This window comes from Arachis stenosperma, chromosome 9 (assembly GCF_014773155.1).
Source record: "Arachis stenosperma cultivar V10309 chromosome 9, arast.V10309.gnm1.PFL2, whole genome shotgun sequence".
In the NCBI taxonomy this organism is placed as follows: Eukaryota; Viridiplantae; Streptophyta; class Magnoliopsida; order Fabales; family Fabaceae; genus Arachis; species Arachis stenosperma.
The window spans coordinates 18,653,512-18,725,600 of record NC_080385.1 but is presented as its reverse complement, the minus strand read 5'-3'; the positions used below and the strand labels follow the sequence as shown (position 1 = coordinate 18,725,600).

Sequence of the window (72,089 nt, the reverse complement as noted above, 5' to 3'; positions counted from 1 at the left end):
AAAGATTTTATTGTCGTTTAAAGTATTGTGTATTAAAGTATTGTTATTTAAAACATTTATTTATGTACTACTATATTCTATATTTATTAGAGTCCATCAATGCTCTTTTTTTATATTAGTCTTTGATTTTCATTTAATAAAATTTAATGGCCTATATAAGTGTGGCTCATTCAATAAGTACATAACTCTTGAGCTCGTTTTAGACATACCCGAGCAGATGAAATATATACATGTCCAAATTAAATTTTGGAAGCTATAAAAGTTATTTTATTGCTATAATTTTAATTGCATTTCTTTATCTTTTGATACAAATTAAAATAGATGTTTCGATCTAGAAATAGATTAGGAGGTAATAAATTTTCTGTGCGTTTAGTCTAGTTGTGTTGATCAAAGAAAAAGAAGGGATGTTGAAAGGCAATGTGACTAATAAATTAAAGATGAATAAAAACAAAGAGTCTACTTCTTAGTAACTAATACGATTGTATTATGGGGACAGATGTGCCATAATAATAATAACAACTGAAAGAAATACAATACAATAATTGAAATATAAAATGATCAAATAATGATTCATCATTCATATTTAGCAATTTCTGAACTACAATAGCAATTGCTACATTTGAAAGAATTACGTGACTCAATTGTAAATTTAAAAGTGTATTCTATATGTAAGTTATTTTTTATGATGTATCATATTTTAATTGGTCATTATTTTAACTATAATTGAGTTATTTTGTAATTAAATTATTATTTGAAATGGATAATTATATAATTTTTTAAAATATTAAAACCTCTTTTCCGTTAATTGAAACACATTTCTATTCTTCCATTCTTTTTTCACTAGGTAGCGTGACAAAAAGTGCCGACGTCGTAGCTATCTATTATTTTTTTTTCCGTGCATCATCCTTTAACGATATTATTAAATTCCCGTTGTTCGTAGTTTAGCCGTCCTTCTCAATATCGCCAGGACCGACATCATCGCTATCTCCTACCTTCTCACTCGATCCTTAATAACATAATTAATGATTAGTTTGGTTATTAATTTGTTGTGTCATCGCCGTCCTTTCCTTCGTCCGTGGTATCGTTAGCTTCTTGTCACGACGGCAACAATGATGATTGGAAGGACCGAAACTACGTGATGAAAAAAGAATAGAAGAATGAAAATATGCTTCAATAATCAGAAGATGTATTTAAATAACAATAATTTAAAAAAAATAAAAATAAATTTAGCTTTTAATATTTTAAAAAATTATACAATTATGTATTTTAAATAATAATTTAATTACAAAATAACTTTATTATAATTAAGATAGTAATTCAGACTAAAAATAAACATTCAATTAAAATATGATACACCATAAAAGATAATTTACATGTAATTTTAAAAAAATATTATATATATATATACACACGTGTGTATGTAAAATTAACTATTTTTTTTAACTGTACTATCTAAATAATTATATAGTATAAAAGAGTTTTATAAAAAACTAATCATGTATTATTATATCAATAAAATAATTAATTTCTAAACTCTAATATAATTGAATAATGTATAAAACTATTTTAATTTGATATTTAATGTATTAAAATTAAGAGTTATGTTAAATATAATTAATGACTTTTTTAAACAACATGAAAAACGGATTCTAAAGTTGTCCAATTCAAGTAAAATACACTACATTATAAATTACTCACATAAATCTTAATATTAGAATAACTATCTGCATATTTTGTAAATTAAACATCCAATATATTTATTATTCACATTATTTAATATTTTCATTATCTACCGAAACTTTTTCTAAAATTAAACTCTACCTGTAGGTGCGGTGACTGGCTGACCTGCTGGTATCCAATAATTAACTTCTTCATTACTTGCTCCTCCTCCACCAGGTTGAAAAACGACTATATAATCATGAGTGAAATAATTCAGTCAACCTATATTGATATGAATGATGAGCAGGCAACACCGAAGACAGGATGCGGTAAGATTTTGGATTGGTTTAAAAATGACAGGAGTGAATGGTTGAAGGACATGAGAGGAGGCCTGGGTTTGATAGCTTCCATTATCGCAATTATCACCTTTCAATCCGCTCTGAATCCACCTGGTGGCGTGCTCCAGGCAGGTCTCAACGATAAAATCAATCTATGCGCAGGAGAAGCAGTTTTATCTGAAACTGAAAGAGTCTACTATACTCTTTTCTTGGCATTCAATACCACTTGTTTCGTTGCATCACTGTGTGTGTGTGTTTTACTTGTGAGTGGAGTCTCTCTGAGAAACAGATTCACGGTGTGGGTGTTATTGATTGGCATGTGCACCACTGTCACGACTCTCTTGTTTACCTACTTGATGGGCGTCTTTATGGTTATGGCGCCGGGTGAGATTTTTGCTGCGATCTTGTGGAGCACTTGGTTTTATTATCTTTTAGGTTGCTTTTACATGTTTGCAATTGTTGGTTTAATCCAAGTACTACGCTTTATTATTTGGGGTGTGAGGAAATGCTTTGCGATTTGAAGTTTTTGGAGGAGATGGAAAGATGAATAAACAAATATGTTAGTGAAGAATATGTGGAGGTGTGTTAAAACTTGTTGAAGAGACTATTGTATTGCATTTCGTGAACAAAAGATTATGATTTTTTTATAGCTAGCGGAGGAGTTTTTTTAAAGTTATTATGTATTTATTAAAATTAAAAAAGTTAGTGTAAATCACTAAAAATGTATTTAAATAATTTTGTTATTGATAAAATATACTCGAATTTTATTATTGACAAAAATATTCTCAAATAATTTAAAAACGTGACAAAAATGTCCAACAATAAATACGTATTTTCAAAAAATGCCTTAAAAATTGAATTTTGATGCGATTTTTTATGAGCACGTATGATTAAAAAATGCAATATTTTTATTCTTAAAATTTGGTGATTTTTCATTAAGTATATCTTTTTTTTGTGATTTTTTTTGTCAACAACCAATAATACTTTTAAAAAGTTCCAAAATAATATACTTAGAAAAAAATTACCAAATTTTAAGAATAATAATATTTCATTTTTCTAATCATGCTTGTAAAAAATCGTATCAAAATTCAATCTCTAAGATATTTTTTGAGAAATACATATTTAATGTTAGATAATTTGTCGCGTTTTTAAATTATTTGAAATCATTTTTGTCGATATTAAAATTTGGGGCATTTTTATCAGCAATAAAGTTATTCGAGTACATTTTTAGTAGTTTGCCTAATAATTTAATATAATTTTATATATTATATAATAAATATTTAAATTTATGTTTATATTTGTATTTATGATATTTTTTAATTTTAAAAATTATTTTATCAAATATAATTATTGATGTTTGTTCTAATTAAAATTATTTTTAATTTAATTTATCAAATATAAATAATAAAATATTTAAAAAGTTATTTTTCAAAAACAATTTTTATTAAAACACTTGAAACACAAGTCATTCTTTCCTTTTTTTTTTTTTTAAGAGATATCGATCAGCTTGCTTAGAATTAGTTCCTTTAAGCTAGGGTTTGGATTATTATCCGTCATATCATTGTCCACCTATAATCATATTCATACTCGTTCATTATGTGATAACCTATATAGGTGTGGTCTGTGATAAACACAAATTCACAGTGACTGTAATAACTATGTTACTTGCTACAATTAGTTCCTTACATGTAGATAAGAGAGAATTTTTTTTACTTTGCCCGATGATAACTAATGGCTAAAAGAAAAAGAATTGAATTTGGGTCTCTTTTTAATTTAACTTAAAACTTTTCTTTCTTTAGAGAGAACACAAGAGAATCTTTGGTTTTGTCTCCTAATGGGGTAGGAGCCAAAACAGAATTGTTTGCAAGAGGCAATAGAATAAAACGTTGTAGAATAGATAAATCAGAAGATATTTTATTTTTATCTCTTACGTTGCAGAACCAGTAACAGAGATGAGAGTAGAGAACGACACATAGATGTATCCTAGTTTGGTTACCCAGTGTAATGTAACTTACATCTAGTCTCCATCACAACAATGATGGAATTTCACTATCTTTTCAATAGATTACAATTACCAATTCTCCCTAGGATTTATTCCAATCCTATATGGGACAAGTCTAGATTCTAATCCAACCTAAACTTGACTAGGACTCACCTTAGCTTTCAACTACAAAGTGCTAATCTAACTTGCAAGAAAATTCCCTCAAGATCATGACACAAAACAAAAATATTCTCAAAGAATTTATGAAATAACTTAGCCTTTTTCTCCAAGTCTAGTTCACTGTCTTTTTCCACTCATTGGCCTTTTTTTTACAAATCTCACCCTATTTTTTTCAATAAAACTCAGATAGACTAAACTAAGAAAAAGAATTACAAAATAAAAACCATGAAGGAGAAGAACAAAAATAGCTCAGGGAGCTATGAGGATCGAAACTAGTGCTCTTTCTCTCTTGCTCAATCATTGGCCGTTCACCCCCTATTATAGAGAAATGAAGCTTTCAGGGCTTGAACCATCTTCAGCACTTGGTTTGTCTTCTTCTCCAATATTCAGAGTCAGCAGCGGCGTTCTCAGAGGCGAGAGAGAGGGGACTGAAGTTTCTCTTTCATCCTTTTTCTTTAATCTTCTTGAACCTGGACCGTGCTTTCTTTCTTTGGCCCCAAATTTGTTTCTTAGCCATTGATGAACCACTGAGCACCTTTGACTTCACTATCTTCATAGTTTCTTGAATGGTGCTTTCTTCATGGTTTCTCGTTGAAGCACAAATGGAAAAATCACCTTTTTGTGATCCTTTGTTCGATGAGATCTTCCCTCTTGTTATAGCCCGTTTTTCTTTTTCTTCTTGCTTGAAATTAGAAACAACCTTTTTATTCTTGACCATGTCCTAGTTCCAGTTCTTTTCCTTTTTCTTTCTTCTTGGTTCAGAGAGTAATGTAATGTAAGAAAAGAGAAGAGAGAAAAGAGAGAATTTGACTTTCAGTGGATGTGAAGAGAATGAATTCAAATGAAATAAAATTCAAATTCAGGAGTGTGAGTTTAGATTATGGACCACCGTATGAGCTTTGGTTTGATTATGGGCCAATTTTTTGTTTTTCTTTCTTTCCTTGTGATTGCTTTTTTTATGGGAAGCATTTTGTAATAGAGCAAATAACTTTGGACCATGGTTGAGTGTGTGTGAGCTTGCTTAGTAGGCCAGTCTTTTATGCTTCTTGGGCTACTGTTATTTGAGTATACTAAACAAAACTTATCATTCAAACAATTTGATAATAATCACAATAATGTTTAGTCATCATCTTAATTATAGTTTAGTTTAATAAATTTAACATTGACTTCTATGTTGTTAATTACGGTAAAATCATTAAGCAGTGGTATGATTAGTTTCTCAAATAATGTAAATTTATGTTAGAAAAATTAAAAAAGGAACTACTATAATAGTTTCTTGGTATTCAATACCATTTGTTTCATTGAATTACTATGTGTTTGTCACTAACTTGTAGGTTACATCCTGTAGTATAATTGTGCATTCTCTGAATGGTAGATGAAATGTATGCGTCTTCAGACGTTATCTCTCTATAAATGCACTCATTAATGGCTCATCCAACCTAAATCAATAATCGTTGAGTCTCACGAGATGGATCAGGCCAGTCATTTTTAGGTACAGTATGATCCTATCATCTAACAGCATACCATGCAGCTCCCTCATACTTGTGATACAGCGGTGGGCTGCGTGACAATTGAAAAATTTTCTTAGAATCATAGCATTTTAGAAAACAACAATCACCTAAAATAGATGATTTTAATCGCAAAATAGTTTAACCAAAATTAAATTAAATTCTAAAGGAACATAGTAGTTAAACTACTATTTACGCCAAAAAGCTAAACCTTTTAGTATATAACTAAAATTGTAGTGCCTCATTAATCTAACATTTCATCATTCAATTTTTTAAATAAATTATATCATTCTAAATGTTTGCTAATGTTCTACTGCATACTTAATCCAAAACTTGAAATCCAAATTAAATTAAATTAAGTTAGATTAAATCAAACTCCATAAAATTTCTAACCTTGTTAAACTTATAACAATAAAAACTCACAAACTCTATCCAAACCTGTTAAATCTACTCATCAACATACTTAGTTACTCTTTATCCAACATGCATTTACGATATCAATATTCTAACATACTACTATCCTTATATCAATACTCTAACTACTATTCAAAGTTTAAAGATTCTAATAATTCTAATATTCAAGCTCTAAGCGTTTTAATATCACTAATAATGATTTAACACACTACTACCCCTAAATGAATACTCTAACTACTACTTGATATTTACAGATTATAAAATTCTAATAATCAAGTTTTAACCAATTTAATATCCCTAAAAATTATTTATTTCTTAAATAAAAAAAATTAAATTTTATTTACTAGCCTCTTCATACACACTACCAGCAATATGGGCGACTCTGTCCAACCGATAGATTCGATTTGGGTCATCTTCTATTTTTATAGTATCAATCTTGTAGTATAGCTTGCCTTACTTTCTTTGGATTTTTTGTTTTGGTGAGATATGGTGTGTAGATTTGTAATTCGAATCAAGTGAATTCGAATTCTATATATAGGGATTTGTATGTAAATCAAATGAGGTTGTATAGATTTACATTAGAGCTCGAGTACTACTAAATCAAATCGGCATGTATTGATTTAGCATATGTAATTTGAATTTTTGCCCAATTCAATTTACTATGTGCAAAAACCATGGGCTAAATCGAAATCCACTAATTCAATTTATCAAGGGTGGTCTGAAACTATGTGCATTGCTTAGTAAATCGAAGCTACCTACTTTGAATTACCCTAAACCCTAGTAATTCGATACAACCTAATTCAATTTACTACTATAATTTGTAATTCAAATTAGGCTAATTCAATTTATATAGTAACATGCATCAAGACATCCACGTAACATCTTTAACTTCGGGTGATTCATACAATATTGAATTGCCTTTGGTTTATACGAGTGTTTTACCCTAAAAATTATATTTGAGAATTATTTATTTAATTTTATAATAAATTATATTTTTAAATTTGAATAATTTATTAGTTTATACTTATTGTACTATATATTCAATAATTTATTGAAAAAAATATTAATATAATGAATAAAAAATATTTTGAAAGAGATATTGTTTAAAGAATAAGGACAAATAAACTCCTAACCAATTTAAATTTAGAGACAATTAGCCCATGTCCATTTCTAAACCTAACACGTAAGCCTTTTCCATTTAGAGTTGATAGAAAAACACCCACACGGAAGTGGAGAACAGGGACCAAAGTGGATTGTTTTTATCTTGAAAGGTCGCATTGTCATTTTGAGAAATGGACAGGAGTCGGGTAGGTAGTTCACTCCATTTACAAATACTTTTTCATTGTTGGAGTGTCAAGACATAGTTTCCCTTAGGCTTTGTCCAATGACCTTCATGTACCTGTACCAAATTCAAATTCAGTCACCTACAAAGGACATCCATGTCTAACATTGCCTTTTCATCCCACAATTAATGTGGACCATTAACAATTTTTCTGCTTATGTTAGGATGTCTTTCATCCTACAACTCTTTAAGTTCATCTATCAATAGTTGAAGATAAACATCAATTTTTGCTTTGGGATATTCTTTTCCCGGTGTGATGCACGTTAGGAACAAAAAAGGTATTTTATATACATATGAGGTAGAAGGCTACAAGGGGTGACTATAACAGGCCAGTAAGAATACGATGTGCTAAATGAACATTAGGAAAATTTCCATTAGATCAAAGTCCAAGTTTAACATTATACAGTTCGCTTGCAAAATGAGGATGCTTGGTATCCAAATGTTTCCATGCTTCACCATGGGAAGGATGTGTCATCACATCGTTGTTTCTGCGATTTTGGTGATGCCATAACATATGAGAGGCAGAACTCATTGAGCCATACAACCTTTGTAACCTTGGAATCAATGGAAAATATACATTCTTTTATATGGCACCTCTTTAATTTTACCCTTCCTAGGCTTAAATCTCTACTCCCCACAAAATTTATATTGCTTAAGATCTTTGTCTTCTTTGTAATATATCATACAACTATTGACACAACAATCTATCTTAACCTCCTTAAACCCAAGTTGGAAAATAATTTTTTTAGCTTCATAGTTATGAGCAGGAATTTTATTTGGAGTTGTTTGCATCTCTCTAAACAAAGTTGCCCACTGGTCAAAAGATCCCTAGGATTGGTTTCCCTCTAATTTTATACTCAACATCCTACTAGCAAGTGACAATCGTGAATGGACACAATTTTTCAACAAGGGTTAACTAACTGAATCTAAGAGGTCATAAAATCTCTTAGCATCTCGATTTGGTTCCTCCACTGTTGGTTGCATGTACATGTGAAAGTCAGGTTGCAAACCATCAACAGTCATCTCATAATAATGAACAAAACTTTTTTTCCATGTAACACCACCTAATGCAGAAGTAGCAGAGCTCCTTTTAATATCTTCATTTATCCTAATTTGATTCTATATGATTTTTTGTATGTAGCTTTTCCTGTGGATAAATTTTTTTTATTTGACCAGCATTGACTTTATTAGTGAACATTGTATATAGTAACTCTTTTCCATGATGATTTTGGTAGCTTGTAGTAGGCATGGCAAAAATCCCCGGCGAGGAGCGGATATGGGGGATAATTTCTACCCGCGGGTACGGGGGACGGGGCCCCGTATAATAAACGGGGCGGGGACGGGGGTAGAGATCCCCGCCCCGTGAGGACCCGTTAAATCCCCGTTTGTGTGAAAAGACAAAAATGCCCTAATATATATATGTGAAGTTGTGAACCATCAGCCATTCCCATTACCCTAGCCGTCACATTATTCCCCTGCTTCAGAGAGACAGAGAGCGAGAACTGAGACTCTCCACTTCTCCTCAAACCCTCAACCCCTCCTGGCTCCTTCCCGCTGACTGCCGACCGTCCTCCGCCGCCTTTCACTCTCTGGTCCGTCAGCGCCGCCTCCCACCCCAGACCCCTTGAGTGGCTCGGTTCGCTCCCTGAAGGTGTCGAGCTCATCGTCGCGGGCTCCGGCAACGTCATCGTCTTCTCCTGGTCGCGGGTCGTCATCTTCTCCTCTTCGCATTGCCGATCTTCGTTGGTCTTCCTTCCCCTTTTCTCCGTCAGGTTTAGGTAAGTTAGCCCTAGTCTTTACTGGTCTTGCAAATCCTTTTCTGAATTTAGATTTCTGAATTAGGGTAAGAAATTTCTATGTTCTGAATTAATGAGATTCCAATTAATCTGAATTTTTGTGTTTTGAATTTCTGAATTTCTGAATTTTAAATTTGTGAATTTTTTATTAGGTTAATGAATTTCTGAAATCTGAATTTCTGATTAGGTTAACTAATTCATATGTTCGTTGCATAATCAAAAGGCTGATACATGAAAGTATTAGTATCTTTGTATTAAGAAATTGTGGCTGCTAATTAGGTCTTGCTGTGTTACAACCCTTTTTGTTTTACAATCGTGATTATATATATATATATAACAACCCTTTTCGTTTTATAATTTTGATTTTATATATATTTTTTGATTAAATCAAACATACAAATATATTCGTTGTCTCATCTGCTAAGTGCCTGAGTTACTATTTGCTTATGTATTTTATTGGTTAATAATGGATTTTAACAATTAATGATTATTTTTTCGCATAAAATTCCATTTGCAAAAGTCTGGATTGTAATTTGTACCATTTCTCTTACTGGAATATTTTGTAGTGCCAAGAAATAGTTCATGACAGGACAGCACTGCACTAATTTATAAATTTGTTTGTAAAGTTGTCTTTCTATGTTTTTTATTGTTTTTTAGATTGATTAATTTATCTATTATTATGCATAACACTATAATCATCACACTAATATTATAAACAAATCTCATTTTTCTGTGTGTTCTATTTACTGATAATGTATTAGGTTCCTTGCCAATGTGTGGATGCTAAAATAGGTTTATCATAACAATTTAATTGTTATTTACGGATAATGTATTGATATTTAATTGTGTATATAAGACTCTTAAGTTAGTGAGTAATTGAGTCAAACAATTCTGTTGTATGTGTATTTAATTGTGTATATATCTCATGATTTATAGAATGTCTTCTTCGGATGCATTGAGTAATACTCTTGAGAAGAGTACTCCATCGGAAGAGGCATTAATATTCAAACTACACAAGAGGCTCCTCAATCTCAACCTCAAGAACCCCAAACGGATACTGCAACTACTAATGAGGGAACGACAAACTCTACAAGTGGTGTTCGAAAGAGGAAGTTAACCTCCGAAGTGTGGAATCACTTCAAGATTGTGGAAATCAAGGGAAAATTAAAGGCTGAATGCAATTATTGCAAATCGAAGCTACTTGGTGACCCAAAACAAGGCACTTCGCATTTATATGATCACTTCAAAAGCTACAAGCTCCGCACCACTAGAGATATAAGATAATGTATGATGAAGACAACTCCAACAACTAGTAGGGAAACAGTTGTGGTTGGTGCATATACCTTCGACCAAGAAAATGCAAGGAAAGAGTTATCAATTATAGTTTGTCTTCACGAGTATCCGCTATCTATTGTGGACCACATTGGATTTCGATGATTTGCAATGCTTTGCAACCTCTCTTCAAGGTGATTACTCGCAACACTTTAAAGAGTGACATCTTGAAGCTCTACAATGATGAGAGATCAAAGACAATGAATGTCCTTGAGCGTAATAAAAGTCGAGTTGCAATTACGACTGATATGTGGATAGCAAGCAACCAAAACAAAGGTTATATGGCTATCACGGCTCATTACATTGATGATTCTTGGAAATTGCAAAGCCGTCTTGTGAGGTAATAATATTATCATTATATGTTCTTCCGAATGTTTATATAATTACAAGGCTGTCTTGTTTATATAATTGTGATATGTTCTTGTGTATAATTGCAAAGCTGTCTTGTTTATAATTGTACTAAATTATCATTACAGGTTTATATATGTGCCGGCTCCCCACATGGCTGAGGTACTTTCAGAGGTTCTTGTGGATTGTTTGATGGATTGAAATCTTGATAGGAAGGTATCCACTTTGACTGTTGATAATTGCAGTACTAATGACGTTATGATTAAGAATATTTTGACTAAAATGTCACATAGAAACTTTATCTTGGGTGGTAAATTATTTCACATGCGATGTTGTGCGCATATATTAAATTTGATTGTCAAGGATGGGTTACAACTTATTTCACATGCTATTGAAAGGGGTGAGGGATAGTGTTCATTATTGGACTGCAACACCTAAAAGAGGAGAAAAATTTAAGGAAACATGTGCGCTACTTAAAATACCCTACACAAAAAATCTTTGTCTTGATTGTAAAACTAGGTGGAATTCAACATTTTGATGCTTGAAGTTGCAATTATGTATAGAGATGTATTTGAAAGATTGTCATTGCGTGAGAGTCAATATAAATCTTTGCCTAGTGAGAAGGATTGGGATATGGCGGATCAGATTTTTCAAAGATTGAGGATATTTTTTGATGTGACTGAATTGTTTTCTGGAACAACTTATCCTACATCAAATCTTTATTTTCCAAGGTTTGTGTGATTAAGTGGCTTTGATGGAGTGAAAAAATTGTGGAATGAGATAATGAAATGATGGCTACTAGTATGATAACTAAGTTTGAAAAGTATTGGGGTGTGATTAATACAGTTATGGCTATTGGGACTCTTTTGGATCCTAGGTACAAGATGTATTTGAATTTCTTTTTTCGTAAAATATATGGTGAGACGGAGGCATGTGTTGTAATTAGTCAAGTCAAAAGGGTAGTGCAAGATTTAGTTTTAGAATATGCAACAAAGGGAAGAGAGAGAGACCAAGCTGCCCAATTAGATATGCCGCCACCACCATCAATTCCTTCAAGTTCAAAGGGGAGGAAGTTCAGTCATGAAGATTGGCAAGCTGATTTTGCTGCACATGTAAGTGAGGAATCCACATTTATTGATACAAAGAGTGAGTTGGATTATTATCTTGAAGAGAGACCGGTACCACAAAGAATCCACATTTATTGATACAAAGAGTGAGTTGGATTATTATCTTGAAGAGAGACCGGTACCACAAACTGAACATGATTTTGATATCTTAAATTGGTGGAATTCAAATGGAGCGAAGTTTCCTACTTTGCAAGCTATTGCTAGAGATTTTTTGACGATTCCTATTTCTACTGTTGTCTCTGAATCTTCATTTAGTACGGGTGGTCGATTTGTTACGCCACATCGTAGTAGGTTGCGTCCGGACACATTAGAGGCTCTAATGTGTAACCAAGATTGGCTTTGGAATGAACTTGGCACCACAACTAATATAGGATTTGAGTGTTACACAATTCATAACATTGAAGGGGATGTTGACATAAGTAAATTATTAAATTACATATAACACACTATGTTTTTATATTATTGACTTATTGAGTTATTATATAATTTTAACTTTAAATTGTTTTCTTGTCACTGTAGGATTCAAGTAAGTCGGAATCTACCATCACTATCATTACGGGATGAAAGGAAGATTGAGATGGTGGAATTATGTTTTTATGATGTCATGAACTTTATTTGGTTGTTTATGAATATGGTTGGTTGTTTATGTAATATTTGGTTGTCTATGGATATGTTTGGATGTTTATGTTTGTTGTTATTGTTATTTCAGTCTTTAAAAACTATGGATATTATGTTTGTAATGACAATTGAGGATTATCTTTGATTTTCTCTAAATTTTTCTATTTTTTTCAATTTTTATTCATTTTTACAAAAATCCGCAGATATCCGCGGAGACCCAGGTCCCCAGCGGATACGGGGTCCCCGTTATCCGTCATGGGGACGGGGCGGGGACGGAGACAAATATTGGGGGCGGGGGGCGGGGGGCATGTCCCCGCTCCCATGGGGACTCGTTGCCATCCCTAGCTTGTAGTCACTCTTTTGTGGTCCTTGGATTATTTCACGCAAATGGTTAAACAATAACAAGAAAGGGTGTGCTGAAAGTTTTTTGTTTTGGTTGAACACAAATAATATAGATATATAATGCATATGGATAGAGAATGTAAAGTAAGCGCTGGTAATTATGGCTGTGTCCTACTGCTGTGATTGCTGCGTGCATGGAGAGAGATTTGAAATGCTTTAACCATTTTCAAATGGTTTGGATTATTTAATTGTGCATTTTTTCTATACATATGACGATTGCTTGTATTGATGATTGATTTATTTTCTTGATATGGTTAGATTGTGTCATCTTCTCTGTACCAATAAAACATTGTATATAAGAGGAGGCAAAATGAGACAAAACTAATAAAACAACAACAATGAAAAATATATTGGAATGAAGGACTTTTGTTTGTTTATTATCCCAAAAATATTTTTGTTAAGTCCAACAATTATATATCGGTGTAGATCGTATCTTTTCATCTGGACATAAGTTTTTATACCTTGTATCACCTTGAAAATAGTTTGATGGATTCAACTATTTGTCCAAAGTTGGCCTAAATCTAGAAAGATCAAATCCTGTTAATTTATCAATTCACTTAGTCATAACTCTACATGTGTCTGGGATGATTTCACGTATATGGTTAGACACTAACAATATAGCTTTGTTTGAAAGTTATTTTTATTTGGTGCAAGCTATTGTATAACAAAACAAATTTAATCAAAGCAGAGTATGCAAAAACACGCTAATGCTTTATTTTGGCTATGTCTAGATATTTTTTGTATGTTCTATGTTCGGGAGCAGAGTTGTGGTATCTCTCGATATTGATTGGGTTATACATAGAAAAAACATACACTATTCAATTATCCATGTAGGTGATCATCGGCTATGTTGGTGATTAATTTGTTTTTTTTATTTGGCTATATCTGTGTTCTCACCTTGGGACTAATAAAGCATTTTGTATCGTATCTTTCTGCAGACATTATCTTGATTAGTTAATTGAAAACCAATTGGACTTGAAGAAAATTATATAATATGTTATGGAGGTATGTTGATATTAATTTTCTTAATTATATTGTAAGGGCATACGTTATAAGAAAAAACAAAAGATAAATAGTTTAGGTTGTACATATGGAAATTGGATTCACATTGGCCAAGTCAATCGTGCACTCTTAATTATGCTTGATTTGAAATTAAGTTTTGTGAATATGTTTGTTCTCCATCTAGCTAAATCCACTTTGACAATAGAAAATTATCATGCTTGATTGTGTTAAACTCAAATTCTTTATTTGAGTTATTTTTAAGTTAAGTTATTTTATGAATTAGTTAATATATTATAGGTAGTTTCTAGATCTCAAGTCCCAACAATTATTTCATAAACATAAATATTGAGTTACTTTTTATAAACCTTACTTAAATTTAAGATATTTATTTTTAGTGTTCGATAATGAGAAGGTAATTTAGTTACTTTAATTTTATCTGTTATTTTTTTATAATTCAACCTTTGACATTTAATAATATTGAGTTATTTTTTATAAACCTTATTTTTTATAATATATAGATACAATCAAAATATAAATAATCAAATTTAAATTGGATTTGTGTTTTTTTTTTAAATGACTATTTAGTAGCATATATAGAAAGGAGTATTATACTTTTTAAAGTGAATAATTTTTTAAAATGGAAAAATATGGTTTTAATCTAATTTAAATCATCATAGAAAATTTGAACGTTGTGAAAATTGTAAATTCAATCATTATTGAGATCTTATTTTCTCACTTTAAAAGTCTTTTTCTTAAAATAAAAGTGTTTAATGGAATTAATAATAAATTGTCCTATCTTTCTCAAAAAATAAAACAAAAAATATATAAATTTTCAGTAACATTTTATTGATTTAGCTTATTAAGTTTTATTTAATAAATACATTCGTCAAATAGTTTAAAAATGGATTATATTTTATAGTAATAAAATATTTTTTTTCATTCCATGAGAGACAACTATAATTAATCATTGGGACTTGTTGATGATTTAAATATGATATTTGGATTCAATGAATTTTTCCGAGTCGGAAGACATAGTTTTCTGCGTAAAAGCGCACAGTGGAATTTTGACCGGCAGTACCGGCTGAAGCCTGTCTGGTACTGCAGCTGAGAAAATGATTTAAATATGATATTTGGATTCAATGATTTTCCCGTCGGAAGACATAGTTTTCTGCGTAAAAGCGCACAGTGGATTTTGACCGGCAGTACCGGCTGAAGCCTGTCTGGTACTGCAGCTGAGAAAATTGATTATGAGTAAATAGATTAGAAATGAGGAATTATAATTAGGGAGGTAGAAATATTTGAAGTGCGATTTAGAGCGCTAATCTTAAAGGTTTGGTCCAAAATTGGGTCAACGGACAAAAATAAGTGAACTGGACCTAAGTGGGCCCAAGACCCAATGATATATAAACATTAGTTATGAGCATTTCAGCTCATTTTTACCCTAAAAGAGGAGTGTGGGGCGCTGAATTGAGAAGAGAAGAGAGAAACCTAACTCTCTTTGATCTTCAAACCACCATAACTTGAGCTACGGAGCTCGATTGACGAGCCGTTTGCGGCCACGCGTCGCTCTTCTCATCCTCTACAATTCTATCTAAGTTTTGTGGTGAGTATTCCATTCATCTCTGCCCAGTTTTCGAATTTCCCCACTGTTACACGTTTTTGGGAAGTTAGTGTTGAAATCTTGTGATTTTGGGTGTTTAGGGATACTCCAACATGGATTCTAAGTGGGTTCTATCCCTACTTCATATGGGCTGAGGTAAGAAGTGCTCAAACCCTTGTGATTTATCATCTATGAGCCCTAGGTTGATGTAGTATGTGATATGGTTATGTTAGTGTATTTGGTGATTTGATGCACAATTGGGAGGTTGGTATTGCTTGTGGAGCTTGGTGAGGCTTGGAGCTAAGGGTTGGTGGAGACTTCCATAGAAGAGGCTCAATTGATTTGGCTACAAGAGGTACGGTTTAAGTTTCATTTAAGTACCGTGTGGTGTGATGAGAATTCCTAGGCTAGATGCCCCTAGGATTAAGTTTGGATTGTGTAAATGGTTGATGCTAATATGCATAGTTGGTATGTAATGTGAATTGATGATTGGGTTGAGAATTGTGTGGCCTTGTATGCTTGGTGTATTGAAAATTTGATGTATTGGATAATGAGTATTAATTTGTGGTTTATGCATTTAAATTGTGAAATTGGGCCGGAGGCCGTAAATTTTGGGCCGGAGGCCGGAAAGAGGTAAGGGAGGCAAGTTGATGTGTGCATTGTATGATGACACAAGTGATTGGATGAATTTCATATAATGAATATATGAATGATTGGGTTGGTTATTGGATAATGAGGTTTGAGGAGTTGAAGTGTGGAAATTGGTAATTTGGGTGAAATTGTATAGATGAGGTATGTTGATTTGGTTGAGATATATTATGTGGTCATATGTGAGTATGATTATTGATGCCTTGATGGTATGATAATGCATGAGAGATATGTATGTTGTGATATATGCTTGAGAAATGATTAAGGTTGATTTGGGGGTGAAACCATGTGATAGTGAGTATGATATTGGTTATGTATAGTGATGGTTGATTGGAAATAGTATTGTTGGAAATTGGGATGAGGAAGAATGTATGACATGTTGATATGTTTGTAATTTAGCCATTTGTTTGAAATGGGTAAAGATGGTTATATGGCGGTTTTGTGAATTGTGGTAAGTTGTTAATGTATGAGTTGAGGAGGCTTGATGTTGATTTTGGTATATTTTGATTGGTTTCAAAAAGGGTTGAAATTGGCATGTTTTGGTTGATTTTGAAAAGAGTTGAAAATGGCTTGTTTTGAAAATGGCACTTTGTGGTTTTATATGAAAACATGGTTTTTGGGCATACTTTGACGGGACATAACTTGGACTACGGATCTTTGTTTTGTGCCAAATCTGTTTAGAAATGAAATTTGGATCCGGGATGTCCATGCCGTTCGAAGAACGGGTGAAAAACGATTTAAAATGAGGAAGTTATGTCCGTCGGAAGATTGGGGGTTGAATCTGTGAATTCTGCAGCTTTTAACTTGGAAATTTTTTTTAGCAGAATGACCCTCCACGCGTAGGCGCACTTGGCGCGTACGCGTCGTTCTTCGAGAAGGCACTATCCACGCGAGCGCGTGGTGTGCGCGTGCGCGTCGATGCGCTGCACCCAATGCCCAGCTTTTTTCCCGAGAGTTGTGCCAGAGTTGTGCCAGTTTTGTGCCTGGGGCGCAAATGCACCCACGCGTACACGTGGCTGACGCTTACGCGTCGTCTGGCTGTGTTTCAATCTGCGCGTTCGCGTGTATGACGCATACGCGTCGATGAGCTTTGTGGGCATCCACGCGTGCGCGTGGAGTACGCGTACGCGTGGCCCTGCTTTCATGCCAAAGTTGATTTTTGAGTTCTAAGAGCCAAATCTCATACCTCTAAGCCTCTGATCTCACCCCTTATGTATTAAATCATTATGATATGCTTAGTAATGAGAAAGGAACTAGGGGATGTGGTAACTTGCGAGTGAAGCAAGGGGAAAAGTTATGATCAATGGTGATCAACGATGATTATATGAGATATGGAGGATGACGGTAGGAGTACCGTGTATGCCATGAGCCGAAGGGCTATATCTATTGATAAATGGCTGGTTCTTGATTGAACCATGAGCCGGATGGCTGAGTTATTGCCGGGTCACGGCAAAGCCATTATTGATTATGGCTGAGTATAAATGCATATATGATTAATAAATGAATGTGTTGAATGGATAATAATGGAAAATGTTGAAATGTGATGTGTAACCCCGGGTAGTAGGCAGTGGCGTTGTCCACTTGCTCCGGGTATGAGACGGAAAGGGATGTTTATGATAAATTAGTTAATTATGGAGTTTTGAATGAATGTAACTCTGATACCTGGGTAGTAGTAAGGGTTGGGGTTCGTCCCACTTGCTCCAGGTTAATGTTTGAGATTTGATAACAATGAGGATTGATAATTTGAATTGAGATTGAATGAATATATGCTTAAGATACCTGGGCAGTAGCAAGGGTTGTGGTTCGTCCCGCTTGCTCCGGGTCAATGCTTGAGATACTTGGGCAGTAGCAAGGGTTGTGGTTCGTCCCACTTGCTCCAGGTCAGAGATTGTGACGCCTGGGTAGTAGCCGCAGTAGTGGTTGTTCCACTGGCTCCAGGTTGAGCTGTTAAACACCCGCCTGGGTAGTAGCCGCAGTAGTGGTTGTTCCACTGGCTCTGGGCTGAGCGGGTAGTAGCAAGGGGTGTTTCTGTCCATGGTTAGCTACCAGGACGTGTCGGGTTGGCTATATAACCGACAGATGATATCATCAGCCATAGGGCAGGCATACATCATTTGCATATGTTTGAATTATTTGGGTTTGCCTATTTGTTTTGGATTTCTATATCATATATGCTATGTTACCTGATTACATGCTACTTGTTCTACTTGTACCTTATTTGTGTATTACTTGTCTGTATTGCTTGTGTTTGTACAACTGAGAGATCCCTCATGATGGTGTTGGTGGATGTTGGGGGCTGTTCTTGATGAGATGAATTGATAATGCGATTGCATAATGATGATAATTTTTGAATGAGATCATTTGAGCCCCCTGGGTAGACGCAGTGATGTGATTTCACTAGTTCCAGGCGAGGGTATAATGTATTGATATAGAGTTGCTGAGGCAGAACAACTGGTGATGGTTTTGCTTATGATTCTGAGTCTGATTCATGGAAGAATCAGCGAGTTGGAAAACATGTGTAACATGAACTAGATTTAGTATCCCCTTACGACAGATGCCTATTTATGGATTAGTGAGAATTTAGGCTGGATACTTGGTGAAAAGGAGTTTAGGATGCTTAGTGAGTTTTTATTGCAGTGCATTGTATTTATTTGGCACTTTTACCGTACTGGGAACCCATGGGCCCGGGGTTCTCATTCCGTATATATCTCTTGTTTTTCAGATACAGGTTCAGGTGCTCAGAAGTGAGCTGCGGTTCGTCTGAGAGACGGCGAAGATATTTATTTTCTCTACTTTGTGTTTTGCTTAGAATCTCTCCACCTTTGTTTTGAAAAGATTATATTATGTGTTGAACTCTTTTGGAACTTGCCTATAGAGGCTCTTATGTTTCCTTTGGGAGAGATTAGGATGTACTGTTGTCAACTACTTTCAAACTGTACCCTAGCCGGCCTAAACTTCGCGGGTCGCGACTAGTGGCTATTACTTATGTTATATATATCTATCTGTTATCTATCTCTTAATCTCCTTTATGCCTTGTCTGTATATCGCTTTCGGCTTCACGTTCTATCTTTTCGTTGTTGAAACGTGAGTGATACGTCTTCGCGCTTTTATTTCTACTCTTTTCAGGCTTCTCGATTAATACTCCTTTCGAAATTACCTATATGTATATATTAAAAATCCACCTGAGAGTCGTACCACCGTAATATCATTGACTTATGACTCGAGCATAAGGATTTGAATATTAGGGTGTTAAATTATGGTATCAGAGCAGTTCGTCCTCGTGAGCCTGAGGGATGGAACTGCTTATGCTTCAATGCATACTCTGAGTCTGTGCCTGTGCTAGTTAGGGTATCTAACCGATACATCTAGCATGAAGTCCATGAGTGTACCTTTGGTACTTTGAAGCACTATACTTCCGATATTGAGACTGATCAACTTGATATCGATTGTGTGGTGTGTATAAGAACCAGATGGCACCTCGTGGACCCGGTCGGAGACGTGAGAGAGATCGTACTAGTACACAGGAACCGGAAATCAACTCGAATAACCCGGTAAACCTTATGGCGGCATTGGAGAATATGGCTGCTGCTATGCAGGCCACTGCGGAGGCCCTTGAGCAACAGATAAATAATAATGGCAATGGCGGAAGGGAAGCTCAGGGCCCGATGACACTGGCAACTTTCTTAAAGGTTAACCCACCTAAGTTCAAGGGAACCACTAATCCGATTGAAGCTGACACCTGGTTTCAGGCCATGGAGCGAGCACTACAAGCGCAGTTGGTGCCTGAAGAGCAGTGTGTTGAATTTGCTACCTATCTGCTCACGGAGGAAGCATCGCATTGGTGGCAAGGGGTTCGACGTCTCCTACAAAGGGGAATGATCCTATCACTTGGGATGCCTTCCAGGTGGAATTCTATAAGAAGTACTTTCCAAATTCCGCCAGGACATCCAAGGAATTGGGGTTACTACGGTTGAAGCAAGGTGTTATGTCTGTATCTGAGTATACAGACAAATTTGAGGAGCTATTCAGGTTTTCCCGCATGTGTCAGGGAGCTCTGGAAGACTTCGAGGAATGGAAATGCATTAAGTATGAAGGAGGGCTCCGGAGCGACATCTTGAGTTCAGTGGGACCAATGGAGATCTGAACTTTTTCAGAATTGGTGAATAAGAGCAGAATTGTTGAAGAGTGTGTGAAGAAGATGGTTGCAGAGAAAGGAAGTCATAGAGAGCACAACCAAAGATTTACACCAAGGGGTCGAGAGTTTAAGGAGAGAGGATACATGCAACACTTTCCCCAAGGGCGGAATAACTTTGCGACGAGTGAGGAGTCCCAAAGAAATGGTAAGGGAAAGCGGACATTGACTTCTTCTGATGCTTTGAGCTGTCAAAGATGTGGAAGTCATCACCCAGATAGGCCATGCCGATTGGGGTTAGGCGTATGTTACAAGTGCGGATTACCAGGGCATGTATCAAGAAATTGCCAACAAGGAGAGAGTCAGGATGCGGGCTGATTGCGGCAGTAAGATTGAGGTAATTGCAATAATCAGGCTTAAATGGCAGTGTGTGATTTTATAATACCGCCTGTACAGTAAAACTGGGAACGTCGAGCTTAATGTTAGACTGAGAAGCAAACCGGATGGTCCGAGTAAGGATTTGCCTTAATACAAATGGATAAATACCCGTGATGTAAATGATTTTTCTGTTGAGAATGATGTGTTGTGTTTGTTATGTAGTTGGTTGATTTCTAGATTTTTGGTAAAACAGATTAAACCTGTGACTTTTAGTTCCTTTGATTTAGATAGATAAGAAATGGTCCTAAATGATGGATTTAGAAATGTTGATTTGAAATGCCAGTCATGCTAAGTTGTGGTTGGGTACTTGAGGAAATAAGTGATGGAGCTAATACTTGACGAGAAATCAAAGTAGCATAGCAGAAGCTTGCTAAAGCGTTAGCATAGTATGGTAATAATAAGGAAAAGTGGGGTATGATTAGAAATGCTTTATGCTTGGAGTACTTAAAAGTTTAGTGAGCTTATGCAGATAATGATTCTAGATAATTGGAATTAATTGCGGCTGTGAGCCTTAACGGTTCTGAAACGGGTGAGGAAATTATCATTGATGTGTAGTCGGATTTAGACGATGAGAGAGTGCAAGTTGTCGTGTTTGAGAGATGAGTACTATGATGTTTGGTCATAGTGACCTTGGATTTAGTTTGGGATTTATAATGATTGGTTTTGAAAGAAGAATGTGAAAACCATTAAATTGAAATGTTGATGCGGTACTGAGATTGGTTTGAGGGAACCCGTGACGGGTGGTAAACTCCAATTTTTAGGGAGGTGCTGTTGAAAATTCTCCCAAGAATTTGAAGGAGTGTTGGTTATATTTTTGAAAATAATTTTTTATCTGAGTAACTTCAACAAAAGAGATGTGTCTTGAAAGCTTTTATAGATTATTAGAGGAAAGCGGATTCTTAAGAATTTGTCAGCTTATTAGTCCAAACTCATTGAATTCTAAAAGCGAAGAAAACTTTGATTGATTATAGTGATGTGGGATGATGGCTATGATTAACGATGATAGCAATATTATTGATGAGATTTAATAGGGTGTGGGTTGATGAGACGGTAAAAGTAAGGAACGAGACTGTTGGTCGGCGTTGAACGAACAATCGAGACCCTCAGGAATAGAGAAATCAGAGCGCGGCAACGGAAGCGCGCAGAGTAAAAGGACCTTGGAACTGTTATGTGTCTGATATAAAGGTAGACTATGCTCGCGTACTCGTAGTGATGGATGGAATTTTCGAGGGCAAAAATTTCTGTTAAGGGGGTAGAATGTAATACCCGGTCTAACCGAAATTAATTAAATAATGAGTTAAGTAGGAGCGAATATGGTTGGAAGATTTGGCAATTGGAATTTGATGATTTAAATATGATATTTGGATTCAGTGAATTTTTCCGAGTCGGAAGACATAGTTTTCTGCGTAAAAGCGCGCAGTGGAATTTTGACCGGCAGTACCGGCTGAGGCCTATCTGGTACTGCAGCTGAGAAAATTGATTATGAGTAAATAAGATTAAGAAATGAGGAATTATAATTAGGGGAGGTAGAAATATTTGAAGTGCGATTTAGAGCGCTAATCTTAAAGGTTTTGGTCCAAAATTGGGTCAACGGACAAAAATAAGTGAACTGGGCCTAAGTGGGCCCAAGACCCAACATATATAAACATTAGTTATGAGCATTTCAGCTCATTTTTACCCTAAAAGAGGAGTGTGGGGCGCTGAATTGAGAAGAGAAGAGAGAAAACCTAACTCTCTTTGATCTTCAAACCACCATAACTTGAGCTACGGAGCTCCGATTGACGAGCCGTTTGCGGCCACGCGTCGCTCTTCTCATCCTCTACAATTCTATCTAAGTTTTGTGGTGAGTATTCCATTCATCTCTGCCCAGTTTTCGAATTTCCCCACTGTTACACGTTTTTGGGAAGTTAGTGTTGAAATCTTGTGATTTTGGGTGTTTAGGGATACTCCAACATGGATTCTAAGTGGGTTCTATCCCTACTTCATATGGGCTGAGGTAAGAAGTGCTCAAACCCTTGTGATTTATCATCTTTATGAGCCCTAGGTTGATGTATGTATGTGATATTGGTTATGTTAGTGTATTTGGTGATTTTGATGCACAATTGGGAGGTTGGTATTGCTTGTGGAGCTTTGGTGAGGCTTGGAGCTAAGGGTTGGTGGAGACTTCCATAGAAGAGGCTCAATTGATTTGGCTACAAGAGGTACGGTTTAAGTTTCATTTAAGTACCGTGTGGTGTGATGAGAATTCCTAGGCTAGATGCCCCTAGGATTAAGTTTGGATTGTGTAAATGGTTGATGCTAATATGCATAGTTGGTATGTAATGTGAATTGATGATTGGGTTGAGAATTGTGTGGCCTTGTATGCTTGGTGTATTGAAAATTTGATGTATTGGATAATGAGTATTAATTTGTGGTTTATGCATTTAAATTGTGAAATTGGGCCGGAGGCCGTAAATTTTGGGCCGGAGGCCGGAAAGAGGTAAGGGAGGCAAGTTGATGTGTGCATTGTATGATGACACAAGTGATTGGATGAATTTCATATAATGAATATATGAATGATTGGGTTGGTTATTGGATAATGAGGTTTGAGGAGTTGAAGTGTGGAAATTGGTAATTTTGGGTGAAATTGTATAGATGAGGTATGTTGATTTTGGTTGAGATATTATGTGGTCATATATGTGAGTATGATTATTGATGCCTTGATGGTATGATAATGCATGAGAGATATGTATGTTGTGATATATGCTTGAGAAATGATTAAGGTTGATTTGGGGGTGAAACCATGTGATAGTGAGTATGATATTGGTTATGTATAGTGATGGTTGATTGGAAATAGTATTGTTGGAAATTGGGATGAGGAAGAATGTATGACATGTTGATATGTTGTAATTTAGCCATTTGTTTGAAATGGTAAAGATGGTTATATGGCGGTTTTGTGAATTGTGGTAAGTTGTTAATGTATGAGTTGAGGAGGCTTGATGTTGATTTTGGTATATTTTGATTGGTTTCAAAAAGGGTTGAAATTGGCATGTTTTGGTTGATTTTGAAAAGAGTTGAAAATGGCTTGTTTTGAAAATGGCACTTTGTGGTTTTATATGAAAACATGGTTTTTGGGCATACTTTGACGGGACATAACTTGGACTACGGATCTTTGTTTTGTGCCAAATCTGTTTAGAAATGAAATTTGGATCCGGGATGTCCATGCCGTTCGAAGAACGGGTGAAAAACGATTTAAAATGAGGAAGTTATGCCCGTCGGAAGATTGGGGGTTGAATCTGTGAATTCTGCAGCTTTTAACTTGGAAATTTTTTTTAGCAGAATGACCCTCCACGCGTAGGCGCACTTGGCGCGTACGCGTCGTTCTTCGAGAAGGCACTATCCACGCGAGCGCGTGGTGTGCGCGTGCGCGTCGATGCGCTGCACCCAATGCCCAGCTTTTTTCCCGAGAGTTGTGCCAGAGTTGTGCCAGTTTTGTGCCTGGGGCGCAAATGCACCCACGCGTACGCGTGGCTGACGCTTACGCGTCGTCTGGCTGTGTTTCAATCTGCGCGTTCGCGTGTATGACGCATACGCGTCGATGAGCTTTGTGGGCATCCACGCGTGCGCGTGGAGTACGCGTACGCGTGGCCCTGCTTTCATGCCAAAGTTGATTTTTGAGTTCTAAGAGCCAAATCTCATACTTCTAAGCCTCCGATCTCACCCCTTATGTATTAAATCATTATGATATGCTTAGTAATGAGAAAGGAACTAGGGGATGTGGTAACTTGCGAGTGAAGCAAGGGGAAAAGTTATGATCAATGGTGATCAACGATGATTATATGAGATATGGAGGATGACGGTAGGAGTACCGTGTATGCCATGAGCCGAAGGGCTATATCTATTGATAAATGGCTGGTTCTTGATTGAACCATGAGCCGGATGGCTGAGTTATTGCCGGGTCACGGCAAAGCCATTATTGATTATGGCTGAGTATAAATGCATATATGATTAATGAATGAATGTGTTGAATGGATAATAATACAAAATGTTGAAATGTGATGTGTAACCCCGGGTAGTAGGCAGTGGCGTTGTCCACTTGCTCCGGGTATGAGACGGAAAGGGATGTTTATGATAAATGAGTTAATTATGGAGTTTTGAATGAATGTAACTCTGATACCTGGGTAGTAGTAAGGGTTGGGGTTCGTCCCACTTGCTCCAGGTTAATGTTTGAGATTTGATAACAATGAGGATTGATAATTTGAATTGAGATTGAATGAATATATGCTTAAGATACCTGGGCAGTAGCAAGGGTTGTGGTTCGTCCCGCTTGCTCCGGGTCAATGCTTGAGATACTTGGGCAGTAGCAAGGGTTGTGGTTCGTCCCACTTGCTCCAGGTCAGAGATTGTGACGCCTGGGTAGTAGCCGCAGTAGTGGTTGTTCCACTGGCTCCAGGTTGAGCTGTTAAACACCCGCCTGGGTAGTAGCCGCAGTAGTGGTTGTTCCACTGGCTCTGGGCTGAGCGGGTAGTAGCAAGGGGTGTTTCTGTCCATGGTTAGCTACCAGGACGTGTCGGGTTGGCTATATAACCGACAGATGATATCATCAGCCATAGGGCAGGCATACATCATTTGCATATGTTTGAATTATTTGGGTTTGCCTATTTGTTTGGATTTCTATATCATATATGCTATGTTACCTGATTACATGCTACTTGTTCTACTTGTACCTTATTTGTGTATTACTTGTCTGTATTGCTTGTGTTTGTACAACTGAGAGATCCCTCATGATGGTGTTGGTGGATGTTGGGGGCTGTTCTTGATGAGATGAATTGATAATGCGATTGCATAATGATGATAATTTTTGAATGAGATCATTTGAGCCCCCTGGGTAGACGCAGTGATGTGATTTCACTAGTTCCAGGCGAGGGTATAATGTATTGATATAGAGTTGCTGAGGCAGAACAACTGGTGATGGTTTTGCTTATGATTCTGAGTCTGATTCATGGAAGAATCAGCGAGTTGGAAAACATGTGTAACATGAACTAGATTTAGTATCCCCTTACGACAGATGCCTATTTATGGATTAGTGAGAATTTAGGCTGGATACTTGGTGAAAAGGAGTTTAGGATGCTTAGTGAGTTTTTATTGCAGTGCATTGTATTTATTTGGCACTTTTACCGTACTGGGAACCCATGGGCCCGGGGTTCTCATTCCGTATATATCTCTTGTTTTTCAGATACAGGTTCAGGTGCTCAGAAGTGAGCTGCGGTTCGTCTGAGAGACGGCGAAGATATTTATTTTCTCTACTTTGTGTTTTGCTTAGAATCTCTCCACCTTTGTTTTGAAAAGATTATATTATGTGTTGAACTCTTTTGGAACTTGCCTATAGAGGCTCTTATGTTTCCTTTGGGAGAGATTAGGATGTACTGTTGTCAACTACTTTCAAACTGTACCCTAGCCGGCCTAAACTTCGCGGGTCGCGACTAGTGGCTATTACTTATGTTATATATATCTATCTGTTATCTATCTCTTAATCTCCTTTATGCCTTGTCTGTATATCGCTTTCGGCTTCACGTTCTATCTTTTCGTTGTTGAAACGTGAGTGATACGTCTTCGCGCTTTTATTTCTACTCTTTTCAGGCTTCTCGATTAATACTCCTTTCGAAATTACCTATATGTATATATTAAAAATCCACCTGAGAGTCGTACCACCGTAATATCATTGACTTATGACTCGAGCATAAGGATTTGAATATTAGGGTGTTAAACTTAACATTTGTTAAAATATTAACATTGAAAATAAAATTATATTTAACACAACATTTACAATAAAATGTTAGTAAATATAATTAATTTTCTTCAAAAGTTTAAAGAAATGTTACCTATTCCTATTTCTATTCCTAAATACACTAGGATTCATACTCTCCCAAAAACCCTCTCACGAACCATTGTATGTTTTCTTGCTCAGTGCTTTCAATCGGTGCTCACAATCATTGTTTCCTTGAAATCAAGAATCAAAAAACCATTCTCCATCACAATCTCTTTCTCTCTCTTTGGATCGTGATTTGTTTTCCTTGTAACCTTTCTCAATCTCAATCTAATTCTAGGTTTGATTATTCTCAATTATGATTATTTTATTTTTGTTTTATGCTTGTTCCGGTTTCTTTTTAATTTTGTTCCAAAAAATTACGTGCAGAAAAAGAGTTGCATAATTCTAGTCTGATCGTAGTGTGCATGAGTGATTGAATTGGAATTGCGATGAGAAGGGAAAAATTCAAGAGTAAGCATTGCATGTTCTCACACCCACTTTCACTCTCGATGCTCTGAATCTCTCAATCTTGCTCTATTTCCATCTCAATCTTGCTTTCTACTTGTAAGTTAAATTTTTATTGTCTTCTTTTTTGTTCTCTTCAATTTGGGAGTTTAGGTCCTTTAGATCATTTTTTTATAATTAATGCTGATTTTATATTACATCCTGCATCAGAATGATATTATAATTCAGCAACTTTGAGTCTTGTAAACCATGCGTGCTTGAGACTAATGATTATGAATGTTAGGTCTTCTCTCCTAGGATTGAGCTATTTTGGCCAATAAAATAATCAGAGGAGGTTGCTCTTCCACAGCTTGAGGCTGAGGTTGAAGAATCTACTGTCAGGACTTCCAATCCTTTTATCCTCTGGCAGGTAATTCCATTATTTCTTTCTCTCTCGTTTTTCTTTTTCAATTATTTTAAATTAATTCAATTTCTGTATGATTTGTTTTAATGAATAAGCAACTTGGAATTGCTTCTCTTTGTGTGAATTGAATCTATCATGCTAAAGGTTATTATTATTATTATTATTATTATTATTATTATTATTATTATTATTATTATTATTATTATTATTAACGCTAAAGGTGTCAAAATAAAATAGAACCTGGAAGCTATGCAGAGTAAGTTCTTACTTATGTTTATTGGTTTAAAAGAAATGAAAATCTTAATTTTTCATATTCTGGTTAGTAGTGCATATCCTGATTCTAAGTTCTAATGAAAATCTTAATACAGGTAGCTGATCACTCTATACAAATGCTTCTAAGTTTAAGAAAGTAATCATATACATACATTCTCATGTATAAACTTCATTTGTTACAATGAATCATAGGTTCTATTTACAGCATTCGGAGCAATACTGATGGATAAATTTGGAAGAAGACCTCTCATAATAGTAAAAAAAAATCTTTTTTTGTTAACACTCATTTATATAAAATAATGATAATCAGAAGTTTGATACTTAAACTAAAGTTTTATTTGTTCACAGGTTTCTGCTAGTGGCACTTTCTAGGCTGTTTTATTACTGCAATTGCTTTCTTTCTTAAAGCAAGTCTATATTTAGTATAATGTACTATTATATTTTAATTTAACTATAGATATAATGTGTATATGTTTTATTATCAAGTCTCAAGATCATACCGACCCTTGTATGTATTCTCCTCTTCTTCTATGTTTCTTTCATGTTGGAATGTTTATATACATTTGCTTTTTTATTCAGGGATTTATAGGCTTGCAGAGTTTTGGCAACTAGAAGATCAAGCGCCACAAGCTCCAAAAAAAAGGCATGGATCGTCTGTTTTCCCACTCAAAGAGATGGAAGAGGCAACATGTTCATTAAGTGATGATAATCTCAACATGTTGCATATATTTTAGGTATTGGTTATTGCTTTTTGAGGGGCACACATCTTTAGATCCACTGAGTATCTCTATTGTTGTTTTGCAACAATTTAATATCCCTCCAAAAATGTACCAAGTTTGCTACATCAAACTGTATCTTCGATCAGGACAGGCATGTAGGTAATTTCTAATGCCGTCGAGCCATGATAGTGAGCTGTTGTGGTTTACAAAAAGTTCTAACTATGCTGTGCTTGTAATTTTAAAGTGTTACTGTTTGACTATGGTTTTTTAGTATGTCTAAGACCTACTTATTTGTCAACTGCATTGAGATATTAACTCTTAAATATCCTTCTTATTTTTTAATGGACAAAATATCAGATAAATAATTGTCTTAGAATATATTGTCTTTGTATTTGTATGATGTATACAGGTGAAAAATTCTAAATGGTACTTTATGGTAATTTCTTGTTTTCTATTGAATACCTAATAACCTCTTTTGTTGGTAGACATATGCATTGAAACTTAATGGTCATAATAATATTTTTTCTAAGTTAAGATTCTTCATTGCTAAATAACATGATGGAATAGTAGTTGTTGTAGTTCTCAAAAATTACATGGCATTAACATTTTGTTGCAGATTGTTAGGCCTGAAAAAGGGAGTTCTGCCAAACAAGGTGATACAATTAAAAGTGGAACAATTATTAGATTGCAGCACTTGGGAACAAGAAAATGGCTTCACAGCCATATGCATGCTTCCCCAATTTCAAACAATCTTGAGGTTAGTTGTTCATTAATTACTCTCTTTCTTTGGTATTTTTATAAGGAGTCTATTAATACTTCTATTGCTTTTACAGATTAATGTATTCAGACACAATTTATATCTTGATATATTGAGTTATAAATAAATATACCAAAAAAGTTAAAATGGCTTATTTATGGAATAGAATGAGTGATTATTATCTAAATAGTTTTCATCATTGATGCAATTTGCAAAGGAACAAGTCTCTTTAATTTATTTTCTAATATTTTTCAAGTGGAACTGCATATATAGGTGAGTTGCTATGGAGACGATTCTGAATCGGACAAAGAGACAATTGGAAGTGAGACATTAAATTTTATCTTTGTGAGAATATTTAGATCTCAACATTCTCTAAGATGCTTCATAAATTATAAGTATTTCACTTTTTTTTTCCTTTAGGCTTCTAATAGAAGGAAGTGGGAAGAATTGGAAACAAGACCAGAAGATTCGGCTTCAACATTTGGAAATTGGAGGCTATCTACATAGTCATGATAAGACATACTCATCAAGAATTGTTGGGGGATACCATGAGGTAACAATAATTAAGAATGTTTTCTTCTGTGAAAAAAATTTCTTATTAGTGCACTCATACATGCCTTCATAATTATCCTATAGTATTGCTTCTACTTAACGAAGTAGTTATTCGCTTAACACTAAAATGAAACACTCTAATCTTTTCGGTACTAGTGTAATTATAAATTGTTGAGGGACTAATTTGTCAACAAATCAATCTTATGCTGGTTAAATGGAAAGTTAATTTAAATGTGAAGCTCTTAGAACTTGTATATTTAGTTCAGCAACAAAATGTAATGCTTCTTTTTTTTTTTGGGACATGAAAATGTCGTGCTCTTTGTTTTTGGTATAAGGTTTGCTCTTTATTAAGTTTATCTTTGACTTGTGAAGAACAGGAAATGTTATGTTATGATCATGAGATTCAAAAGCCCAATTAGGCCTAATTTCTTAATTAGTAATTGTAGGGCTAAGTAACATAATCCAATTAATAGTATAAGGGTTAGTTATAATATAAGTCAGTATATATAGTACATTAGTAATGGTATGAATCATGAAGTGAATTCTGAAGAAAGGTTTGAGTTTCCTTGTTCTGCTTTTTATAGAATCCAATTTTGTGTTCCTTTAATTTCCAATTTTGTACCCCAATTTTGATAGAAAGTCACATTTTTATTATTGAATTTCTACAAACACAACATGTTAATGGGCCATTTTTTTGATGTCCAATATAATATAGTTTTAGAAGAAAATTTACAATGTATATATGTATTTCTCTTAAATGAGCTTTAAAGTGTTGGAACTGAATTATGATCATAATGAGCTTTTTTGTTTGATGTGCATCAGATGAACTTGGTTGATTGGTTTAAGAGAATGGTAATAAGTCATCGCAGCGATGAGCTAGTTAAGCAGATAAATACATTTTTCTAGGATTAGTATAAGGACTAAGTTTTTTATATACATAGTATCACTTTTTCTTTTCTTTTTTATATGGAATGTTTATAGAGTTTAAGTTCTATAAATATTTTTCCTTTTTCCATTTTATTTGCATCACGAAATAAATTTCTACAATGATTATTGATTAATGAAAGAGGCTATAAAATTTTCATTTTGTGAATTTGTGAATTTCATGAAATATTTCATGTTGTAGTAATTAATTTTAGTATATTTATATCATGTATAATATAAAATATAAAATAAAAAATAGTATAATATAACTAAAAAAATGTTACTAAAAATATTTTGTAACATTTTTTAAGTGTTACAAAAAATATCTATGGTAACATTTTTTGAAGTGTTACAAAAAATATTTATGGTAACATTTTTCTAGGTGTTATATAAAATATCTATTGTAACATTTTTTAAGTGTTACAAAAAATATCTATGGTAATATTTTTCTAAGTGTTACAAAATATATCTATTGTAACATTTCTTTAAATGTTACTAAGAAATGTCTATTGTAACATTTCTCATAATATTACTATAGAAGATCTATTGTAACATTTTTATTAAATGTTATTAAATTTTTAAAAAAATGTTAGTAAAACTCTTTAGTAACATGGGGTATATTTAACATTTGTTAAAATGTTACTAATATATATATATATATATATATATATATATATATATATATATATATATATATATATATATAGCTAACATTTTAATATGATTTAGTGACATTCTTTAAATGTTAGTAAAAGTCAATTATGTAGTAGTGTGGGTACAATGGAGATCACCAAATTCCTATGGATTGTTTTGCCTAAAAATACAAATTAACTTTCTCCTTATTTGCCTTATTACATAAATGTCTTCAAGATATAATGTGTTCATATTCGCCTTATTACATAAATTTAATCTACATCGTAGATTGTCTTCCTGTGCTAAAATAAATTTATCTATTCCATGTTGAAGCAATAGTGGACTTTAATAGATAACGAAATTCAGATACAAATTCAGCAACTAAAAATGAATTTTCTAATCTCTTTGTTGTTGTGCCCTTTTTCGAGCAATTTGGCTGGACAGGGGCTCTAAGTTTGACATGCTAGGCTTATTCTTTTTTTTTAGAATGTTGTTTGATTTTATTCATACCACTCTCAATTTAATATTCATCAAGAATAGATTTGATAATGAGCCTTGAAGAAGCATGACCAAATATGAGGACCTGCTTCAAAGTAATATTGGACTTCACTGGATGTTGAAACGGCACTTGAAAAACACACACGCATACGTACATACATACATACATACATACATACATACATACATACATACATATTCTTTAATGAAAAAATATTAAACCATACTTAATAAGACTTGAATTGCAATTCTGATATAAATAGCTTCAAGATTACATTTGATATATAAATATCTATATTTGCATTAAATATAAACTAATGCAACCTGCAATTGAAAATATAACAATCACTGCTATAGAAATGCACAAATGTTTAGATTCAAGCTTTAACTATCAATATCTGACTATTGGGATTTCATCTTCTTAAAAATCTTGAGAGTAAACCTATTGGTGGAGTGCTAAACTTCCTCCTCATCCTGGTTGAGATTGATAGTTGCAACTTTTATACCACTGGCAACTCTTTTAGTCGGGGTTTTGAACTTGAGGCTACTAACACATTCTTCAGCAAAATCCTTAGTAAAACGAAACAGATCATTAGTAAAATCTAAGAAGGTGTTCTCCTTTGTTAATGTCATTGCAGTTTTACTTCATTAAAACCCAATAAAGTTTCACTAACCATAATAAGGTGAGTGTCATTGTCACTTGTAAGATTAACAATAATGCCTGATATATCGAACAAATTGTTGTACCTAGCCTCCTACGAACATGAATACCCTAAGCAAAATTAGATTTGAAATAAGTAGAACATTTGGTTTAGTATTCATCATACATAATACTTATAGTGTCCGATGTATATGTAGATTAACCACATGAGTATTCTTGTCGACTAAAGTCATTGGGAGGTTCTTCAATATGGTATTCTCATCATCACACACCTTCATCACAGTGTAGACTATATCGTACTACTTGATATTTGTAGCCTTAACAGTTAGTTTAAACAACACCTTTTTGTCCATCATATTGTCCAGTGTATGTGGATACTCATCGTCTGGAGTTGCCTGCATTAACTATATATTGATGTCAATGTTTGGAACTACTTAGTATATACAGGATTAAACCAAATAGACATACGTAAAATAGAAATAATTTATGGTTTAAAATTGCAATTACCACCTCATTAAAGATTGACTCGACTGGCTTTTCGCATAACTAAGTGGTCTCCCTATCCCACAGTAGCAAATAAATACTGCCTGTCTCATCATGAGTCATAGCTTCAACCTTATACCTAAAAGTTCGTATGCAACACAAATGGTTGATATAAGTCACCGCATAACATATCTATTAAAATAAAGTAAACACAACTATAATCATGAAAGGAATGTTCGCAAAGTCAACTTGAGTGCAGCTACTCCATGTGTGTGGCCGCACTTTGAACATTCATATCTAGTACCAACAAGGGTTTCAACCTTGTTTGAACACTTTCAGAATGCCTTATAAAACCAATCTGCCTTTCCAGCATTAATGGATACAATGGTGCTAGTGATCTATATGGGACCTTCTTGAAATGCATTCAATACATTTCTTTTACGAATATATTCTTTACATGTATAAATTTATTTCTACATATTTTTTGACACATCACCTGAACAACATTAAGAGCTTCTTCTATTGTTTTGACAGCGACACAACCATTCTTAAGCTTGTCTGCTGCAGACCAAGCCTCGGGAGATGATACATGGCTTATCCTGGATGCGCTTGATTGGCCAACACTAATAACTCTACAATTTGCAGTAAAGAAAAACTTATTTCACCGTTGAATCAAACACTTCTTAAAAAGGCATAGGCAATAGAAGATATGCTATATATAACATTAACATGTTCTTAAAAAAATTGACTTCTTCTAGATCCGGGTTAATGTGGGCCTTAGATATTGCAAAATTGCTTTAAACATATGTTTCTCCATTCCACCTGGATTCCTTAAAGTAATGTAGAACCACAATGAGTGGTTCTACCATTTCCTCCTGTAGGTGAGGTACAATTTGGTCCACCAAGTCACCAAACAAAGTGCAACTCATCCGATTGTTGCTGCCATTTAAATAATAGTAGTAGGGGTGTCTATGGGTTCGGGTAATCCAATTACCCGTCCGAACCCGAACTGAACTGATTAAATTGGTTCTAGAACCAATGGGTAATTAGATATAATTAAACTTAATCCAATGATACTCGATCATGACTAGTTTGGGTATTGGTTTTGGAAAAGCAAAATCTAAATCAACCTGCAAATCTGATTACTCTTTTATTAAATAAAAAATATAAATTCCAATAATATATATGCAACTCTTACATTAATCAACCTAACTCTATTATAATTTTGAATTATGAGTATTTTCTTATTGTTAAAATATTATTGACTTGTTAGTTGATATTACATGTTTATCATATTTATGTTTTTCTTTTAATTCTCATTTTTTCAATTTTTTTTTTAATTTCTATTTCATCGGGTACCCAATTATCTGAACCGAACCAATCCGTTCTTAATCGGTTTGGTAACGGATTGGTTCGGTTTGGATACGCACATAAAAAATATAAAACTAATAAACCAGTCCGAATCAATTACAATTTAATTATTTCAGTTCTCATTTTACCCCAAACCCAAACCAATTTGACCCTTGAACACCCGTAAATGGTAGTATTAGTTTCAGCAGTTAAGAAATATCAATCTCGAGTATTTAAGTATACTTACTCTAAATCTTGGAAAATAACCACCAATCGTTTGGTTTCTCTCTCCTTGCTAGTTATCAGATCTCTTGGTTCTTCCTTTTCCACTACCTTACCAATATTATCTCCGTGTGGTAAAATAGATGGAAAAGTTAATATATGCATTCACGTGTAAATATTATATGTATTGCAAATATTAAATAAAACTCAACATATCAGCATCTCCAAGCATGGCAGCATTTTAGAGATCAACAATTGAGTGCAAGTGGAACGCTTGTAAAGTGAATGTAGGGATCTCAACATGAGTAACATTGGTTCTGTGCGAGAATGTTAACACATACTTACTCACACCATTTTTTGCTTCTGTCTTGTTGTCAACTACTATGAAATTCTACCTCCCTGTTTGGACAAAAATAGTGTCGGAATCAATTTAACACAATCTGATATACAAAAAAAAAACCGACTAACTGATATAAAATTTCATAAATGACGTTTACTTGATTGTCCTGCAAAACTATTTCGATAGAACAAATCTCTTGTTTGTTGTATTTGCTATGCTCTTCTCATATCCTAACAATATATGCTTTAAAACTCCACCAAAGCCTCCTGGAATTTACTTCCGATATCGTATCATATTTTTTCTCTATGATTTTCTAGGACTTGATGGAATGAAGATGTGAGAAGAAAGTTTAAAAATTCTTTAAATGAGCAAGAATAACTATTTGAACCTTGACAATGTGGTTTATTTATAGAGCCTAGTGTAAAGTCTTTAAATGAGATATCATTTCCAATTTTAAGACACATGTCAACTAATGAAGCATGACACATGTCAATTACCAAAAAAGGTATTGTTATTGTAAACAAAACATTAAGATCTGTCGTACTTCAAACAAAATATCAAAAGTAACATAAACAAAATATTAAAATTTATCAAACTTTAGATAAAATTTTTGAAAAAAATTAACAACCATCAACTATAAAAATCCCTAACCCAATTACAACATTTAAAAACATAAAAATAATGTAAAAATTCAGGCGTAATTAATTTCATGTGAAATTGATTGTTGAGAGCTGTTAAATAATAATTTAGTTAAATTTATCAAATTATTTAATTATTCTCAGCTATCAACTGAATTTTTACCTTAAAATAAGCCTAATAGAAGCTTACTGAAACTAAGTAGCAATGCAGATTAAGCAGAAGAAGAGTATGATAACTGAAGAGGAAAGAGACGAAGATAACGGTGGACTGAAGCGGTGATGACGTAGACAAAGTAATGGAGAAGACAAAGGCAGGGACGCACGAAGAGGTAGTAACACTAATAAAGCAGTGGAGCACTCACTAACTCCGAGACAATGGTGACCAAGGGAGGAAGCATACAAACCAAACGAATGAAGAAAGTACTACAGTAAACAAACTGGATGAATAGAAGAAGTAGGCGAACTAGATGAACAAACAAACGGTGGTCACAAGCCGAAAAGGATGGTGGACTCAGACTAAGGAATGAAGCATCGGTGCTAAGGAAGAGGGTGAGGGTTGGGGGCAGAGGCATGAATTGGGACTTGGTGGTTGGCAAAGGTTAAAAATGTTCTACGTAGTGTAAAAACACAGAAAAATGGGCTTGCCATGGTTGAAGAAATGAAATTAAAGTTAATTGTAGTTTTATTATTATAATATTTATATTTTATTTTAATTTAATGTTTCAATATATTTTAATTATATGACTGTTCTGATTTGTCATTGAGACATCATTTAAGGGCTTCCATAATGCCAAATATTAGTATCACATCAGCATTTTCGTTGACAGGGATATAGGGGTGACAAAGTGGGTCGTTCACGTCCTATTCGCAAAGTCGAACGGGATACGATATTGCTAAACTGCCTCACCTCATGGAAGCCGGAGGCTTAGTGGGTAGATTCCTAAATTCAGAGACAGAACGTAGCATATCATAAATGATAAATCCCGTAATGAGAGCCAGAAATTTTGTAATAATCAATTTTTAAGAAGCAGAACACATCATCAAAACTCATAACCCGAATTTTAGCATAATAATTTATTTTTTATCATAATCACTAATCAGTTAGCAGCAGTACGCAGAAGCAGAACCAGTGAGCAGCAGTGAGTAGCATAATTAAAATGTTCACCATCCAGAATTAGGAGAACCAATCCAAACCTAAGGACAGCGAGCGACAAACGGCAAATCTGAGACGGGAGACTAACGCGACTCTGACTTTGCGACGGCGAATCTGATTCTGATGGCAACCAACGGCGAGCAACGAATGGCTAGCTTGAGCAAGCGATGAATGCTAAATCTGAGAGGAGAGAGCAATGTGCCTGCGATGAAGCGATGGCGAATCTGAGACCGACGGCCACAGACCGCGAGCTTGCGCGGTTGTGAGGAGAATAGAAGGTGACGTCACAGGTGTGGGTTAAGCGATTGTGAACTTTAAAAAATCTCTCTATATATGGCCTGTTACAACTTTTTCGGGAATAATTTATATAGATAAATTATAAGGGAGTTCTTACGTAAAACACCTCCATTAACCCAAGGAAGATGGATTTTACGTAAATCTCCAAAATCAAAATTTATGTGTATATGTTAGAGCATATTTTTATATAAATTGAATTGATGCAACTCGATTTAGGCATATAAATAGTAAATCGAATTATTAAATTCGAATTATTGGCAATAAGGGTAGACGACATGATTTGATTCAGCATGGATTTAAGTAGGGGTGGCAACATGCACTCTTGTCACGGATATCCAATCCGACCCCACTCAGTCGGATAGGGTCGCCAACCCGATCCGCAACAGGTACAGTAGGGTGTGGATAGGGTTTTCGTGCGAGTCGGATAGGGTGCGGGTTGAGCCTTAACCCTACCCGATTAACTCGCACCTTATATATGCATATATTATATACTTATATAAAAATATGTTTTAAGTGAATGTCGAATCAAATACCTCTCACTAAATACAAAAAATTTTAGCCACTAAAAGAAGATCAATAATTGATAATTTAAATTTTTTTTTACATAAAAGTCTGTTCTATTTTAAATTATCATCAAGTTATATAATAATGTTGCATCTTTTTTGTAACCCGCGGGTTAAGAACGGATAGGGTTAGGATATTCTCAACCCGCAGGTAGGATAGGGTTTAAGTTTATATAAAAATCTCAATCCGTGGGTAGCGTTAGAGTTGGCTCCAAACCCTACCCTATCCTACCCATTGCCACCCTTAGATTTAAGTTTGTTTCAAGGTAAATTTATCCTACCAAATTCAACTTAGCATGATATACCTGGATACATGTAATTTAAAACAGTTAAATTCGATTTATGTACACAATGCACAAATTGCATATATCGAATCCATGCAATTCGATTTACTGTATTTTGATACACCAATAATTATATTTATATGGAGCCAATGTAAATTCGAATTCAATTAGTTTGATAATACGAATCTATGAAAAAAAATACTTTTTATAAAGTTTAAAAAATTTTATTATGTAATAGGTTAGTAACGAATACATTATAAATTGTTATAGTACTCATCATAACAATGTTTAATTTAAAAATTATTATTAAAATTTTAGTTGTACTCATTGTATGAATTGATTTACAAAGTGTTATTAAAAATTTTTTTAGCGAACCAATTTACATAAATTGACTTATAATTTTTATAGTACTCATAAAATCTTCTAAAAAATTTTACATTTTATAAAATTATTTACAATAAGTGAATGTAGATAATAATAATAATAATAATAATAATAATAATAATAATAATAATAATAATAATAATAATAAGGTTTAAACCTACTTTATTATATTAGATTAGACAAAAATTAATTTATTTAAATAAATAATTCGGTGTTTAGAAGTCAAGCATTAGAATAATTTTTTGGAAAGTATTTATCATATCAAAAATTCACAATTATGTAATTATGTGAAGAATTTATTTTTTAGATTACGTTTATTATTAGTTTGTCCATATTTAAATCATTCATTCATTTTATATTTATATATTGTTATAATTTTTAAAATTTTTTATTGTAATTATTAATTTTGTAACGAGTAAAACTAAAATGTTAATAACAATTTTAAATTAAACATTTTTTTAAAGTTTAAAAATTTTAATTGTAAGCCCTTTTTTGTAATTCTTATAAATAATTTTATAAATTTAAAAGTTACTTAAAAGATGTTATGATGAGTACTATAAAAATTTTGTAATGTACTAGTTATTAACCTAATACATAATAAAAAATTTTAAACCTTATAAAATACAATTTTTTTTATAAACTCGTATTATCGAACTAATTGAATTTGATTTAGCATTGGCCCCATATGGATATAATTGTTGTGTTTCAAAATACAGTAAATCGAATTTCATAGATTCAATTTATGCAATTCATGTATTTTGCACATAAATTGAATTTAACTACTTCGAATTACATGTATCCAGGTATATGCATGCTAAATCGAATTTGGTAGGGTCGATTTACCATGGAGCAAACTTACATCCATGCTAAATCAATTCGATTTACCCTTATTGCTAGTAATTTGAATTTGATCAATTCGATTTACTACTTGAATGCCTAAATCGAGTTGCATCAATTCGATTCATATAAAAATATGTGGTAGAACATACATGTAATGAATTTTGATTTGGGGAATTCACGTAAAATTCATCTCCCTTTGATTTATGGAAGTATTTTACTCGAGTTCTTATCTCAAACTTAATTACTGTATGTCAAATTATTATTTCTGTAATATCTAAACGTACAAAGATAGATAAAAGTCTGGTGCACAACCCCTGATGACATTGAACAAGAGCTCAGCGTTTTTTTTTAGGACTTTTTTTGCACGAGTAATCCTGAAGTCTCCTTTGACCTTTTGGTTAATGTGAGAATGAAAGTTTATAGTGACATGAACCAAAGGCTCACACGGCGAGTTACAGAAGAGAAAGTTAAGGAAGCAATTTTTTCAATTAACACTGAGGCATTTGGAGAAGACAGGTTTACAACAAGTCAACAAAGTTCTATCACTATTATTGGTCCATTATCAAGGCTGATATATTCAGAGCGGTAAAAAATTTCTTTCAGAACAGTAGCATTTTCAAGGAATTTAATCACACGCAAATTTGTTTAATCCCTAAGATAGCGTTTGTTTTGAGGTACTAGGACGGAGATTGGAGGAATAAGACTCAATATCATGTTTGTTAGCTCAGAGACTGGTACTAAAATTTCAATCTCTGTCTCCAAATTTCAGTATTTCAGTACCTCCAAAAAGTAGGAACACAGGGGACTGAAATTTTTGAGAACGGAGATTGAAACTTTAGTAACATTTTATACCTAAAATACACTTATTTTAATTAATTAATTCTAATTTTACCCTTTGTGAAAATTAAATTAGAGCTTCATTTTTATTTCAATCTCTGTCTCCCACTTTACACCAAACACAATACTAAAACTGATTTCAATCTCTGTCTTTCAGTCTTTGTCTCTCAGTCTCTGTCTCTCAGTCTCTATCTCTCTTTCAAACGCTACCTTAAGATACCAAATGCTACTTCAATGAATCAAATCAGGCCTATCAATCTGAGTACCGTGTTTTACAAGATAATTTTTAAGGTATTTGTTCATCGATTCCATCCCATTATGAATTTAATTATTAGTGATAATCAGAGTGCATTTATTCGGAGGAGGCTTATTAGTGATAACATACTCATTGTTCATGAATGTATGTATTTTTTGAAAAATAAATCACATGGAAGCAATGATAATGATATGAGTAAGACTTATGATAGAGTAGAATGGAATTTGTGTGATTTATAATGACGACATTGGGTTTTAGTGTAAAGTGGATTGATTGGATAAAGGCATGTGTCTCTGCTATCTCTTATTCTGTTATTATGGATGGAACACTGACTGGTTTTTTCAAACCAAGCAGAGGACTTCGCCACTATCTCCATATATTTTTTTAATCTGTACACAAGAACTATCTTTTTTGCTCCACAAAGGAGAACAGAATAACCTTCTTCATGGGCTCCGACTGAACTGTAGATGCCCGCGTATCAGCCACCTTTTCCTTGCAGATGATTCCCTGCTATTTTTCAAAGCTACACATGAGACTTGTGGTTCCTTATTGCATATCTTACATCAGTATGGTCACCTAAGTAGAGAGGTCATCAACTCAACAAAATCGGTAGTTTTTAAGCAAGAACACTCCGCAGCAGATCAAAAAAACTTTATCTTAATCTTTGAGGTCCCAAACGTAGGAACTCAGAACAATTTAAGTATATCTGGAGTTACCATCAACGGTCCAAAGATCGAAAATGAAGACTTTCACTTATGTCAAAGATAAGGTCTCAAAAAAAATGCTTCATTAGAAGATGCCTTTTCTCTCAACGAGTGGCCGAGAAGTTTTTATTAAAGCAGTAGGGATAGCGATACCAACCTATATGTTAAGCTGTTTTAGACTACCAGATTCATTGTTAGAAGACTTACATGCACGATGATGCAATTTTGGTAGGTGCAGAAACAAAGTGAATAAAAGATGTTGTGGGTCAGCTGGGACATACTGAGCAGAGAAAAGAAGTAGGATTTGGAACTCAAATACCTAAATACTTTTAATTTGGCAATGTTGGCAAAGCAAGCATGGAGACTTCTAACAAAAACTATTTTTTTAGTCTATAAAATCTATAAAAATAAATATTTCAGACTCTCAACCTTTATGGATGCTAAACCTGGAATCCATCCCTCATGGGCATGGCAAAATTTATTATTAGGAAGAACAGTTTTGGAAAAAGGCACCAAAATCATAGTCAACAAACAAAGTTCAACTTGTATCTATGAAGATCCGTGGCTTGTTTACCAACCACCTTTCAAATTTCTAACAACACAGAACAGGGGTGAATCACTAATTTGAGTGCATCAATTGATCAACGAAATTGAGAACTGGAACCAACAACTTGTCCTTGATAATTTCGACCCAAAAATAGCTCATCTAATTCTGCAAACACCTATCAACCAAGCAGAAGAAAACACGATTAAATGGATCAGAAATAGCTCAGATGCATACTCAGTCAAATTAGGTTACTGACGATTGGATTTTTGACGGTTTAGAATTTCACTAATAAAATCTCGTTGTAAAGTATAGTTTCTAAACCAAGCAATAATCCTTTCATACAAAAAGTTGTTTGTCACTAGTACAAACCCCTAAAATTTATAAACTGAAGTATTCAAACCTCGGGTCGTTCTCCCTAGGAATTACAATAAAGTGTCTTGTTATTGGTTTGAGTTGTTTTGGGGTTTTGGATAAGAGACATGAAAGTAAATGGCAATGAAAATAAACTAACAACTATAAAAGGCTCTTGGCAAGGTATGAGAACTAGAAGTCCTATCCTAGTTATCCTTCTCAATTGTGATGAGAATTGTTCATTGCTACCACTTAGTTAACCCTTACTAAAGAAAGGAAAGTCAAGTGGATGAATTGACTTGAGCCACAAGTTCTAGCCAACTCCCAAGGAAAGACTAGCTTTAGTGCACTCCAAACCAATTAGCAATCTTTCCAATTATCAATCAACAAAGGAATTAGATAACTCAAGTGTCACTAATTACTCTACCTAAGCCAAGAGGAACAAAATCTACACTAAAATCCAACCAAGCATTTCATCAAACACTTGGAAGGCATGAAAGGAAAGCATAGTAGATTGATAACAAGAATAGAATCTAACAACAATTATTGCAAAGAATTAATAACAACAATCAAAAGAAACACATCTATTATGAATTACCTTGAATTGAATTGGAAGAAAGTAGAAGAAACAAAAGTAGATCTACAACAAAAACACAAGAACAACATAAAGGAAATTACAACAAAAGAATAAAGGAAGATGAATGTAACAACAAAGAAATTGAAAGGTAGAAGTAGAAGAAAGCAAAGACTAAAACCTAGATCTAAGAACTAATCCTAATCCTAATCCTAATTCTAGAGAGAAGTGAGAGCTTCTCTCTCTAGAAACTAACTCTAACTACTAAACTAATGGTAACTAACTTCTAAAGTATGAGAAGTATATGAAGTGTGTTGATTCCCCTTCAATTCTTGGCTTAAATAGCATCAGAAATGAGTTGGATTGGGCCCACAAGGCTTCTAAAATCGCTGGCCACATGTTGCTTTAAGTGAACTAGGTGGCAGCAACGGCGCGTGCGCGTACTTTGCGCGTGCGCGCCACCATACGCGTAGCAACTATGGCAAATCTTATATCATTTCGAAGCCCCGGATGTTAGCTTTCTAACCCAACTGGAACCGCATCATTTGGACATCTGTAGCTCAAGTTATGGTCGTTTAAGTGCGAAGAGGTCGGCTTGACAGCTTTCCGGTTCTTTCATTTCTTCATGAGTTCTCCAACTTTTCATGCTTCTTTCTTCATTCCCTTGATCCAATCTTTGCTTCTAAATCTGAAATCACTTAGCAAACATATCAAGGCATCTAATGGAATCAAGGAGAATTAGATTTAGCTATTTTAAGTCCCAAAAAGCATGTTTTCACTCTTAAGCACAATTAAAGGAGAATATACAAAACCATGCTATTTCATTGAGTAAATGTGGGTAAAAGGTGATAAAATCCCCTAAATTCAATACAAGATAAACCGTCAAATTGGGGTTTGTCAGTTACACTACTACTTACTATTCATAGGTGGAATGGCTTTGACGAAAATCTTTCAGGATTAGACATGGATCATCAAGAATACAGTCCACACCAATATTTTTGGAACAATTGGAGCAACACAGTCTCGTTCTTCTTCTTAATTGAAAATATGTTCCAAGTAATTCTTGCTAATATTTGAGAAGGCTTAATATTATTGAGAGAAAAAGAGTACAAGTTATAGGTTAACAAAAATTAAGAGTGTTTTTGAGATATATATATTTTGGTATTGTATCTGATATTTCTCCTTTTATATAATTCAATTCATGCAACTGTCACAAAATAATTCAATGCTTTTCTTCTTAATTAACAATAATTCAATTTAATATTTTTCTTCTTAATTAACGACGGTCATATTTCCAAGAAGATTAACAACAGTCATAAATCAATTCAAAACTTTTATTTTTATTTTTACTAGAATATCTCATGTGATACTAAGTTTGAAATACAATCTTAAAAGCACAACATCTTTCACCCTCCCCTTCCCCCAATTGATAGCATGCATCCCCGATTTCCTTACCATGAAACGTGAAAATCCATCTGAACAATAAATGTTCAGCCAAAAGTCAAAATTTTTATTTGAAAACTGAACCATGAAAGCTTAAAGCTTAACAATAATGAAGAAGCTTAATTCAAGGCTTTTCCATGTGTACGCCTTATGTCCCATTGTCAAATGGTACCGGAAACGCTTTTTCATGCAATAGTCTTTTGTCCTTATGTGGAGGAAGCCTAGAACAGATCTGCTATGGCAAGCATTATTTTCAGAGACCAAAACCTTTATACATAAGAGTAGTGGCGACAATATGCAGAAAACGCGAAACTTCGACTTAATAGTAAGAGATTCACTGCGACTATGGCCTATCTTCTCATGGTTAGCCCGCAATGCTTTCATATTTGAGAATTAGTGTCATGCTCCTGGGAAAATTCTGTCCGTGACAACTAAACTGGCTGAGAAATTTCAAAGAATTCACACCCATCTCTGATACGAGACGTTGCAGTCCTTTCTTCTTTTTTTTAAACTTTTTTTCTTTCTTTCTTAGCTTTTTAATTTTACTTTTTAGCTAGTTGTCTTTTTAGTTTCTTTTAAGCGCGCTCTTTCTTTAGAAATGGTTGTCCTCGTTTGAGAAATTTCCTTCTCTATTGTAATGTGTTGTTAGGTATTATACCTCTTCTTTTATTTTTATTTTTTTTTGGTGACATACCTCTTCTTTTATGAAATAAAATAAAAAGGATGTCTTTGGAAAAAAAAAAGATAGATAAAAGTCTTACAATACTGTTAATATATTTAACGTTTATTCCCGCAATCTACATTAAGAATTCTAGAACAGGTTGTCATATATTTCAGCATGACGCAGATCATCATTTTCACTCTTTCCTTTTTAATACCTTTTTATGCTTGGAACGTTTCTCCCACAATTAAATTACTATATCACTCTGCTATTGATTTTTTGAAAACATGAATATTATAAGATTTTATTTGTAATGTACACATTTTATAAAGTTGTTTAATCACATTATTTTTTAATTATGTATATAATAAATATAAAAAAATATTTTTATTAATAAAAATAATTATTTTTTATAATATAATATTAGGGAAAAGCTCAATATACAAGCGATTAGGGCTTGTAATTATTACAAGTTTATTAATGCCTAATCCACCAAAACGTGTTGCAACTCCTACGTCACTTACACGCGCTTTATTCATGCCGTTTCACATTTTTTTTGTGCCTCTTTTTCTTCTTCTTCTTTCTCCGTGCTTCCTCTTCTTCTTCCTCTTCCTCTTCCTCTTCCTCTTCTTTCTCTGTGTCTCTTTTTCTTCTCTTCCTCCCTCTTTTTTTATTGAAATTTCTTCTCCTCTTTTTGTTTTCTCTTTCTCCTTCATCAAAATCACTAGAAAAAACGAAGAAATATTATTCAAGGTACGTTTCTTGCCTTCTCTTTCTCCTTCTTCTTCTTCTTCTTGCTACACGTTCTTTTTCCTCTTTCTGTTCTTCTTCTTCATTTACGTGCTTTTCTCTCTGTTTTCTTTTTTCGTTATTCTCGATTTCTATTGTTTTTTGACATCAAGCTCTGAAATCGTTTTTGAAGAAGAAGAAGTAGCAGAAGATGAGGAGGAGAAAGAGAAAGAGTTCTGAATTATGCATGATTTTGGGTGTATTTTCTTAAATCCTTTGGGTGTATTTTCTGTAATCTTTTGGGTGTATTTCTATAATCGTTTGGGTGAATTCCTGTAACCGTTTGGGTGTATTTTCTGTAATCTCTTGGGTGTATTTTATGTAATCGTTTGGGTGTATTTCTGTAATCTCTTGGGTGTATTTTATGTAATTGTTTGGGTGTATTTCTGTAATGCCTGCCATTTTTTCTGAAATGAAAAATACACCCATAGATATCAGTAAGATACACCCATAGATATAAGTCAGATACACCCATAGATATCAGTCAGATATCACTCAAATACACCCAAAGGATTACAGAAAATACACCCAAACGGTTACAAGAATTCACCCAAACGATTATAGAATACACCCAAAGGGTTACAGAAAATACACCCAAAGGATTTAAGAAAATACACCCAAAATTCGTTGAAGTACATCTTATGCATAATTCAAAACTCTTTCTCTTTCTCCTCCTCATCTTCTGCTGCTTCTTCTTCTTCAAAAACGATTTTACCATGAAAAATTGAAAAAAAAAACGAGAAAACAGAGAGAAAAGACGTAAATGAAGAAGAAGAAGAAGAAAACAAGGAAGAAGAACATACAGAAACGAAAGAAAAGGAGAAGAAGAAGAGTAATAGGAAGAAGAACGTGCAGCAAGAAGAAGAAGAATTTCAGAAACCATGAAAATCGAAAAAAAAACGAAGAAAAAGAAGAGGAAGAGGAAGAGGAAGAGGAAGAGGAAGAAGAAGAAGACGAAGAGGAAGAGGAAGAGGAAGAGGAAGAAGAAGAAGAAGAAGAAGAAGAAGAAGACGAAGAGGAACCGTTTGAGTGGGGCGCGTGTAGTTACGCTCCACTCAAAATGAGTTAGTGCGCGTGTTAATAAAATTTGGGCTGATAACTTGTAAAACTTGTATGGTCTTTTTACTTGTATGTGTAGCAGGACCCATAATATTATTTAATTAAATATATATAAAATTATTTTACAGTGATGTACAAAAATCAAATTCATATTATAAATTAGAAAAGAAAAAGTTAAAAATGAAGTATTAAAGATATTTATAAAATAATGTTTGCATAACAAAAATAACTACGAAAGAATTAAAATTTTTCTATAACAAACAAAGAGTCAAAGATTAGGTTGTGTGACAAACTTAACCACACTTTAAATCTTTAATTAAGCTCATTAGTTTCCGTCAATAGATTCCCAGAAGTGGGGTGTTAACATCCAAGCTAGTACCGTATAATCAAGGTGTGCTTAGTCAGGTTAGACTTGTTCTTTGAATTTAATTTTAGTGGTATTGGAGAACTTTAGTCATTTGTTATTATTTTTATCATGCGCGGACAACTTTTTGGTGAGTATTTCATTAAAAAAACTAAATTTTTTTTTATTAAAATTAGCTTATATTTTATGAAATTAGTCCTTATCATATAATTTTATAAACTCAAATAATATTGTCTTTGTTTGTTCACATTCTCTATTTTCAATAATAAAAAATTATTTATACATTAAAATTAGTCACTAGTAATATAGTTATGTAAATATATATGTTATTTAATTTATTTTTAATATATTACTTAATATATTTATATTTTAATATATATTTTATATTTATAATTAATTATATATGGTAATTAAATTTTAGTGTATATATAATGTAGTTGTTTTAATAAAAATGAAATTAAATAGAAAAACATAAATTAAAAATCTATTATGTGACATGTTGATCTGATCAAGATAACAAATAATATAAACATTGTTGAATTTTTAAGCAGACACGTCATTGCGTAGAGAAAAAAGAAATAATTATATCTAATTTCTTTGTGCTCTCTTAAGTCTTAACTTCCAAACTTGACTCCGGATAACGCTATTTTAATACTATAGTCAGTCAATGGGGTTTAAAAAACAAAGCGATGGTTCTTCTTACTTTTCTTACCTCACTGACTGAGCAAAGAAATCAAGACTTGCCAAAGAAAAGAATCAAGGTGTTCCTCTCTCTTGGAGGTAGCATTTCAGGTTACTCTCTCAATTCAGCTGATGAAGCCACAAATCTTGCAACCTATCTTTAGAACCATTTCCTTGGAGGATCACCATCCTCAAATTCAAGACGTTTAGGTAATGCTGTGTTGGATGGAATCGATTTCGACATTGAAACCAACGGGATTGAGTAGTATGACGTGCTCGCCAAGACACTCAATTCTCATCGCCAGCACAATAAGGTGTTTCTTTCCGCCGCGCCGCAGTGTCCCTTCCCTGATAAACACTTGGATGCTGCCATCAAAACTGGTTTGTTCGATTATGTCTGGGTTCAGTTCTACAACAATGGTGAGTGCCAGTATTCTAATGGAAACACTAAAATAGTCTTGTTAATGCATGGAACAAGTGGAGTTCAAGTCAAGCTAAGCAAGTGTTCTTAGGAGTGCCGGCTTCTCAGGCCGCCGCTAGTAGCGGTTATATTCCTCCTAATGTGCTCACTTCTAAGGTTCTTCCTGCTATCAAGAAATCTAAGAAGTACGGTGGAGTTATGGTTTGGGACAGATCTTTTGATGTTCAAAACCATTACAATGATGCCATTAAGGGGAGTGTGTAATTAATTAGTTATATAATATATTATTATGATTATGAAAAATGCTAGTTGTACAATACTAATCAGTCTTTAATTAAATTTAAATAATATTTAATTATTTTTTATTGAAATATATTTCTATTTTGTAGATACATATCTATAAATAAATTTAATTTAAATTTTAAAACCCACCTATTTCATATTATAGTTAGTTACTGTAACTTTATTTTTTTCTTCACGTAACAAATAAAATTTTTTATTCTTTATTTTATGGGACATTCACACTGCACTAGTGAATCTAAAACTAAAAAGGTATCTTTCTGCTAAATTTTTCCTCTCGTTTTCACTGGTGAAGTCGTATCACCACCTTTCAGCTGAAGCATTCTCTTATTCCGTAAAAAGTATCACTATTTTTTACACATGTATTTATGTAATTTGTTAAGAAATATCATGTTTAATATTTTTAATTATATTTAAAAATAAATATAAAAACTCTATTCTTATTTAATTTTATTAATAGAGTTGTTTCAAATAAAGAACTTTGTACGTAAGTAGTTTGAGCAAAGAAATAAAAAAAAAATCTAGAATTTAAGAGGAAAAATGTAGATGCCTAGATGGTTTGTTCATAAAAATTCTGTTATTATTTTTTAATTATAACACATCTGATAGTATGATATTTTGTTCAAATATTTTTAAAACACATCCAAAATTAAATTTAAATACACATCCAAAATTATAAGAATGCACTTTAAATATTTTATCTACACATTTAAAACTCATATAAAAAAAATTTATATACATACATAAGAACATATAAAAAAATCTCTCAAAAAACACCGACACTTTTAATATTATACATCAATTTAAAAAAAATAAAACTTTTTATTAAGTGAAAAAAGAAAGATAATATATCTTTACAAATGAATTCAACCAAATTTTTTTAAAATTTTATAAGCAGAATTATCAAATTTTGAATTTTAACTAATTTGATTTTTGAATGTGTATTTAAATTATAATATATTAATAATTAAATATATTAAATTTAAAAGAAAATTTTAAAATTTAAATTTAAATTTTAAATTTTAGTTTTATTTAGTTTGTTTTTGAATGTGTATTTAATTTTAAAAAGATACTAAATTTATTTAAAATTTTTAGATATATTTAATTTATTTTTTTAAATTATTATTATAAAATATTAAATATTGTACAATTTTTAAAAAATATCTAGTTGAACTGTATTATTATCTGTATAATTACGAATAATATTAATAATTAAGTAGCATGTTCAGTGTATGTAGGTGTTACTCGTTACTACACATGTTTTGTGCTACCTGAACAGTTTCGGGTGTTTGTATCAGTGTATTTATGTAATAACAATATAGATATTCGAGAATAAATAAGACGACTTTGAGGAATTCCGTTAGTTATATTGTGTGTTGCCTCCGTTAGTTCGTTATATTATTGTGCGTGCCTTTATACTGGCCACTGGGTGTACGCGGGTGTCTAAGATAAAAATGTACAGAAAATTATTAGAATTTATTATTTTTTTATTGTTTTTAATTATTAATTTAATATTTTTAATTTAATAATTTAATAATATATTTTATTTTATATTTTTAAATATTAATAATTAATTAATAATTAAAAATAATAAATTTTAATAAATTTTTATTAGCATTCTTTTTTATCGTATTAAAAGTTTAAATAGATATACTTTAGATTGTTATTCCATGTGTATCACATGGAGAGTCCATTGTATGGTGTAAGTAGGTTCAGCAATCATATAATTAGAAGACAAAAAAATGGGATATTTATGTAAACTTAACTGGTAAAGATATTGAACAAAATTTTTGTTGCGATTGTATAGTGTGTTGATGTTAGGAATATTCTGATAGTGCGAAGATTTTCTTGATGTCTGAATTTATTTATATTATTGTTTTATGTCTGATGTATATGTAGACTATATGTATTTCAGTAGTATTACTAATATTTTGAAAATCGAATCGAACCGATCGGTTTAATTGGATTAATTAAAAATTGATCTTTTGATTGATCTTGTTGATGTCTAAATTCATTCCGTAAAAAATTGTTTAAAAAATCAATCGAATCGACAGTTAATTGATGAACCTGTATAATTGGTCTGATTTTTTAGGTTCGGATGTATATATATAAAAAAAATCCCACAAAACACCATTATTGCACCCCCACTCCTTTCTCTTTTTGACTCTCTGAGTCCAACCCAATTCTAATCCCCTTTTTCATCGGTCACTTAGTCTCCGAAAACCCACTACCCCTTTCTCTCGGCTAGCAACAGCAGCAACCAACAGCTATAGTCAAACTCTTCTCCTCAACCAGAGGGTGTCGTCGCTATCGGTAATGACAGACAGAGAGTTGACTCGAAACTCTTGTCTGTCAATTGTCTTCTCCTCCACGTCTTCGCTTCTGGATTTATAGATCGAAATTCGTGGCTGTCTTCTCTACATCTCATCGTCGTGGACTTGCAGATCGAAGCGCGGTCAGTTGAATTCCTCTATTGTTGGTCAGTTTGCTCGACCCTCATCTCTATTTCGTCGTTCCTACCTCACCGCTGATAGTTGAGTTTCGCTCCTCTCCCGCCGCTAGCTATTTGGTTCCTCTATTGACGTCACTTTGGTTCCTCCGTCGTTGTCGATAGCTCTGCTTGTTCAGCTTTTTTTTCTTTTGTTAAGTTTTATGATTTTAAGTTTTTGTTTCTTAATGATTCAAATCTATATTTGCTTAAATTTATAGTTGCTTATTTTATTAATTTTACTGAATTACTGAAATCTGATTTTTAAGTTGCTATTTTTTTTATTTATTGTGTTTTGAGTTGAACTGAATTGTTGTTTTTCTTTATATTTGTTGTGTTTTGAGTTGGAGTTGGTAGTGATATAATTGCTGAGGATTAATTGTTTAATTTTTTTGTTTTAAAATTCTCTTATTTTTCTATTTTTGAATTATTAAAAAGTATTGTTGAAAATTTGTTTGTTTTATACTTTTTAATGTCGATTGATGAGTATTGTTGATTATTTTATTAGAATTTAAAATTTATTTAAAAAATTTTTATTTTATAAATTTTTAATGATAAAATATGAATAATATATTAGGCAAAATTACAAAATTTTGATTTTATTAGTTTAGAAATTATTAAATTTAAATATTTAAAATTTGTATATTAAATTTTTAATAATTTTATTTTATGTTTAGTTGAATCCTGATCGAACTCCAATTAAACTTTAAACCATTAAATTAGTGACTTCACCGATTCATTAATTGATTCGATTCTCGCAGTTTTGAGTATTACACTATTGTAATATGAAAGTTGATTTACTGCAATTGCTTTTTTTTTTTGGGGTTCTATCTACTTTCAGCAAAGTAATTTTAAAAACAATAAAGTTCTACATTCAAGCAAAATATTTGATCAAATCTAACCAAGTTGTTATAACAACTTTTTAAATCACGCTCCTCCTTTTCCTTTAATTTCAAATTCGTGCACGCAGGTTCTTCTTCTTCCCTTCTCCTCCTCCTTCCCCAATATTGCATATTCTTCTTTTTCTTTTCCTTTTTTATTATCATCGTCACCAATAACACCAATATTTTTCTAACATCTTTATTAGTTATGATTTTCTCTTATGCCATCATTAAATAATTTCGATTCATTTGTTAGTTTATTTCGTTCATTTGTGTGTTAATTGAGGTTCACTTGATACTACTGATAAGTATTGACCAAATCTTTTATTCTTTAATTAATTTCGGTTCATTTGGATCCAAAATGAATTTGATATATTTTTGTTAATGATTGAGTCTTTTTAACTGCTTGTTTAAATCTAAACTAATTTCAGTTCATTTGTGTGCTAATTGAGGTTCACTTACTGCTGTTGATAAGTATTGACCAAATTTTTTAGTAAAGAAGAATAAAATTATTCATTATCACGTTATTCAATAACATTAGATTCCACTCCATTCCATTCAATTAGTTCAGTTTTGAACAAGTAGTCAAAAAGACTCAATCATCAACAAAAACACATCGAATTCATTTCTTAATCCAAATGAATATCAAATAAATTAATAAATGAACTGAAATTACTTAAGAAATAAAAAATTTTATCAAAACTTAACAACAGCATCAACTGAAAACCTCAATTAACACACAAATGAACTAAAATTAGTTCAATTTTGAACAAGTAGTCAAAAAGATTCAATCATCAACAAAAACATATACAATTTATTTCTGAATCCAAATAAATCTCAATTAAACTAAGAAATGAATTGAAATTATATAAGAAATAAAAAATTTGGTCAAATATTTATCAACAGTATCAAGTGAACCTCAATTAATTCACAAATGAACCGAAATTAGTTCAATTTTGAACAAGCAGTAAAAAAAACTCAATCATCAATAAAAACACTTCGAATTCATTTCTGGATCAAAATGAACCTCAATTAAAATGAGAAAAAAAAACGCAGCAACAATAATAGCAACAATAAAAGAATGATGATTGAGAGAAAATACGCGAAGAAGAAAAAGGAAGAAGACAAAGAAGAAGAAGAAGGAAGAATGCGAAGACGAAGAAGGAAAAAGGTGATGAAGAAGAAGGAAAAACACGAAGACAAACACGAAGAAGTATTATTGAAACGCGCGTGTGTATACGCTGGTGTAATAAAAGTGATTTTTGTTGAGTTTGTATCTGCTTGATTGGACTTAAATACAAAAACGTTTGAATGTGTAGTTGGACTATTTTAAAAATGAAATGAATCATAAAAGGTAATAATTTAGTTACTTTTTAACTAACAACTCATATTAGATAGATGAGTAATAATAGAAAGACAATAACATAAAATTATCTACTAATTAACTTATCTTTATAATTTTATATATATAATCTTTATAATTACATTTTGTTACATCTAAAATTATTTATTTATTTTATTAATAATTAAGGAATATAAAATAAGAAAACGAACGCATTCAAAACTAAAAAAGCAAGCGAAATTATGCCTATACTAAATGCATATGATTAGCTCTAATTCAATTAAGAAAAATTATTAGAAGTCTTAATTCATTATTGATTCTCCTAACTTCTAAACAAAAAAAGTTTTAAATTTTTTATTTTTTATTTTTTATGTTTTTAAAAAATAACATATATATTTAAACTTTTTACTCTTTTAAGTTTTAAGTATTAGGAGAATAATTAAGATAAATTATGACTCTCAATCATTACTTTTCAATTAATTACATATGTAAAAATAAATTGGTTATATTAGAGATAATAACCTAAAATTATATATTTGTGATACATTTATTGTATTTAAAATTATTCAATTATTCCAACAAGAAGTAAAAAAAAAATACAAAATAAAATAAACGATAATTAATTAAAAATATAAAATAAAATAAATCTAAATTAATTTAAATTAATTTTCTATTATCTTTTACACATTTTCAAAATAATTAAACAACTCATCCAACTAAGAAAATAATGAATACAGAGGCACATACACGTATTTATTATCATATTCCTAAAGTTTCAACCAAGTTGAAGTTGACTCATCTTTTAAGCATCAGGCAGATGATTCTCTGATAGTATAATCTTTTAACGGCTTAACAATTATGTTAGAACTCAGAGAAAAAAAACTAAGCAAATAGATTTATGTGTATTGAATTATGTCTAATGAGTACAAGATACAAACTATTTATAGAATCATTATAAATTATTATCGCAAATATTAACTTAAAACAATCAACCACTACTAAATACATTCTAATAAACCTTTTTATATAAAGAAGCATACACTTTTTATTTCTGAATTTTACAAAATTCTAGAATATACAACAAAATTTAAATTCTGAACATACCAGTAAGTTGATTATTTGAGCAGACGAATAAGTTGACTACTCTACGAATTCAAATTACTTACATTCAGTTGTTCAGGATGATTAGCAACAACATAAAAACCGGTAGAACGCCTTCAACAGCCAGATGAGAAAGCGAAGCAAGAGCGCGAGACAAAGCAGAGCAACCAATCCAGACCAAAACAAGGCATAATACAAGGTGATTTTGTTAATTAACTTGTCAAGTGGCTTCATGACCATCCAAATGGAGATCACATAAGCCCCAGCCAAGCAAATAACCGAGAGGCACATAACAAGAATCAACAACCACATGACCAGCCTATTACGCAGCTGAAAGCCAGTAAGCAGAAAAAGAATCACAGTCTGTGATGCAGTGAAAGAAACAGTGCACAAGAGTATGAACATTTCGTATTTCAAGCGTTGGTTTTCGTCATCGGAGGAAGTAGCCAAAACAGAAGTGCCAGCTTTGCAGATGTTTCCAGAAGCACAACCCTCTTGGTTATTTGAGTCCTGTTGCCAAACGCCCCCTGGGGGGTTTATTGCAATTTGGAAAGTTAGGGTTGCAATAACCGTTGCTACAACCATTAGAGAACCTCGCATCTCTTCAACCCAGTTTCCCTTTGTTGTATCCCTTGATGATGCTCTTCCTCTCTGTGCTCCATTCTGATTCATAGCCATAGTTGTTGGTATTGAATTTCCCTCCATTGTTTTTTCCTTTGTATAGAAGAATGGTTCACATAATGACTGGCTCAAATAAGCTTTTAAATTCATTGATGATGATGATGATGTTGAGCGATGCCTATTTGTAATATAATAAATTAAATAATGTGTAGTCGTAGCTAAATGGTGGTGCAATAAAATAATAGTCGGTAGGTGAATTCTTAAAGTTCAGTTTAGAATGTTCAAATTCCAGCTTCTAATTCTGCTGGTCTAGTTTACAATGTCAATGGTAAAAGTTTATGAATAAAGAATAAAAGTGGGGAAAGAAATAACGATTGGGCAAATAAATTAGAGATGAGCCAATCACTATATGGGTCTTTTTCAACCGACTTATGATGTTTACATTTACGTGTTATTGTTTTGTAGTAGGCTAGTAGCATAGTGTCTAAGTGGCTAGTAAGCAAGAGACATTGGTGCTTACATTCAAAAACATCATGTGATACTGTTAATAAGCGGTGCATTATAAGACTGCCACATGTGTAAAAATTATGCTGTCTCTCTACCTCATTTATAAACAGCATTGTGATGGAGAATTAGAGGTGACAAGTGAGTGAGGAAGTGCATTAAAAGTTTGTCTTTAGACGAGTTGGTCAGTCTCATTCCTTTTAGTGAGACGATCCTAAAATTCTATCATGTTCTATCTAACCATGGATTAATGAGTTGGTAGATTAAGTTCGTTAAATTTTTTTTTTTATTATCAATTATTAAATAATATATAATTTCACAATTATTTTAATAAATTTATAATTTTTAAAATTATAATAAAATTATAATTTTTATATTTACAAATATTAAAATTTTTGTAATTATAAATATTATCTTAAAAATAAAATAAATATAATTTAAAATATTCAATTCTCATCATTATTCTTTCGTAAGTCAATAACAATTTAATAGCTTGATATCTTTTAATATACATTGAAAATTAATTTGTGAACAACCCTAATCAAAATATTATTTTGGAAATGACCAATAATAAAATCACATAGGAAAAAAAATCACGTAAATTAAAGGTTTAGCTAATAAGTATTCAATTCATTTACTATCATATAAGAAATGTATAAAAGTTATATTTTTTTCAAAATAAATAATATTGAGTGTGCTCCTAAGATACTTATTAACAAAACTTACATTAAAAGCGTGTTGAACCTTCACCCAATTATCGCAAGTCACCATCATGGAAGTTTATTATGAGTTGACAAAAGTCAACCACAAAAATTTAACATTTTCACATTGGAACACTCTTAATGCATGGATATGTTTATAAAAACTTTTTTTTGCAGTGAATGAAATAGTTGAACACTTTATTATTGCAACAGGTTGAAAAGGAAGTCAATGTGATTGGGATGACACACCACAATATATGTTAACCTTAATGTTGGTAAGTTTAAATTCCTGTTTTGTGTACAGTCCACCATTTTTTCTTTTCAGTTTTATGCATTGAGAATATTTATTTGTATGAGGTGATTCCTTAATTCGTTATGAATTTTTTTTTTTATTTCATACCAAAATTCAATCTTTGTAAGTCAAAATTAGTATAGTCTAGTTAAAAATCTATATTTTATATTTTACATTTTTACTTAATTAATAATTTATAGGTCAAAATTAATATTTTTTATTTTTTTTCACACCGAAATTCAATCTTTGTAAGTCAAAATTAGTATAATCTAGTTAAAAATTCATATTTTATATTTTACCTTTTTTATTTAATTAATCATTTATAAGTCAAAATATATTTTGAGTTAAATGTCTATATTTTGTATTTTGTAAACAAAATATAATTTTACTAAGACAAATTTGTCTCTCATACTCTCAACAATCTCAACAATATGACAAAAATAAATGTTTTTTTGAATGTTCACTCATTTTAAAATGAGGACGAAAGTGCTCTTATTGAAAAAAAATGGCCAACAGAACAAAACTTATTCTACTACTATGAAGACATTAAAAACCTTCAAGTTATAATTCTACGCATACTACCCAATATGCTACCATAAAAAAAAGCCCCAATTTCCACAGCCTTCTACATCATCCAATCTACTTCCATTAGGCATTAATTTAATTATTCTAATTAATTACCATCAAAATAACGAAAAAGAGAATCCTTGGTCCTCCATAGGGTGGGAAATGAACTTAAATTTACTGGATCAGTTTATATAATTCGTCAAAAAAGACAGATTAGACTGAAAAATTGAGACCGTCACATAGTAAAAATTTGTCTAATCCGCATCGCTTAAACCGCGAGCTTTAACGGGGCACGACGGGTTTAGTATTTTTTTTCTCGGGGGTATTTTTTGTAATTTTTTTGTCAAAATCCAACTTCTCCCCAATTTTTTACAATTTTTTAGGAGTTGATTCCAATGATGTTATAAGACACTTGAGACATAGACATAAAATATTTGTATTTGTGTTTGGTGTTTGAATATAATAGACATAACATTAGAAGAGTGTCTAATATTATGTTTGTTTTAAAGAACAAGGCACTATATAATTAGTAAAAGACCATTTTTTTCCTATAATTTAAAATAAAAATCAAATAATTAAAAAGAAAAACTACTTCAGGAACTTGCAAATTGCTTCGAGGGTTTCTCCCCCTCACCCCTACCCCCAAAAATCTCACTTCTAGCCTCCTCTTTCTTCGCCGTTGGGTGGATCTTTTCTGGATGCATCTTTGTGTGGTTCTTCTTCTTCGAGGCGAATCTTTGTACGATTCTTCTTCTTCTCCTTCTTCTTCTTCTTCTTCCTCTTTTCCTTCTTCTCCTCCTTGTTCTTCTTAATTGTTGGGTCATTATTTGTAGGTCCAATTAGCCAGTGTTGCTCACAGAATATTACTCATCGATGGAGAATACCGTGTGTTGATATCTGATTTTATTCATTACCATCAAAATACTCCAGAAGTGCTACTCTCTTTCTCTATATTCATATCAATATTTTTTTGTTATTTTCTACAGAATATATGATGAGTTTTTGGTACCATGAAAGTGAATTAATGACAAAATTAATAATTTTTCAGTACTTTTCAAAGTGTAATGGATATAAAATTATCCTGACAAGGGTTGAAAACTTGAAATGCTATTACATTTTGTATGATCCATTTAGAGTGGATACCACAAAATAATGAAAATATAATAAAATTTTTCTACAATTAGCTGAAGTTCATTACAAATAATGTTTAAAATTAATTAACCTCACTAAGCATAGGACTTGTTTAAGCATATAACTCTTATTTTATATATATGTGAGTGTGATCCTTGCCACTACCCCATTCTTGAAGATTGATATAGTCCCAAAAGCATTCCAAGGAACCATTAACCGAGAATCTAGCAAGATAACCAATTTAATTTTATAGGAGATTACAATCTTTAAACTCTAGAATTTTATATATATGGCAAAGTGATTCTTACATTAATAGTAGAAATTGAGCTTAAATTCTTATAATCATCTTTGTAACAAGCTAGGTTGATTTTGAATTCAACCCCAAATTTTTTTTTTCTGTTGAGAGTATCTACAAGGCTCCACCAGTAATGGTGAAGACATTCTTGAGATCTGAAGAATCAAAGGGTGACATGAAAAGTGGAAGACGGAAGAGATTGGATGAAGAAGGGAATTGCAGGCTGGTATATGTTATGGCAAAAGAGTTGCATCTTTTTTGGGATCAACATCCATGTTCATACGAATAAAATTTTGTAACAAACAACAAGCAATAATAATGTGGCTTTAAACTCTAATAGGATAGAACGAGTAACTTCATAGAATTGCCTATCTTTTCTTAAGCAACCTAAAGCACCGCTCAATCACATTTTTAGCCGAAGAGTGCTTCTCATTAAATAACTCTAGACGATTTTGTGGTGTTCGATGACCTTGAACCCACTCATTCACATGATAGTGAACATTTCTATAAGGAGATAAAAATCCTCTCTCATTGGCATAGCCAGAAGTAATAACACCCTAAAATGGAAGGATGGAAAAATATAAGAAATACATTGTAATTCTCATAAACAATAGTTATTATTCTTTTCAAAAGATTAATTTAGACATAACAATAGGTATTTTCAAGCCATTACGTCGAGTAATAACATCCTTAAGTACTCTTGAATCAGATGCCGATCCTTCCCAACCACTAAGGACACAGACGAAACTCATGTTCCGATTGCAAACTCCTAAGACATTGGTGGATATTCTAGATTTTCTCGTCCGATATCTAGATTTATCACTTTTCGGGACTGTGACATCTACGTAAGTTCCATCTAATGCTCCTAAACAACCCTATCAAATGTAAAAAAATAAAAATAAAAAAAAAACAGTTATTACACATAGAGTAAACTTGACCAATAAAAATTGGAGCTACATACACGACCTACCTTAAACCATTTTCATCTGGAATCTACACAATCTTCCAGTACAGGATATGCCTTTGCAAATAAGATACTTTAGACACACAAAACCGAACACAATACCTTGTGAAAATACCTACTAATAGCTTTACCAAACATATAGAACCTGACTTGTACGCTTGATTTTTGGTATAGTGAGCTAATATGATTAAGAAAGTAGCTACTTGCTCGCCTATGCCAACATGACCATCTTCGTCTAATCCACCTTGAATTTGTAGCAATTCACATAAAGTTGCCAATGCATTCAAACTCATTCTTAACTCCCATATGCAATTTCTATCTCCACCCTCCCCAATGATATCATCTAATGCATCTCGCCTTAATGGTAGTGTGTTCACTCTTCAACCAATCGAAGAATGACCCCGCCTTCTATTCCTAATATACATATATAAAGTGACTAAAAAAAGCAGCATTAGCGTGTCAAATTGCATTCTCATAATCCAATAATATCCAATACATAGCTTAATTTGTTCAGAACAATCCATCATCATTTCCTAAGAAACAATAACAAGTAAATACATAAACGAAGAACTCTAATAATTTGTACAAATAGAAAAAACACTCAAGTAAACTGAAAATAGAAAAACACTCATTACATAAGCATATGCTCACATAATCAAGCTCAAAGCATACTAATATATTTCAAACCTAACTAACCAACCAACTGGCTTAGATGCCATGAACAAAATAAAAAAGATATGACTGAAATCTAATTAAATACATATCAATATAAATATTAGCTGAAAAATAATAAAGAGTTTTAATATGTAATTTTTTATTAATTAAAATAAAGAAAATAATGTTTTGAGACATGTGATTGATAATTTTCTAAAACAAAATTGACTCTAACTACTATCGCAATGAAACAACATCCAAACTTGTAAATTAACATGTCAAGAAAGAGAAGGGTTAAGCAAAAAGGTTGAGGTATAATCACCCAAATCAAACTACATCAAGCTAAGTCAGAAGCTAAAGGTGATTCATTTCCTTTTGCATGCATCTTACTTTTTCTCTCCTTCTCCAACTCTTTGCTACTTCATTTTGAGATATATAGATAAAGTGATTTCTAAAACACACTGTTGTGAATCAAAGGACAAAATTATTTTTTGGGGACAAAGCAGTATCTCAAGGGTTCAGATGTGAGATTGCCATTGAAAACTTTTCTTCTTTGCTGTTCTGAGGCATTTGGTCAAGTGAAAGAGATTTGTTTCAAAATTCTAAATTGGAGATTAATGGAAGAAAGTGAAAGGCTAAGTTGGTAGCACACAGCTCAAGGAGTTGACTTGGTAGAGAGTATCTCAACAACATGCAAGGAGATACAAAAGACAAATTTTTTATTATTCTGAAGCCAATGAGAGATAATCAGGGTTTGAAGTTCATGTTCTGAGAAGTCTTCTCTGAGAGAGTTCATCAACTTGGACAGTGCTTTCTATCAAAGGAGCAGTCCGCCAGAATGAGGAACAAAATCAGAGTTAAGCAAATCTGGTTCATCGCATAGCAAAAGAGGCTGTTGAAGTATCAATCTGCTTCATGTTTCACAGATTGTAATTTCATTTTAATGTATATCTTTCTGTAAATTCTTGAGTGGTAAAATGATGAAAAAGAGAGCTTAAGAAAAAGCCAAAGAGTGAAAAAGGTTGAGTGATACACTTGAGTGAAAAGGTTAGAGTGATTTCAGATTTATTTAGGTTAGTTTTGTGTCTTGTATATCAATGAGGTACCCATTTTTTAGTTGGGTTAGCACTAAGAGTGAAGAGTTAGATATTAGCATAACCAAGTCAAGTTAGAACCTGAGAGTGAAAGGATTGTGTCAATCCTATGGAATTGGTGTATGTAATACTTTAACTATAGTGGAAATTCTACCACTGTTGTGGTAAAGACTGGATGTAGGTTGTATTGCACAAGGCAACTGAACCAAAATACATGATGGTATCAGCTTCTCTCTTTCCCTCTCTGTTCTGTTTTTTTATATTCACGAGACAAAATGAAATTGTTTCATAAATTTTCTGCTACTGAGTTCAAACAGAATCTTAGTGAAAGTTTATAAGTTAAGCCTTATTTCATTAAACTAAAAGAAGGACATAAATTCAACCCCCTTTCTCTAAGCCTTCTACAACCTTCATCCATAATCTTCTTAATTACACCATAGAGGTAACCTATTATCCCTAATCCAACTCAAAGAATCAAATCAAATCAAATCAAGTAAGTCCCAGTCTTCTAACCCAGTTAATCAATTCAATGCCCTATATTCCACACATCAGATTCCACCCGACCCAAAAGAACAAATAAAAAAAAACCTACACAACAATTGAAGCTAGAAAATTATAAAGACGCAAGCAAACTTTGCAAATCAAAAAAGCTAAAACGGTGCATTAAAAGGAAAATTGGAAGAGCAGCAATTTACAGATTCAGAACTTCGAAGAGAGAGCTTATGTTGTTCCTCTCTCTCTTTCTTGCTCTCTGTGCTACTGTTAGTATACAGAAGAAATTATCACTGGTTAGGGTTTGAAACAAACAGAGGAGACATTTGGAATTTCAAAAAATAAACGAGGATAAAATCGTCTGAAAAAAGTGATATAGATCCGTGTCCATCGCCCAAAATTCGTGTCTCATCATTTTACTGAGACATGAAATACATGTATTTTGTGTATGTTTGTATGTAAACATGTCTTTCTTACAATCTAAACAATAGACACGTTCTACTGTGTCTATGTCTTGACAAGACACAGACATCAAACAAACGGAGTGTAAGTTTTATTCGGTTTACCAGCTTTATTAGGGTCATGTTTTGACTAATGAAGTATAATGTAGATGGAAGAGTGGACCGTATTTGTATAGACTTATAGTACTTTCCTGTTTTTTAATAAAAATAGTTGTGATGCCAATGGAGGTCCTGATCGGGATAATTTTTCTAAAGTTATTTTATTTTATTTTTATTAAATAAAAAAGTGATTAATACTATAAAATTAATAATTATATATTTTTTAAACAAATTTTTTATTTTTTTATTCTTCTTTAATTATTAACTTTATTTATTTTATCGTTAACTATTAAATTAGTATCCGAAAGTCACTGACATAAACATTCCTAAAAGACGCATAAGACAAATTAATTCCTGAAAAATTTAAAAGTTTAACAAAAATGTCCAAATATTAATTAATTATATCTCCCTGAACGAAAAACACTTATGTGACTAATAGAATTAATGACTTGGCTAACTGAGTTGATGACTTGGCTTATGTAATTATTATTTAAAAATGATCAATAATGTCATCTAACTATGAAATTAACTAAGTCAAACTTTTAAATATTTCGGGAGTTAATTTGTCTTTTGTGTCTTTCAAAAGTGTTTTTGTCGGCGCCAATTTCGTAGTTAACTTTAAAATAAATAAAGCTAATATCTGAAAAAAGAATAAAACGAAAAAAATGAAAAACATGTGTTAAAAAAATTATATAACTATTAATTTTTGTAACACTAATCACTTTTTTATTTAATAAAAAGTAAAATAAAATAACCTTTATCCCGACAATCCAGTCCAACCAAAATCCGTAGGTTACATAGTGCTGGTTTAGCGAATTTGACGAATTTTTTTAACAATTATAACTTTTGTCCCGTATCAGTATCTATTCAATTCGAAATTATCAGCGTAATATATAATAGACTGTTCACTCACTTGACGATCCATGTATGCATTCATTATTAATTTTTAATATTGGATTTCACGAAAAATTGCATTATCCCAAAACTTACAAAGATAGAAACTGATGTGATGCTGTTAATAGGTGGTGCATTATAAAGCTGCTACGTGTGTGAAAAATATGCTTCTTCTGGTACGCCGTTCATAGCGGCATTGTGATGGAGGGCCAAGAAGGTCCTGTTTTTGTTATTTTGATGGTAATTAATTAGGTATAATTAGTTGTTGCTTAATGAAAGTGGATTGGGGCGTTTGTTTCTTGGTAAGGCTATAACTTTTTGCATTTGTTTCTTGGTAAGGCTATAACTTTTTTTTTATGCAGTACAAACTTACCTTAATGTTTCACGAAGAATCCTTTCTCCTTCTGAGCTCAACAATTGCAATCCCAGATGAAGCTCAAAATGTGAACAAACTCGACCAAGCCAGATAGTTTCATCATTCAAATCCTAGGCAGCAGTTACAGGCGCAAGGATTTCATGGGCTAAAATGTTTGAATTTAGATGATAAAGTGATCAACATAACTCTCTAGATTTGTCAAACGACGTCGTTCCAGTGCACTTTAGCGCCAAAAACCATACAAGGTCGTTTTATGGTGTACAACGTGGCACTCATTTGCATGTCACTGGTTGGTGACAGGCTAATTGGTCAGAAATAAGGTGAGGGACCAACTAGATGCATCTTTTACAAATTCAGAGACACAAACAATGCAATCAGTAAGTCAGGGTTTAAATTAGTGCAATTCTTAAATCTCATGAAACACTTTGGGATTTAACTCCCAGAAGTTGTTGTGTTCGTTTTAGACACCCTACTTTCCCGCTGCAAAATTCAAATTATGAACTCCTTTTTATCCAATAAGCAACTATTTACTCCGCAATGCAGCAACCTAGGCAAGTCGTGGAGAGAAAATATACAACACATTCTTAGATCAATGTGGCTGGCCAGATTATTCATTATAGTAACTTCCTTCAATTCTCTGTCCAACAAATTCATCAGCATTTTTTTCTTATCTCAATCAATGATGAAAATTTGAACAAGACAAAATCAAGTGAATTTGCTCATTACAAAGATCCATTCTAATAGGCAGAAAATAATTAAGTAGACAATTTTAAATAAATGTTTATAATCATTACTCCCTGGTTTCCCCTAAGATTTGGGAAAAGATTACAGCTTCCCAAGTCAGCAATGCATAAGCTACAGCTTGATTAAAGACAAGTTATGAATGAATTGCAGCTGACATGAACATAACCAACTCAGAAAAACCTCTACAGACTAGAAAAGCAAACCTACAAGAGTCAAATAGAAATTATCCATTAACTGCAACACCTAGGATTCAACAGAATAACCTGAAACAAGCATAGACTGCAACAACGGCTTGTCATTGATGGTAACTTGCTTATGTCAGGGGCGAGTTCGCTTATTACTGCATGATGGGCACTTGTACTGCTTGATATGCTCTGCCCTAGCAGGGGTGATCTTCACGCATTTCCCATGGAACCACTTCTCGCAAATGTCACAGCAAATCCAGAATTCATCGGTGCCATAATGCTCGCCACATGCCCCACACAAGGTTTCCCCGTGTTCATCATCTTCTTGCTCGTCCAGTTCATCGTCCTCATCTTTTGCTTGCAATGCCTTTTGCTGCCTACCCTGTGGTTCCGGAGCACGCTGCTACACAAGCCAACAGTTAGAGGAAAACAAAAACCATCTGAAAATTAAAAGCTACAAATATGATACATCACCTATAACGTAATTTACATGTTACTCTACCACCTAATAAACTTTCTAGTTCATAGTCCATTTGAGTGACTCCAATTCAGAGATAAACTAAGATAACACGTTCAGATCACATGTGTGGCAGTCCTAAGCCCAAATACAAAATATTATTAAATATAAAAATGACTACACTTTTTTGGGGGCCACAAACTTTCTATGAACAAAGTTCATCTTTCTAAGTACCATAGTCCATAGCATACAGGAATTTAACCAATGCAACCATGTTTTTTCATCTTAAATCATTTGGCTTTTTATTGCATAAGCATGATCTAGTGTAGTATAGAATTGTGTAATATTCACCAACACAACTCCAATCTTTTAGAACACAGCTTAATTCAAAGGGAGAGGTCAAAACATATATTGTTTCCATTCTAGCTACTACAGCTGCCATTAATTTCTCTTCATACTTCATATAAACTTCTAATTTTTCATGTTCCCATGCTGCTCATGACAATTGGATTTGCAGTATGTTTTCGGGCAGATAAAATAATATTGCCAAGTGCTAACCATAACCTCTTAAGTTTTCCAGTGCAACCAATTTTTCATCTTTAATCATTCTTCTTTCAAATCCATGAGCAATGTCAGCAGTAAAACACAGTAAGCATATCAGGGATACAGTTCATCTTATGTGAACATGCACACATGTCAATCTGCTTTTCTATATTGTTTTGGCTCACAGGTGTGTTTGTGAATTTTGATTTTGGAAGGTAAGAGACAAAAAGAAAGAGCTTAAAGTGTTCAGTTCATCTTACGATCAACCTTTCCCTTCCTTTCTGTACTCTCCATTTGGAGAAGACAGAAAATAACAGACAAAAATGTCTCTATCAGGAGACAATTTAGTCCACTAAAATAATTGGAACTTTTATTTTTATTTTTTGGATAAACTAAAAAAATACTGGGGATAATGGGAGCCGAGACAACAATTGTTTCGGTGTCTCTTTATTTTCTGTCTTGAGACACTTATAGGTAGTTTGTGAATTTGATACTGAAGGGGAGAGGAAGGTAAGGAATTTATACTACAGGATTTCCCTCCTTCCCCTTCAAAAATCCTAAGTCACAAACAAACCCTTACCAAACACAGCCTACTGAATCACAAGAATACCACTAACACTAACCACAACTTCCAAAATTTTCCACTAACACTAATCATCTTTCTTTTGAATGTATTGAAAAGTATCAACACTAAAGCAGTAAGCACAGTCAATGAAACAGTTATTCCCTTTTCACCAGACAACTCAGTCATTTAGAACACAGCTTATTTGAAAGGAATAAAAGTTATAAAAGGAGATGCATTCACCTTCCAAGATAGATAAATATTCAATGCTGCACATACTTTCACCACTTTCAATTTCCACAATCTTTCCATTATTTTGAAATTCTACTGAGACCCCGAAAAATAAATAAAAAAATTAACTAACTCAGGGACTACTAAATTTTAAAGGATCCTGTATCAACAGACAGGAAAAACCTAGATGAGTTTCTCATGCTCAAAGAAACAAGCACAGACAAAAAATACATAATTTCCATGTGTAAGTGCAAGGAGAAAAATATTTACTGCTTTAGAGTTGGACTTTGATTTGCTGCCACTATGGTTCGAAACTGAAGACTTCTCCTTCACTTGTTTCTTGGCTGCACCAGTAACAACTTCAAATATTGTGGGCACTTCATTAATCATATTGAAAAGGCGTTTCCTGCATTACAAGGTAATTCATAACTTCATGGATGAATGGCAAACATAAACAAAGTTGCAACAATGCCATTAACCAGACAAGCAGGACCCAAATGTTATCTTACTTCCAAGTTCCAACCATCTCAAGTCCCAAAACATAGTTCCAAGTTAACTTAAGAAAATATTTATGCTTTAGAGTGAGACATACCTATCAGCTTTATCAAACCCAAATCTGGCTCCAAAATAGAAGGCAATAGCAAGTAACCACGCATCGCTGTGAACAGCGACCAAAGATAACCAGTCTTTTTCTTGCATGCCATCCCTAGCAAAGTTAATGCCCAGCACAGGCTCAGGAAGCTCTGGTGGAACTTCTTCAGCGGGTAAATTTACTTCCCACTGCTCGCTAGGAAATCCATACAAGCACAAGTTCTCCTTCTCTGAAAGAAAGAAGTAATTGATATATAAATCACAATGCTGAATGAAATACTAAAACAGAAGAGGATATTGTACAACAACAAAGCCTTATCCTGCTTGGTGGAGTCAACTAAATGGATCAAATAACACCATAATGCCCTACCAAAGATAATTATTTGTAATCCTTTCTATACACTACTTCTATATGAAACTAAAGGGCTGCATAATATATATCTCCTTTGTTATACGTCAAGGATTATAGTAGAACAAGTGGGCAAAGCAAATGTGAATCCCTGAAGTTCCAGATAACCAAGTTTTTTAAAACAAAATAACCACTCACAAAAATTGTGGGGAAAAATATTGCACCGAGTCCAAGAAACCCTTAGTGACATTTTGTCATTTGCACATTACATTTTAAACTATTGCCTTGTCAGTATTCAAAGCTAACACATGACAGAGAACAATTACATTTCAATTGAAACACAGAACTAAAGCTACAGCTTAGTCAGACAGTACAGATGAATTAGATCAATGGTGGTGCATCTACAAAAGAGAGGAAAGCAAAAACAAGTGCTCAAGGAACCAAAAGCAAACCCCAAAGAGCAATAACAACTAAATCTACATTATGAGCCAAAAAGAAGAAATAAATAGCAATCCTCCAAATATCATAATGAATCAGGCTGCAAAGCAATATCCAAGAGCTTTTTTGCCCTCCCTCAAGCTTTAACTAATTGAAAAAAAATTAATGAAAATATCATTGAAAACACACAGTAAAACGACGTGAAAAAAGAAGAGTGTAACTAACCAGGGTCACATTGGTTGTAGAATTCTTCAACATCTGCAACACGATCAAGCAGAAAATGTTCATCCGCGTCAAAACACTTCTAATTACAAGAGTACGAAAATAAAGTGCTGAATGCTTTAACTAAGTAACAAATTTCACATCCAAAAGAAGATAACATGTTTACACAAAAATACAAATAAAAAAATATCAGAAAAAAAAATCAATAAAAACAAAATCTAGAAGAAGAAGTGCATCTTATAGCAATTGCGGGTTAACACATTCTACAAAGTACAAACCGCAACAAATACAAAACAAGTCCAAGTTAAGCACAACTTAGGAAAAATTAAAAAAAAAAAAAGTAACCATTCTAAATGTTGAAAGGCAATGCCACAACATGAATATCATGAAATCATGAATTTTCTTTGGAAGAAAAAAAAGGAAAAATTAAAATGTTCAGCTACACTCCTGAACGTTACGGGTAATCGCAATAACCAAATCCAAAAATCCACGTTAACAAAACTTGGAAATTTTCGTTGACCCATTGAGAAGAAAAATGAGAATACAAAATCAAAAAGAAAGGATTTTGCACACAGAGCACATATTACTTGAACTAGTAAAGAGGGTTGAGCACAGACAGAACTTAAAATTCAAAATAACCCAAAAAAATAACTAAATTGGATACCGGTGGTGAGGGCTTTGATGAGACCTGCTCGGCGACCCTTGAAATCCCTAAAAACCTCTTCCACGGTGCGCGGATTATACTGAGCTCGCGAGTCCATTGCTCCTTCTGCTGCACCTCTCTCTCTCTCTCTCTCTCTCTCTCTCTCTCAGAGTCTCACACTCACACTAACACCGAAACTGAAACCGAAATCAGAAAAGGAAACAAAAAAAATACAAGTAGTAGAGTGAGAGTGAAACGACGTCGTTTACGGGGAGAAAAGGGAGGCTTTAAGCGAATTTCCCAGAGAAAGAGAGAGAGGTGGTGGTGGCTTCCTTTGCTTTGTGCCTCTGCAAGCAAAATAGCAAATTGAAGCTCACACAAGACAACTCCATTCTTCCTTTTAATTATTTTTATAATAATAATAATAATAATATATTATTATTATTATTATTATTATATTTATTTTGTTGGGTGTAAATTCAAAAACAAAATAATGAGGTCACGCATGAGCCGGCGTGGTGAAGCGAGTACCATTCTCTGCTTGGATGCAAAGTGCAAACAATCAAAATTTCAAATACCCACCACGTCCATGGAAAATTGGAAATAAACATTGTTTCCTAATCACTATTCTGATTGCACTTTTACGGCTTACATATTTATTGCAAACATTGTTTTACTTATGATTTATTCGAGTTTTGTTAGACTATGTTTGTTTTCGGTTCATTTTTTTAGTTATGGAAGCTGACAAGCTGTGTTGTGTTTCGTTATGGATTTTAGAGGTGTTAGATAAATATGTGGAATAATTTTTATTGAATTTTGGTGTGAAGAAATTGAACTATTCAATTTTTTTGGGTAAAAAATTTTGTAAATAAATCGAAGAGTTCCTTTTTTATGGAGAGAATATCTGAATTTTGATGGAAGCTGATTAGACCGTCTGTTTTGTATATGTATCCATTTTGTATATGTAGTAAATTTTTTTTATTTTTCGAAAATTAAATCGGACGGTCTGAATTGATTATTATATATTTTTTTGAATGACTTTAAATTAATCGCTAGGTCTGATTTATATATATATATATATGAAGGTGTGTAACGCGTAAATAACTTATCGGATTCAATCTTCTTCTTCTTCTTTGGCTTACTCTTTTTTTTATGCTCCTGTATCTCTCTTGTTGGGTGTGAAGAAAAAAAATTGATAGTAAAATTTTTGTTTCTGTTTAAGTGAGTGAGAGAAATAGATGATAGAGTCTTTTTGAAAGTATTATTTTGGTCAGGTATTGTTGCAAATATTTGAAGGAGTAAAATTTATTTGTGACGATCCGTTAGATGTTGTTATTCCATTCACAATCTCATTTGAAGAAAGGTGTGATTTGTGAAAAGATATGTTCAGAGATATCAAGAAAAATATCATGTATTTTATACAGATATCACATATCAGTATTTGGTGAATTCGTTCAATTTCAAACCAAATATATAATGGACAAAGCGAGTATGCAAGAGATGTTTTCAATGTATATTGAAAGTCATGCTCAAATCTCGTTCATCGAGTTGTACATTGAATTCGAACAATCTAAAACCGACCGAAATATTGTATGGAAATATTACGATAGTGACAGTGAGAAAGAATTCGAAAACAATTACAAAATTGTTGGTCCGAACGAAAATGAATATCAAGGTGACGGCACTGTAGCTTCAAATGTGACAGACGTGGCAAATGCACTCACAAACAAAGTCATTTTAACTTCTAAATTTAATTAATAATCCTAGAGATTATTTCTAACTTACTACAAATAATAATAACTAATAGATACTTTCAATTTTTATCTAATTAATAATGGTCCACTGTAATGATATTAAAACATCAACTACAATAACATATTTTTATCAATTAAAAGGCTAACAATAAATAAATAATTATTACTAAAAACGCAAATACATTATATTTTACATTTTACATATCCTAATTATTAATCGAAATTATCAACATTATTCCAAAAAATTATACAACAATTTAATTTATCTATTGTTACAAAAAATTACTATAGTTTATAAAATTATAATTTCTAAAATTAATTATAACAGTTAACTAATTAATTATAATTTTTAAAATTATTACAAAAAAATTCTAAATAAGTCATTTTTAATATTAATCTATTATATTAAAAAAAGGGCAAAACACTAAAATAAGCCAAGGGAAAGAAATTTTTACGTAAATCCGCCAAACCAAAATTTTTTTCATGAATCAACCAAAGTATGTTTATATGTAGTTCGAATCAATTAGATTCGAACTCAATCTACACATAATTCGAATCATATTGCTTCGAATTATACACAAAACTCACACACACACACTAATTCGAATCAACTTGATTCGAATTACACACATACAATAATTCGAATCAAGTTGATTCGAATTACACCCTGATTTATTAAAAAAATTAATAATTTATTAAAAAATTTATTAAAAAATAATAATTTAAAATTAAAAAAAATATATATTTTATTTCATGTATTAAAAAAAATCTAACAAAATATTTAATTACGAGACTTTTTTTAAATATTAATGAGCTATCAATTCAAATTCCATACAATACTCTTTTATCCATTTTTAATAGCTCATGAATATTTTTTAATAAATTTTTTTAAATTATATGGTGAGATATTACATGATTCGAATTACGCATGGAAAGTTCAATCACTCTGATTCGAATTATATGGTGAGCAATTCGAATTCTATACAATACTCTTCTGTCCATTCTTGATAGCTCATGAATACTTTTTAATAAATTTATTTTAATTATATAAACCACAAAAAAATAATGCAAAATAATTTAAAAAATGACTTAAAAAATATTAGGAATACTATAAAAATTTGTAATGTTCTAATGATTTAGGTAAATACATGCATGTACACAAATTTTAAATAAAATACTCTAGATAGTCAATAATAATTTAAAAATTAAAGAAAATATTTTATTCCATCCAAAATAATTAAAAAATATATTTTATTCTATACAAAATAATTTAAAAAATGGCTTAAAAATGTTACGAGTACTATAAAAGTTTGTAATATTCTAGTGATTTAGGTAAATACATGATAAAAATATATTTTCTTTCATTTCTAAATTATTAATGTCCTAAGTCATTGCAAATTTTTATAGTACTCCTAACATCTTTTAAGCCATTTTTAAATTATTTTGCATAGAATAAAATATTTTTTGTGGTTTATATAATTAAAATAAATTTATTAAAAAGTATTCATGAGCTATCAAGAATGGACAGAAGAGTATTGTATAGAATTCGAATTGCTCACCATATAATTCGAATCAGAGTGATTGAACTTTCCATGCGTAATTCGAATCATGTAATATCTCACCATATAATTTAAAAAAATTTATTAAAAAATATTCATGAGCTATTAAAAATGGACAAAAGAGTATTGTATGGAATTTGAATTGATAGCTCATTAATATTTAAAAAAAGTCTCGTAATTAAATATTTTGTTAGATTTTTTTAATACATGAAATAAAATATATATTTTTTTAATTTTAAATTATTATTTTTTAATAAATTTTTTAATAAATTATTAATTTTTTTAATAAATCAGGGTGTAATTCGAATCAACTTGATTCGAATTATTGTATGTGTGTAATTCGAATCAAGTTGATTCGAACTAGTGTGTGTGAGTTTTGTGTATAATTCGAAGCAATATGATTCGAATTATGTGTAGATTGAGTTCGAATCTAATTGATTCGAACTACATATAAACATGCTTTGGTTGATTCATGAAAAAAATTTTGGTTTGGCGGATTTACGTAAAAATTTCTTCCCCTTGGCTTATTTTAGTGTTTTGCCCTTAAAAAAAATTCTAAACAAAAATTAATTACATTCAAACATATATATTTCTACCTATTATTTAAACATATATTCTTAAATTTCTAAAATTAATTATAATAGTTAACTACTTAATTATAATTTCTAATATTATTACAAAAAATTTTAAACAAGTATTTTTTTATTACTAATTTATTATATTACAAAAAAATCTAAACAAAAATTAATTACATTTAAACATAGATATTTTTAAC

At 32.4% G+C, this 72,089-nt stretch overlaps 2 protein-coding genes and 1 pseudogene across 4 annotated transcripts; 1 reads left to right on the top strand and 2 right to left on the bottom strand.

Moving 5' to 3' along the window:
• Nucleotides 1-47,366: 47,366 nt before the first annotated feature.
• On the top strand, nt 47,367-48,045 carry LOC130949190 (acidic endochitinase-like; annotated as a pseudogene).
• A 5,930-nt stretch (nt 48,046-53,975) lies between these two features.
• On the bottom strand, nt 53,976-54,596 carry LOC130949189 (uncharacterized). The gene has a single exon (XM_057877982.1). It carries the CDS (start codon nt 54,594-54,596, stop codon nt 53,976-53,978), a length of 621 nt encoding a protein of 206 aa, XP_057733965.1.
• A 9,175-nt stretch (nt 54,597-63,771) lies between these two features.
• LOC130950909 (PHD finger protein ALFIN-LIKE 3-like) lies at nt 63,772-68,399 on the bottom strand. 3 transcript variants are annotated; one of them, XM_057879506.1, is made up of 5 exons: nt 68,023-68,399; nt 67,362-67,394; nt 66,351-66,579; nt 66,029-66,164; nt 63,772-64,365 (listed from the first exon to the last, which is right to left on the bottom strand). In XM_057879506.1, the coding sequence occupies exons 1-5, from the start codon at nt 68,117-68,119 to the stop codon at nt 64,099-64,101; spliced, it is 762 nt and encodes a 253-aa protein (XP_057735489.1). In that variant the 5' UTR covers nt 68,120-68,399; the 3' UTR covers nt 63,772-64,098. The 3 variants fall into 3 exon arrangements, with proteins under 3 accessions (XP_057735489.1, XP_057735490.1, XP_057735488.1); XM_057879507.1 differs by having other exon boundaries at nt 63,772-64,368; nt 68,047-68,399; XM_057879505.1 differs by having other exon boundaries at nt 63,772-64,368; nt 68,023-68,397.
• Nucleotides 68,400-72,089: the final 3,690 nt, after the last annotated feature.

What these genes read in the sequence shown, in the direction of transcription:
- LOC130949189 (XM_057877982.1), bottom strand. Translation starts at nt 54,596, where the DNA reads ATGGAGGGAAATTCAATACCAACAACTATGGCTATGAATCAGAATGGA.
- LOC130950909 (XM_057879505.1), bottom strand. Translation starts at nt 68,119, where the DNA reads ATGGACTCGCGAGCTCAGTATAATCCGCGCACCGTGGAAGAGGTTTTT. An exon ending in GGGTTTGATAAAGCTGATAG is followed by an intron (nt 66,165 to 66,350) that starts GTATGTCTCACT and finishes CTTGTAATGCAG; the next exon opens with GAAACGCCTTTTCAATATGA. An exon ending in CAAAGTCCAACTCTAAAGCA is followed by an intron (nt 64,369 to 66,028) that starts GTAAATATTTTT and finishes TGGCTTGTGTAG; the next exon opens with CAGCGTGCTCCGGAACCACA.